Consider the following 72,089-nt stretch of genomic DNA (forward strand, 5'->3'; position numbering starts at 1 on the left):
AGTCAAGGTATTGGAGTGGCCATCACAAAGCCCTGACCTCAATCCTATAGAAAATGTGTGGGCAGAACTGAAAAAGCGTGTGTGAGCAAGGAGGCCTACAAACCTGACTCAGTTACACCAGCTCTGTCAGGATGAATGGGCCAAAATTCACCCAACTTATTGTGGGAAGCTTGTGGAAGGCTACCTGAAATGTTTGACCCAAGTTAAACAATTTAAAGGCAATGCTACAAAATACTAATTGAGTGTATGTAAACTTCTGACCCACTGGGAATGTGATGAAAGAAATAAAAGCTGAAATAAATCATTCTCTCTACTATTATTCTGACATTTCACATTCTTAAAATAAAGTGGTGATCCTAACTGACCTAAAACAGGGAATTTTTACTAGGATTAAATGTCAGGAATTGTGAAAAATTGAGTTTAAATGTATTTGGCTAAGGTGTATGTAAACTTCAGACTTCAACTGTACCTCTCCACAGAGTGACCTGTCCACTGAAGAGGTTAGACATACCTCACACATACATTGCTTACTACTGTAAAAGTGTACCAAGTTTCATGCTTTAAAAAAAAAGTTTACATTATTTTCATATCCATAGCTCAAATACAATTCCATCTGTTTGAATGTTCAACATATTGTTTCTGAAATACTTATGATAGGCTTATGATAATATAATCATATTACTTTTATAATGTACAATTGATTTCAGAAGCCAACAGAGGACATTAAATCTACTGACACAGAGGAGAGTCCAGAGGGAGAAGAAGGTGAAAAGGAGGAGACTGCAGAAGCTGAGAACTCCACTGAGGAACAAGGTGATAACAAGGAGGACTCTACTAAGACCACAGAGGAACAAGGTGATAACAAGGAAGACTCTACTAAGACCACAGAGGAACAAGGTGATAACAAGGAAGACTCTACTAAGACCACAGAGGAACAAGGTGATAACAAGGAAGACTCTACTAAGACCACAGAGGAACAAGGTGATAACAAGGAAGACTCTACTAAGACCACAGAGGAACAAGGTGATAACAAGGAAGACTCTACTAAGACCACAGAGGAACAAGGTGATAACAAGGAAGATTCCACTAAGACCACAGAAGAACAAGGTGATAACAAGGAGGACTCTACTAAGATCACAGAGGAACAAGGTGATAACAAGGAAGATTCCACTAAGATCACAGAGGAACAAGGTGATAACAAGGAAGACTCTACTAAGATCACAGAGGAACAAGGTGATAACAAGGAAGACTCTACTAAGACCACAGAGGAACAAGGTGATAACAAGGAGGACTCTACTAAGACCACAGAGGAACAAGGTGATAACAAGGAGGACTCTACTAACACCACAGAGGAACAAGGTGATAACAAGGAAGACTCTATTAAGACCACAGAGGAACAAGGTGATAACAAGGAAGACTCTACTAAGACCACAGAGGAACAAGGTGATAACAAGGAAGACTCTACTAAGATCACAGAGGAACAAGGTGATAACAATGAAGATTCCACTAAGACCACAGAAGAACAAGGTGATAACAAGGAAGACTCTACTAAGATCACAGAGGAACAAGGTGATAACAAGGAAGACTCTACTAAGACCACAGAGGAACAAGGTGATAACAAGGAAGACTACTAAGACTACAGGGGAACAAGGTGATAACAAGGAAGACTCTACTAAGATCACAGAGGAACAAGGTGATAACAAGGAAGACTACTAAGACCACAGGGGAACAAGGTGATAACAATGAAGACTCTACTAAGATCACAGAGGAACAAGGTGATAACAATGAAGATTCCACTAAGACCACAGAAGAACAAGGTGATAACAAGGAAGACTCTACTAAGATCACAGAGGAACAAGGTGATAACAAGGAAGACTCTACTAAGACCACAGAGGAACAAGGTGATAACAAGGAAGACTACTAAGACCACAGGGGAACAAGGTGATAACAAGGAAGACTCTACTAAGATCACAGAGGAACAAGGTGATAACAAGGAAGACTACTAAGACCACAGGGGAACAAGGTGATAACAAGGAAGACTATACAGGGGAGTCTGGAGAATCTGGTCCTGGAGGAATGAAGGATGGAGAGGGGAAGGAGGGAGAGAAGGAAGAGGAGGCACTGGATAAAGCTGAGGAGGGTGGAGAAGCAGGGGATGACGGTCCTTCTTCAACGGATGGAAAAGAGGAGAAAGAGAAAGTGGACAGAAAGGACGAGATTATTCATACCATGAGGAAAAGAGAGATGAGGAGGAAGTAGACAAGGAACCAGGAACTGAGACAGATTCTGAGACAGAGGAGGGAGGAAGTAGACAAGGAACCAGGAACTGAGACAGATTCTGAGACAGAGGAGGGAGGAAGTAGACAAGGAACCTGGAACTGAGACAGATTCTGAGACAGAGGAGGGAGGAAGTATACAAGGAACCTGGAACTGAGACAGATTCTGAGACAGAGGAGGGAGGAAGTAGACAAGGAACCAGGAACTGAGACAGATTCTGAGACAGAGGAGGGAGGAAGTAGACAAGGAACCAGGAACTGAGACAGATTCTGAAACAGAGGAGGGAGGAAGTAGACAAGGAACCTGGAACTGAGACAGATTCTGAGACAGAGGAGGGAGAAAGTGAAAAAGAAGATACAATGAAATAAAAATAAAAAAGAGGGTGATGCTTCGGGGACAGGAGAAGATAGAGAGGTGAATGGAGGTATAAAGGAAGAAGAGGATGATGCATCTACTTCAAAAGATGCCAAAACAGACTAGTCTGCAAAGGAGAAAGGAGAGGGGGGTGAGAAAGAGGAGAGAAACGGGGAGGGAGAATCAGAATCCCAGTCCAGTGAAGAGGAAGAAACGGAGACCAAGTAAAAGGTTCTAATGAGAAAAGTAAAGAAGCAAAGAAGAGCTGAAGTGGTGTTTAGAAAAGCCTTAGGGTCAAGGGTGGCAAGACAAACATGTAGGAAACAAAGAAAAATATGATTATAATCGAAGACAAAAAACTATATTATATACAGGGTTCTCACCAGGATTTTTTAACAAGGTGGTGATGCTGAGCAATGCGCCCCTCTTACATTATTTGGGGAATACCCTGGATATCATATTACGTTTACGTCATTTAGCAGACGCTCTTATCCAGAGCGACTTACAGTTAGTGAGTGCATACATTTTTCATACTGCCCCCCCCCCCGTGGGAAACGAACCCACAACCCTGGCGTTGCAAGCGCCATGCTCTACCAACTGAGCTACAGGGGGGCTATGGCAGTATATGTGAGATGATATATGAATGGTTGTATGGTTGCATAGGGGTACACAGCTATAGGGGAGTTTATATTTGAAGTATAGTGTAAACATATGCCGACATCACCGGGGAGAAGATAATCCAACTGCTGTTATATAAATTACGCAGTGCCTTTTTTCATCATATAACCATGTAAATCTATGGTAACTAATTGTTCTTATATGGTAATTAAGTAGTGAGTGATGATAAATGAATAACTTCAAATCGTTTCCAAGTATTCAAGTGGTTATTATCTGGTGAAATACTGTAAAAGGAAGCGCTATACTCTTGAGAGATGTGTCTGTTATGCTTTTAATGTGACATTATGTTCTGTACTCTGTGAATGATATAAAGGAACGAGAGAGAGAGAGACAGACAGAGAGGGAGAGACAGAGATGGAGAGACGGAGATGGAGATGGGGAGAGAGAGAGAGAGAGAGAGAGAGAGACAGAGAGAGAGAGAGAGAGAGAGAGAGAGAGAGAGACAGAGAGAGAGAGAGAGAGAGAGAGAGAGAGAGAGAGAGAGAGAGAGAGAGAGAGAGAATACATATTATTTGTTCCTGTATCTGTGTGTGAATGCGGGTATGTTTATGCTTTATGCTTATGCCATTACATTTTGTACGATTTGCCAGTCTTTTACCATATAGTGGTTAGTATGATGAATAAGCTACAATGTGTAATACTGTACCTCACAAGCAATAAGAATGAAAGAAGACAATATTGTCATTTTTATGTTTCTGCATCGTGGTGCTTCACCCTGTAAAATATAATCTGTTCTCTGAAGTTGAATAAAAACTGAAACATAAAAACTGAAACATAGAAAAACAATATGTGTATTTATTGAATTGATTTATAATTGACAAATAACACTAGTTCAACCTTTGAACCTTTTACTACAGTGGGCTAAATCAGGGTCACTAATGGTAGTCTTAAACAAATCTACTTTGAAACAAAAGTATACACCTCACACACATGGTTATGGGCTTTAAAAAAAGAAGACACCTGTACCATGTCAGATATAGAGTTGAAATGTATACCATTTTGAGTAGTTTACATCCCAATATTACACTTAATATATACTGAACAAAAATATAAACTTAACATGCAATTTCAAAAGATTTGACTGAGTTACAGTTCACATAAGGAAATCAGTCAATTGAAATAAATGTATTAGGTCCTAATCTATGGATTTCACATGACTGGGCAGGGGCGCTGCCATGGGTGGGCCTGGGAGGGCATAGGCCCACCCACTGGGGAGCCAGGCCCAGCCAATGAGAATGAGTTTTTCGACACAAAAGGGCTTTATAACAGACAGAAATACTCCTCAGCACCTGTGTAATAATCATGCTATTTAATCAACTTCTTGATATGCCACACCTGTCAGGTGGATGGATTATTATGACAAAGGAGAAATGCTCACTAATAGGGATGTAAATACACCTGTGCACAAAATTTGAGAGAAATAAACTTTGTGCGTATGGAACATTTCTGGGATTTTACATTTAAGCTTTATGAAACGTGGGACCAGCACTTTACATGTTGCATTTATATTTTTGTTCAGTATATATATATTTTAGTTCAGTATATATATATATATAAACTCAGCAAAAAAAGAAACGTCCCTTTTTCAGGACCCTGTCTTTCAAAGATAATTCTTAAAAATCAAAATAACTTCACAGATCTTCATTGTAAAGGGTTAAAACACTGTTTCCCATGCTTGTTCAATAAACCATAAACAATTAATGAACATGCACCTGTGGAACGGTCGTTAAGACACTAACAGCTTAAAGACGGTAGGCAATTAATCTCACAATTATGAAAACTTAGGACACTAAAGAGGCCTTTCTACTGACTCTGAAAAACACCAAAAGAAAGATGCCCAGGGTCCCTGCTCATCTGCGTGAACGTGCCTTAGGCATGCTGCAAGGAGGCATGAGGACTGCAGATGTGGCCAGGGCAATAAATTGCAATATCCGTACTGTGAGACGCCTAAGACAGCGCTACAGGGGGACAGGACGGACAGCTGATCGTCCTCGCAGTGGCAGACCACGTGTAACAACACCTGCACAGGATCGGTACATCCGAACATCACACCTGCGGGACAGGTACAGGATGGCAACAACAACAGCCCGAGTTACACCAGGAACGCACAATCCCTCCATCAGTGCTCAGACTGTCCGCAATAGGCTGAGAGAGGCTGGACTGAGGGCTTGTAGGCCTGTTGTAAGGCAGGTCCTCACCAGACATCACCGGCAACAACGTCGCCTATGGACACAAACCCACCGTCACTGGACCAGACAGGACTGGCAAAAAGTGCTCTTCACTGACGAGTCGCAGTTTTGTCTCACCAGGGGTGATGGTCGGATTCGCGTTTATCGTCGAAGGAATGAGCGTTACACCGAGGCCTGTACTCTGGAGCGGGATCGATTTGGAGGTGGAGGGTCCGTCATGGTCTGGGACGGTGTGTCACAGCATCATCGGACTGAGCTTGTTGTCATTGCAGGCAATCTCAACGCTGTGCGTTACAGGGAAGACATCCTCCTCCCTCATGTGGTACCCTTCCTGCAGGCTCATCCTGACATGACCCTCCAGCATGACAATGCCACCAGCCATACTGCCCGTTCTGTGCGTGATTTCCTGCAAGACAGGAATGTCAGTGTTCTGCCATGGCCAGCGAAGAGCCCGGATCTCAATCCCATTGAGCATGTCTGGGACCTCTTGGATCGGAGGGTGAGGGCTAGGGCCATTCCCCCCAGAAATGTCCGGGAACTTGCAGGTGCCTTGGTGGAAGAGTGGGGTAACATCTCACAGCAAGAACTGGCAAATCTGGTGCAGTCCATGAGGAGGAGATGCACTGCAGTACTTAATGCAGCTGGTGGCCACACCAGATACTGACTGTTACTTTTGATTATTTTGACCCCCCCTTTGTTCAGGGACACATTACTCCATTTCTGTTAGTCACATGTCTGTGGAACTTGTTCAGTTTATGTCTCAGTTGTTGAATCTTGTTATGTTCATTCCAATATTTACACGTTAAGTTTGCTGAAAATAAACGCAGTTGACAGTGAGAGGACGTTTCTTTTTTTGCTGAGTTTATATTTTAGTTCAGTATATATATATTTTAGTTTAGTATATATATATATATTTTTTAGTTCAGTGTACATCACAAAATACTGAAATATAGCAACAGACTGAAATATAGCAACAATGTTTAAAACTGCTTGAAAGGGCTACTCCACAGCGATACCTGTCAAGACATTTAGTTGTCCTGGATAAAATCAAAATTCTTGTGGTAGCAGGCTGATCAAATCACTTACCATGTTTTTTCCTAGCGGAGAGAGAGGTGTCTGGCTAAACATCATTATTGCAATAGCCTAGTCACCCGAGAATCCTCACATCTCCCCACAATTCTACACTCTTTCTCACAGGTCCCCACTCTCCTCCAGAAACAGCCTGTTAATTCACCAGGGACAGAAGAGGTCAGTGCGCGGCCAGTCATTCAGACCATCTCATGTGTTTCTCATGATGTATAGCCTCTGCTACTGTGACATGCTTGGCTGACTGTACTAAAGACCTGATGCTGGAACTACTGTGTGTGTGGAGGTGGAAGGTCCCTCACGTCATCATAGCATCCCACTCTTCATCACAGCATCCCACTCTTCATCACAGCATCCGACTCTTCATCACAGCATCCCACTCTTCATCACAGCATCCGACTCTTCATCACAGCATCCCACTCTTCATCACAGCATCCGGCTCTTCATCACAGCATCCCACTCCTCATCACAGCATCCCACTCGTCATCACAGCATCCCGACTCTTCATCACAGCATCCGACTCTTCATCACAGCATCCCACTCTTCATCACAGCATCCCACTCTTCATCACAGCATCAGACTCTTCATCACAGCATCCCACTCTTCATCACAGCATCCGATTCTTCATCACAGCATCCCACTCTTCATCACAGCATCCCACTCTTCATCACAGCATCCCACTCTTCATCACAGCATCCCACTCTTCATCACAGCATCCCACTCTTCATCACAGCATCCCACTCTTCATCACAGCATCCGACTCTTCATCACAGCATCCGACTCTTCATCACAGCATCCGACTCTACATCACAGCATCCGACTCTTCATCACAGCATCCGACTCTACATCAAAGCTACTCAACCTTCATCACAGCATCCGACTCTTCATCACAGCATCCGACTCTTCATCACAGAATCCGACTCTTCATCAAAGCTACTCACTCTTCATCACAGCATCCGACTCTTCATCACAGCATCCGACTCTTCATCACAGCATCCGACTCTACATCAAAGCTACTCACTCTTCATCACAGCTACTCACTCTCCCTCTCCAGAAATAGATTTCACTCATGATGTATTGCCTCTGTCAGAGTGGCAGCAGAAGACTGGTGCTGTAATAGTAAGCTGTAATAATGTATTGCTGTAATAATGTATTGCTGTAATAATGTAATACTGTAATAATGTGATACTGTAATAATGTAACGCTGTAATAGTATTCTGTACTAGTCTAATGCTGTAATAATATAATGTTGTAATAGTGTAATGCTGTAATAGTCTAATGCTGTAATAGTCTAATGCTGTAATAGTCTAATGCTGTGATAGTCTAATGCTGTAATAATGTATTGCTGTAATAATGTAATGTTGTAATAGTCTAATGCTGTAATAGTCTAATGCTGTAATAACGTAATGCTGTAATAGTCTAATGCTGTAATAGTCTAATGCTGTAATAGTCTAATGCTGTAATAGTCTAATGCTGTAATAATGTAATGCTGTAATAGTCTAATGCTGTAATAATGTAATGCTGTAAAAGTCTAATGCTGTACTAGTCTAATGCTTTAATAGTCTAATGCTGTAATAGTCTAATGCTGTAATAGTCTAATGCTGTAATAATGTAATGCTGTAATAGTCTAATGCTTTAATAATGTAATGCTGTAATAATGTAATGCTGTAATATTCTAATGCTGTAATAGTCTAATGCTGTAATAGTCTAATGCTGTAATAATGTAATGCTGTAATAGTCTAATGCTGTAATAGTCTAATGCTGTAATAGTCTAATGCTGTAATAATGTAATGCTGTAATAGTCTAATGCTGTAATAATGTAATGCTGTAATAGTCTAATGCTGTAATAGTCTAATGCTGTAATAGTCTTATGCTGTAATAGTCTTATGCTTTAATAATGTAATGCTGTAATAGTCTAATGCTGTAATAGTCTAATGCTGTAATAGTCTAATGCTGTAATAGTCTAATGCTTTAATAATGTAATGCTGTAATAATGTAATGCTGTAATAGTCTAATGCTGTAATAGTCTAATGCTGTAATAGTCTAATGCTGTAATAGTCTAATGCTGTAATAGTCTAATGCTGTAATAGTCTAATAATGTAATAGTCTAATGCTTTAATAATGTAATGCTGTAATAGTCTAATGCTGTAATAGTCTAATGCTGTAATAGTCTAATGCTGTAATAATGTAATGCTGTAATAGTCTAATGCTGTAATAGTCTAATGCTGTAATAGTCTAATGCTGTAATAATGTAATGCTGTAATAGTCTAATGCTGTAATAATGTAATGCTGTAATAGTCTAATGCTGTAATAGTCTAATGCTGTAATAGTCTAATGCTTTAATAATGTAATGCTGTAATAGCCTAATGCTGTAATAGTCTAATGCTGTAATAATGTAATGCTGTAATAGTCTAATGCTGTAATAATGTAATGCTGTAATAGTCTAATGCTGTAATAGTCTAATGCTGTAATAATGTAATGCTGTAATAATGTAATGCTGTAATAGTCTAATGCTGTAATAGTCTAATGCTGTAATAGTCTAATGCTGTAATAGTCTAATGCTGTAATAATGTAATGCTTTAATAATGTAATGCTGTAATAATATGCTGTAATAATGTAATACTGTCATAGTGTAATGCTGTAATAATGTAATGCTGTCATAGTGTAATAATGTAATAATGTAATGTAATAATGTAATACTGTAATAGTATTCTGTAATAATGTAATGCTGTAATGGTGTAATGCTGTACTAATGTAATGTAATAATGTAATGCTGTAATAGTGTAATGCTGTAATAGAATGCTGTAATAATGTAATGCTGTAATAGTGTAATGATGTAATAGTATGCTGTAATAATGTAATGTAATAATGTAATGCTGTCATAGTGTAATGCTGTAATAATGTAATGTAATAATGTAATACTGTAATAGTATGCTGTAATAATGTAATGCTGTAATAGTGTAATGCTGTAATAATGTAATGTAATAATGTAATACTGTAATAGTATGCTGTAATAATGTAATGCTGTAATAGTGTAATGCTGTAATAATGTAATGCTGTAATAGTGTAATGCTGTAATAATATGCTGTAATAATGTAATGCTGTAATAGTGTAATGCTGTAATAGTGTAATGCTGTAATAATGTAATGTAATAATGTAATGCTGTAATAGTGTAATGCTGTAATAATGTAATGAAATGCTGTAATAGTGTAATGCTGTAATAGTGTAATGCTGTAATAATGTAATGCTGTAATAGTGTAATGCTGTAATAATGTAATGTAATAATGTAATGCTGTAATAGTGTAATGCTGTAATAATGTAATGTAATAATGTAATGCTGTAATAGTGTAATGCTGTAATAATGTAATGTAATGCTGTAATAGTGTAATGCTGTAATAATGTAATGCTGTAATAATGTAATGCTGTAATAATGTAATGCTGTAATAGTGTAATGCTGTAATAATGTAATGTAGTAATGTAATGCTGTCATAGTGTAATGCTGTAATAATGTAATGTAATAATGTAATGCTGTAATAGTGTAATGCTGTAATAGTGTAATGCTGTAATAATGTAATGTAATAATGTAATGCTGTAATAGTCAGCTGTAATGATTCTGCAGTGAATGAGGAGAAAGGAAAGGGGTCTACTGCTGGTAAAGAAATAGCACAGGGAGAAGGTGAATGAATGAATTATTCAATTCATGAAGTCATAAGCTCAGTACCGGAAGGAAGTCAGAAGAGGTGAGCGGAGACACATTGATGTGATGACATCATTACAGTTGCAGAGGAAGCTGCTGCTTCCTCTCTGTGATGTCAGGGAGGATTGTAGGTCTACATTATGGACGAGCTGTATGCCACTGTGACGTCAGGGAGGATTGTAGGCCGACGTTATGGACGAGCTGTATGCCACTGTGACGTCAGGGAGGATTGTAGGCCTACGTTATGGACGAGCTGTATGCCACTGTGACGTCAGGGAGGATTGTAGGCCTACGTTATGGACGAGCTGTATGCCACTGTGACGTCAGGGAGGATTGTAGGCCTACGTTATGGACGAGCTGTATGCCACTGTGACGTCAGGGAGGATTGTTGGCCTACATTATGGACGAGCTGTATGCCACTGTGACGTCAGGGAGGATTGTAGGCCTACGTTATGGACGAGCTGTATGCCACTGTGACGTCAGGGAGGATTGTAGGCCTACGTTATGGACGAGCTGTATGCCACTGTGACGTCAGGGAGGATTGTAGGCCTACGTTATGGACGAGCTGTATGCCACTGTGACGTCAGGGAGGATTGTTGGCCTACATTATGGACGAGCTGTATGCCACTGTGACGTCAGGGAGGATTGTAGGCCTACGTTATGGACGAGCTGTATGCCACTGTGACGTCCCGAGCCTCGAGTTGTTATATCTCTTGCGTGCTTTGTTGACTATGAACTTGCTCGTTTACCCGACCGTGGGACGGACTATGTTTGTTCCCACGCTCGGGACTCTGACTCTCTATTGGTTACACAGACTCTTGGCCTCCCATCCTATTCTAACCACCTCTCGCTGGCTTTGTATTCATGTTACCTGATGAAATGTCTGTACAATATGATCTTGTTGCCATCTGATGCACATTCAAATGTCATTAAAAAAAAATCAACACTGCAGAGCTCCTCCCTGTCCTCTGCCGTGTCCTGATTGTATTAGTGCTGATGATATCTGTGAATGTGCATGTACACCCTGGCCCATCTACTGTTGCTAGCCCCAATTCTGACTTGTGCTCTGATATCTGTTTCACTGATTTCTGCTCTTGTAAAAGCCTGGGTTTTCTGCACGTTAACACTAGAAGCTTATTACCTAAAATTGATCAATTGAAAGTGTGGGTTCACAGCTCCAGATGTGTTGGTCATTACTGAGACGTGGTTAAGAAAGAGTGTTTTGAACACTGATGTTAACCTTTCTGGTTATAACCTTTTTCGGCAAGATAGATCTTCCAAAGGTGGTGGAGTGGCAATTTACCAAGGAACACCTTCAGTGCTCAGTTGTCTCCACCAAGTCTGTCTCCAAACAATTTGATTAGCTGGTTTTAAGAATTAAACTTTCAAGTAGCTCTTTGTTGACTGTTGCTGGGTGTTATCGTCCACCATCAGCACCGGCCTGTACCCTACCTGCCCTAAGTTCTCTCCTGGCCCCTTACACCAAGTCTGAATCTGTCCTGCTAGGTGACCTAAACTGGGACATGCTTAAACCACCTGGCCAGTCCTAAAGCAATGGGACTCCCTAAATCTTTCTCAGATTATTACCAATCCCACAAGGTATGACTCCAAACACCCAGAAAAGGCTACTCTCCTTGATGTTATCCTCACAAATAATTCTGATAGGTATCAGTCTGGTGTTTTCTGTAATGACCTTAGTGATCACTGTTTTACAGCCTGTGTTCGTAATGGCTGCTCAGTGAAACGACCTGTCCTGATTTGTCATAGATGCTTGCTAACAAACTTCAATGAGCAAGCCTTCCTTCATGACCGGGCCTCTGTAAATTGGTATAGAATCATCTTGATCCCCTCTGTCGAAGACACTTGGACCTTCTTTTTTTATATTTTCAGTGGTATTGTTAACAAACACGCCCCCATAAAGACAATTAGAATTAAAAACAGGTTCAGCCCCTGGTTCGACCGTGATCTGGCAGAGTTACTCCACCTCGAGAATTCCATTTTGCGAAAGGCTCGGCACACGTTTACTCAGGCTGACTGGCTCTCGTTCAGGCAAATGAGAAATAAGTGCACTCAGGCTATCTGGAAGGCTAAAGTTAGTTACTTTAAGAAGCAGTTCTCTCTCTGTGGGTCTAACCCCAAGAAGTTCTGGAAAACGGTTAAAGACCTGGAGAATAAACCCTCCTCCTCACAGGTGCCCAAGTCCCTTAATGTTGATGATGTGGTTGTTACTGACAAGGAGCACATGGCTGAGCTCTTTAATCACCACTTCATTAAGTCAGGATTCCTATTTGACTCAGCCATGCCTCATTGCCCGTCCAACATTTCCTCATCTCCCACCCCTTCTAATGCGACTAGCCCCGATGCTCCTCCCTCTTTTCCCCCTGCCCCGCTACAAAGTTTCTCCCTGCAGGCGGTCACTGAGTCCGAGGTGCTAAAGGAGCTCCTTAAACTTGACCCCCAAAACAACATCTGGGTCAGATGGTTTAGACCCTTTCTTCTTTAAGGTCGCTGCCCCTATCGTCGCCTAGCCGATCTCTGACCTTTTTAACCTGTCTCTCCTCTCTGGGAAGGTTCCCATTGCTTGGAAAGAAGCCACAGTGCGTCCTTTATTTAAAGGGGGAGATCAAGCTGATCCTAACTGTTATAGGCCAATTTCTATTTTGCCCTGTTTATCAAAAGTGTTGGAAAAACGTGTCAATAATCAACTGACTGGCTTTCTTGATGTCTATAGTATTCTCTCTGGTATGTAATCTGGTTTCCGCTCAGGTTATGGATGTGTCATTACAACCTTAAAGGTCCTAAATTATGTCACCATTGCCCTTGATGTCGTGCTGCTATTTTTATTGACTTGGCCAAAGCTTTTGATACGGTAGACCATTCCATTCTAGTGGGCCGGCTAAGGAGTATTGGTGTCTCTGAGGGGTCTTTGGCTTGGTTCACTAACTACCTCGCTCAAAGAGTGCAGTGTATAAAGTCAGAACATCTGCTGTCTCAGCCACTGCCTGTCACCAAGGGAGAACCCCAAGGCTCCATCCTAGGCCCCACGCTCTTCTCAATTTAAATCAACAACATAGCTCAGGCAGTAGGAAGCTCTCGCCCATTTATATGCAGATGATACAGTCTTATACTCAGCTGGCCCCTCCCCGGATTTTGTATTAAACGCTCTACAACAAAGCTTTCTTAGTGTCCAACAAGCTTTCTCTGCCCTTAACCTTGTTCTGAACAGATCTAAAACAAAGGTCATGTGGTTTGGTAAGAAGAATGTCCCTCTCCCCACCGGTGTGATACTACCTCTGAGGGTTTAGAGCTTGAGGTAGTCACCTCATACTAGTACTTGGGAGTACGGCTAGACGATACACTGTCCTTCTCTCAGCACATATCAAAGCTGCAGGCTCAGGATTCCTCTATCGTAATCGCTCCTCTTTCACCCCAGCTGCCAAACTAACCCTGATTCAGATGACCATCCTACCCACGCTAGATTACGGAGACGTAATTTATAGATCGGCAGGTAAGGGTGCTCTCGAGCGGCTAGATGTTCTTTACCATTCGGCCATCAGATTAGCCACCAATGCTCCTTTATAGGACACATCACAGCACTCTATACTCCTCTGTAAACTGGTCATCTCTGTATACCCGTCGGAAGACCCACTGGTTGATGCTTATTTATAAAACCCTCTTAGGCCTCACTCCCCCCTATCTGAGATACCTACTGCAGCCCTCATCCTCCACATACAACACCCGTTCTGCCAGTCACATTCTGTTAAAGGTCCCCAAAGCACACACATCCCTGGGTCGCTCCTCTTTTCAGTTTGCTGCAGCTAGCGACTGGAACGAGCTGCAAAAAAACACTCAAACAGGACAGTTTTATCTCCATCTCTTCATTCAAAGACTCAATCATGGACACTCTTACTGACAGTTGTGGCTGCTTCGCGTGATGTATTGTTGTCTCCACCTTCTTACCTTTGTGCTGTTGTCTGTTGCCCAATAATGTTTGTACCATGTTCTACCATGTTGTTGTCATGTGGTGTTGCTACCATGCTGTGTTGTCATGTGTTGCTGCCATGCTATGTTGTTGTCTAGGGTCTCTCTTTATGTAGTGTTGTGGCGTCTCTCTTTATGTAGTGTTGTGGTGTCTCTCTTTATGTAGTGTTGTGGTGTCTCTTTATGTAGTGTTGTGGTGTCTCTCTTTATGTAGTGTTGTGGTGTCTCTTTATGAAGTGTTGTGGTGTCTCTCTTTATGTAGTGTTGTGGTGTCTCTTTATGAAGTGTTGTGGCGTCTCTCTTTATGTAGTGTTGTGGCGTCTCTCTTTATGTAGTGTTGTGGTGTCTCTCTTTATGTAGTGTTGTGTTGTCTCTCTTTATGTAGTGTTGTGGTGTCTCTCTTTATGTAGTGTTGTGGTGTCTCTCTTTATGTAGTGTTTTGGCGTCTCTCTTTATGTAGTGTTGTGGCGTCTCTCTTTATGTAGTGTTGTGGCGTCTCTCTTTATGTAGTGTTGTGGTGTCTCTCTTTATGTAGTGTTGTGTTGTCTCTCTTTATGTAGTGTTGTGGCGTCTCTCTTTATGTAGTGTTGTGGCGTCTCTCTTTATGTAGTGTTGTGGCGTCTCTCTTTATGTAGTGTTGTGGCGTCTCTCTTTATGTAGTGTTGTGGCGTCTCTCTTTATGTAGTGTTGTGGTGTCTCTCTTTATGTAGTGTTGTGGTGTCTCTCTTTATGTAGTGTTGTGGCGTCTCTCTTTATGTAGTGTTGTGGCGTCTCTCTTTATGTAGTGTTGTGGTGTCTCTCTTTATGTAGTGTTGTGGCGTCTCTCTTTATGTAGTGTTGTGGCGTCTCTCTTTATGTAGTGTTGTGGCGTCTCTCTTTATGTAGTGTTGTGGTGTCTCTCTTTATGTAGTGTTGTGGCGTCTCTCTTTATGTAGTGTTGTGGCGTCTCTCTTTATGTAGTGTTGTGGCGTCTCTCTTTATGTAGTGTTGTGGCGTCTCTCTTTATTTAGTGTTGTGGCGTCTCTCTTTATGTAGTGTTGTGGCGTCTCTCTTTATGTAGTGTTGTGGCGTCTCTCTTTATGTAGTGTTGTGGTGTCTCTCTTTATGTAGTGTTGTGGCGTCTCTCTTTATGTAGTGTTGTGGTGTCTCTCTTTATGTAGTGTTGTGGCGTCTCTCTTGTCGTGATGTCTGTTTTGTCCTATATCTTTTATTGTTAATCCCAGCCTCCCGTCCCCGCAGGAGGCCTTCTGCCTTTTGGTAGGCCCGTCATTGTAAATAAGAATTTGTTCTTAACTGACTTGCCTAGTTAAATAAACATAAAAAGAAATAACAAATAAATAAATATCAGGGAGGTATGTAGGTCTACATTATGGATGAGCTGTAGATATTTATTAGGTGATGTTATGGATGGAAGGTCTGTGTAATGAGTTATTACGAAAGAGCACATGACACAACACCTGAAAATACAATTTCTAAATCTGCTTTTGAATCCTCATTGATTGATTACCGTAAGAGACAGTTAGCAGCACCCCCTCCCCGTCCTATCTGCAGTCGTACAGGTTGGGAATGAGACAGAGTGAGTCACAGCGTAGAGAAACCATTAACCCGGTGAGTCATCAAACGCTGTGAGCATCCTCAAGGTCTATTTCTAGGAGCACCATTATACTCTCTGTCCCTCTCCCTCTCTCCTCTCTCTCTCTCCCTCTCTGTCCCTCTCTCCTCTCCCTCTCTCCTCTCCCTCTCTCTTCTCTCTCTCTCCTTTCCCTCTCTGTCCATCTCCTTCTCTCCTCTCCCTCTCTCCTCTCTCTCTCTCCCTCTCTGTCCCTCTCCCTCTGTCCCTCTCTCCTCTCCCTCTGTCCCTCTCCATCTCCTTCTCTCCTCTCTCTCTCTTTCTCTCTCTCTCCTCGTCCTCTCCTTCTCTCCTCTCCCTCTCTCCCTCTCTGTCCCTCTCCCTCTCTCCTCTCTCTCCCACCAGCCTCTTCAATCTGCTAGAAATAACAAGGTCATGTCTCTACCTCCCTTCTAAAGTCCTGTGTTTACAGGGATGTTGATAATAACAGATGTTATGTAAGACAATAACAGCGGTTGGGTATATACTATATGTTACGCTAATAACGAGCTTAAGGACAGAAAATGGCGGCCAGAGACGAGACAGTTGATCAGAAAACAGAATCCTCACCAGGAGTAAAGCTGCGGATAATGTTTTATTTATTATGTTCATTTAAAAATAGACATGTAACATAGGACATAATTATCTGCTAGTTTCTCTGACAGGTGGAATCCATTGACAGCAAATATGCCCTTAGATTTAACACAACTCTCATCTGTAATATTTTGAACAGGGTTTTGAATACCGGGCTCAATGTACTCCATTAAAATGTTATTATAAATGTATTCACAACATGGTACTATATGGATACATCAAGCCAAACTGACCACTCGGAAGTGACTGGTGTAATCACCGTTTTAGTTGTATTCCCCGTCGTTAGCTAGTAATGTTCTTCTCATTGGTTTGTTTTGCAGCTTTACCTCACGCTGATGATTGTTTCTATAAATTGATATATTGTTACCTTGGTTACAGGTCAGTGGAGGCTAGTGGGTGCAGATATAGGAGGACAGGCTCATCATAATGGCTGGAAATGGATAGAAAGTTGTCATGCATTTGATACCGCTCCATTTATTCCATTCCAGCCACTACAATGAGCCCGTCCTCTGATGATATCTCCGCCCACCAGCCTCTCCAGGATTCCAGGTGAGGTCTCATCGTTAGTTCTCAGGTGATCTCTTGTTTGTCTGTTTTCACACCTGGCCTGTGTTGTGTATAGTACAGGATAAGTTTGGATGACGTCACCTCTCACAGTTATAAAAATAAAAGAGGAAAGAAGGTAGGGGTCAGGGGGTTTGTTCAAAGGTGAAAGGTCAGCTTACGAGATCACACACTGTGGTATTTGGTATTTTTACAATAATGGTATTTTACAAAACATGAAAATTGAAGCTGATGTATTAATTTGAAGAGAAATTGTTCCAATGGTTGAAGTACAACACATCTGGTGATTTACAACAACATGACACAGGGTTTGAAGCGAGGTAGTGACAGAGCAGAATGTAAATATAAGATGTATCCTTTAGATAGGCCTATTTATTGCCTTACCTCCATAACTTGCTACATTTGCACACACTGTATATAGATTTTTCTATTGTGTTATTGACTGTACGTTTTGTTTACCCCATATGTAACTCTGTGTTGTTGTTTTTATTGCACTGCTTTGCTTTATCTTGGCCAGGTCGCAGTTGTAAATGAGAACTTGTTCTCAACTGGCTTACCTGGTTAAATAAAGGTGAAAAAAAAATAAAAATAATAATATATATATATATATATATATATATATATATATATATATATATATATATATGTTTCAACTGTTTGATAAAACCTATATATCTACTACCTTATCTGGGAACTGAGGAGGATTCAGTTTGGTGTTTTTACAAAGATACATTATTTGTACGTAAATAAAACCACAACACAACTGCAGTAGCAATCCCAATGTTATTGCACCACTGTGGAACACAAATCCGCTGTGTTAAAGGCCTTTACTCACTATCGGCTGTTACAATGAGCTGTGTTACTTTGAACATAGGACTACATCAATCATAGGACTACACATCAAACACCACAGCTGCTGCTAGTTACACCACAGCTGCTGCTAGTTACACCACAGCTGCTGCTAATTACACTACAGCTGCTGCTAGTTACACCACAGCTGCTGCTAGTCACACCACAGCTGCTGCTAGTTACACCACAGCTGCTGCTAGTTACACCACAGCTGCTGCTAGTTACACCACAGCTGCTGCTAGTTACACCACAGCTGCTGCTAGTTACACCACAGCTCCTGCTAGTGACGCCACAGCTGCTGCTAGTCACACCAAAGCTGCTGCTAGTTACACCACAGCTGCTGCTAGTGACACCACAGCTGCTGCTAGTTACACCACAGCTGCTGCTAGTCACACCACAGCTGCTGCTAGTCACACCACAGCTGCTGCTAGTTACACCACAGCTGCTGCTAGTTACACCACAGCTGCTGCTAGTCACACCACAGCTGCTGCTAGTTACACCACAGCTGCTGCTAGTTACACCACAGCTGCTGCTAATTACACAACAGCTGCTGCTAGTCACACCACAGCTGCTGCTAGTCACACCACAGCTGCTGCTAGTTACACCACAGCTGCTCTAGTTACACAACAGCTGCTGCTAGTCACACCACAGCTGCTGCTAGTTACACCACAGCTGCTGCTAGTTACACCACAGCTGCTGCTAGTTACACAACAGCTGCTGCTAGTCACACCACAGCTGCTGCTAATTACACCACAGCTGCTGCTTGTTACACACCAGCTGCTAATAGTCACACCACAGCTGCTGCTAGTCACACCACAGCTGCTGCTAGTCACACCACAGCTGCTGCTAGTCACACCACAGCTGCTGCTAGTCACACCACAGCTGCTGCTAGTTACACAACAGCTGCTGCTAGTTACACCACAGCTGCTAATAGTCACACCACAGCTGCTGCTAGTTACACCACAGCTGCTGCTAGTCACACCACAGCTGCTGCTAGTTACACCACAGCTGCTGCTAGTTACACCACAGCTGCTGCTAGTTACACCACAGCTGCTGCTAGTTACACCACAGCTGCTGCTAGTTACACCACAGCTGCTGCTAGTTACACCACAGCTCCTGCTAGTGACGCCACAGCTGCTGCTAGTCACACCAAAGCTGCTGCTAGTTACACCACAGCTGCTGCTAGTGACACCACAGCTGCTGCTAGTTACACCACAGCTGCTGCTAGTCACACCACAGCTGCTGCTAGTCACACCACAGCTGCTGCTAGTTACACCACAGCTGCTGCTAATTACACCACAGCTGCTGCTAGTCACACCACAGCTGCTGCTAGTCACACCACAGCTGCTGCTAGTTACACCACAGCTGCTGCTAGTTACACCACAGCTGCTGCTAATTACACAACAGCTGCTGCTAGTCACACCACAGCTGCTGCTAGTCACACCACAGCTGCTGCTAGTTACACCACAGCTGCTCTAGTTACACAACAGCTGCTGCTAGTCACACCACAGCTGCTGCTAGTTACACCACAGCTGCTGCTAGTTACACCACAGCTGCTGCTAGTTACACAACAGCTGCTGCTAGTTACACACCAGCTGCTGCTAGTCACACCACAGCTGCTGCTAGTTACACCACAGCTGCTGCTAGTTACACCACAGCTGCTGCTAGTTACACCACAGCTGCTGCTAATTACACCACAGCTGCTGCTTGTTACACACCAGCTGCTGCTAGTCACACCACAGCTGCTGCTAGTCACACCACAGCTGCTCTAGTTACACAACAGCTGCTGCTAGTCACACCACAGCTGCTGCTAGTTACACCACAGCTGCTGCTAGTTACACCACAGCTGCTGCTAGTTACACAACAGCTGCTGCTAGTCACACCACAGCTGCTGCTAGTCACACCACAGCTGCTGCTAATTACACCACAGCTGCTGCTTGTTACACACCAGCTGCTGCTAGTCACACCACAGCTGCTGCTAATTACACCACAGCTGCTGCTAGTTACACACCAGCTGCTGCTAGTCACACCACAGCTGCTGCTAGTTACACCACAGCTGCTGCTAGTCACACCACAGCTGCTAATAGTCACACCACAGCTGCTGCTAGTCACACCACAGCTGCTGCTAGTCACACCACAGCTGCTGCTAGTCACACCACAGCTGCTGCTAGTCACACCACAGCTGCTGCTAGTTACACAACAGCTGCTGCTAGTTACACCACAGCTGCTAATAGTCACACCACAGCTGCTGCTAGTTACACAACAGCTGCTGCTAGTTACACCACAGCTGCTGCTAATTACACCACAGCTGCTGCTAATTACACAACAGCTGCTGCTAGTCACACCACAGCTGCTGCTAATTACACAACAGCTGCTGCTAGTTACACCACAGCTGCTAATAGTCACACCACAGCTGCTGCTAGTCACACCACAGCTGCTGCTAATTACACCACAGCTGCTGCTAGTTACACCACAGCTGCTGCTAGTTACACCACAGCTGCTGCTAGTTCACCACAGCTGCTGCTAGTTACACCACAGCTGCTGCTAGTCACACCACAGCTGCTGCTAGTTACACCACAGCTGTTGCTAGTCACACCACAGCTGCTGCTAATTACACCACAGCTGCTGCTAGTCACACCACAGCTGCTGCTAGTCACACCACAGCTGCTGCTAGTTGCACCACAGCTGCTGCTAGTCACACCACAGCTGCTGCTAATTACACCACAGCTGCTGCTAGTTACACCACAGCTGCTGCTAGTCACACCACAGCTGCTGCTGGTTACACCACAGCTGCTGCTAGTCACACCACAGCTGCTGCTAATTACACCACAGCTGCTGCTAGTTACACCACAGCTGCTGCTAGTCACACCACAGCTGCTGCTAATTACACCACAGCTGCTGCTAGTCTCACCACAGCTGCTGCTAATTACACCACAGCTGCTGCTAGTTCACCACAGCTGCTGCTGGTTGCCACAGCTGCTGCTGGTTACACCACAGCTGCTGCTAGTTACACCACAGCTGCTGCTAGTTACACCACAGCTGCTGCTAGTCACACCACAGCTGTTGCTAGTTACACCACAGCTGCTGCTAGTCACACCACAGCTGCTGCTAGTCACACCACCCCTACGTTCTGATGAGTCTTCCCAAGTACCCCCTGTGGTTGACCAGTAGGCCTGTTGATAGGATAAGTACCCCGTGTGGATAGGATAAGTACCCCCTGTGGATAGGCTACGTACCCCCTGTGGATAGGATAAGTACCCCCTGTTGATAGGATAAGTACCCCCTGTGGATAGGCTACGTACCCCCTGTGGATAGGATAAGTACCCCCTGTTGATAGGATAAGTACCCCCTGTGGATAGGCTACGTACCCCTGTTGATAGGATAAGTACCCCCTGTGGATAGGATAAGTACCCCCTGTGGATAGGATAAGTACCCCCTGTGGATAGGCTACGTACCCCCTGTTGATAGGATAAGTACCCCTTGTGGATAGGATAAGTACCCCCTGTGGATAGGATAAGTACCCCCTGTTGATAGGATAAGTACCCCCTGTTGATAGGATAAGTACCCCCTGTGGATAGGATAAGTACCCCCTGTTGATAGGATAAGTACCCCATGTGGATAGGCTATGTACCCCCTGTTGATAGGATAAGTACCCCCTGTTGATAGGATAAGTACCCCCTGTGGATAGGCTACGTATCCCCTGTTAATAGGAAAAGTACCCCCTGTGGATAGGATAAGTACCCCCTGTTGATAGGATAAGTACCCCCTGTGGATAGGCTACGTACCCCCTGTTGATATGATACGTACCCCTTGTGGATAGGATAAGTACCCCCTGCGGATAGGATAAGTACCCCCTGTTGATAGGATAAGTACCCCCTGTGGATAGGATAAGTACCCCCTGTGGATAGGCTACGTACCCCCTGTTGATAGGATACGTACCCCTTGTGGATAGGATAAGTACCCCCTGCGGATAGGATAAGTACCCCCTGTTGATAGGATAAGTACCCCCTGTGGATAGGATAAGTACCCCCTGTGGATAGGCTACGTACCCCCTGTTGATATGATAAGTACCCCCTGTTGATAGGATAAGTGCCCCTGTTGATAGGATAAGTACCCCCTGTTGATAGGCTTTGTACCCCCTGTGGATAGGATAAGTACCCCCTGTTGATAGGATAAGTACCCCTGTGGATAGGATAAGTACCCCCTGTGGATAGGATAGGTACCCCCTGTGGATAGGATAAGTACCCCCTGTGGATAGGATACGTACCCCCTGTGGATAGGATAAGTACCCCCTGTTGATAGGATAAGTACCCCCTGTGGATAGGCTACGTACCCCCTGTTGATAGGATAAGTACCCCCTGTTGATAGGATAAGTACCCCCTGTTGATAGGATACGTACCCCCTGTTGATAGGATAAGTACCCCCTGTGGATAGGATAAGTACCCCCTGTTGATAGGATAAGTACCCCCTGTGGATAGGATAAGTACCCCCTGTGGATAGGCTACGTACCCCCTGCTGATAGGATAAGTACCCCCTGTTGATAGGATAAGTGCCCCTGTTGATAGGATAAGTACCCCCTGTTGATAGGCTTTGTACCCCCTGTGGATAGGATAAGTACCCCCTGTGGATAGGATAGGTACCCCCTGTGGATAGGATAAGTACCCCCTGTGGATAGGATACGTACCCCCTGCTGATAGGATAAGTACCCCCTGTTGATAGGATAAGTGCCCCTGTTGATAGGATAAGTACCCCCTGTTGATAGGCTTTGTACCCCCTGTGGATAGGATAAGTACCCCCTGTTGATAGGATAAGTACCCTCTGTGGATAGGATAAGTACCCCCTGTGGATAGGCTACGTACCCCCTGTTGATAGGATAAGTACCCCCTGTTGATAGGATAAGTGCCCCTGTTGATAGGATAAGTACCCCCTGTTGATAGGCTTTGTACCCCCTGTGGATAGGATAAGTACCCCCTGTTGATAGGATAAGTACCCCCTGTGGATAGGATAAGTACCCCCTGTGGATAGGATAAGTACCCCCTGTGGATAGGATAAGTACCCCCTTAGGATAGGATACGTACCCCCTGTGGATAGGTTAAGTACCCCCTGTGGATAGGATACGTACCCCCTGTGGATAGGTTAAGTACCCCCTGTGGATAGGATACGTACCCCCTGTGGATAGGATAAGTACCCCCTGTTGATAGGATACGTACCCCCTGTGGATAGGATAAGTACCCCCTGTGGATAGGATACGTACCCCCTGTGGATAGGATAAGTACCCCCTGTTGATAGGATAAGTACCCCCTGTGGATAGGCTACGTACCCCCTGTTGATAGGATAAGTACCCCCTGTTGATAGGATACGTACCCCCTGTGGATAGGATAAGTACCCCCTGTGGATGGGATACGTACCCCCTGTGGATAGGATACGTACCCCCTGTTGATAGGATAAGTACCCCTGTGGATAGGATAAGTACCCCCTGTGGATAGGATAAATACCCCCTGTGGATAGGATAAATACCCCCTGTGGATAGGATACGTACCCCATGGGTACATGTACCCCAGGATGAGAACCACTGCTCTATACAGCGAGTCTGTTCGTTTCTTGGTCTAGGTACTATAATCACGTCAGCTGATTGGAACCCAGCCAGTAGTTGACACTCACTAACACAGCATTACATGAAAGGAGCTGTGTGAAACCTCCTGCAGCCTTTAGTGTGTGTTCTGGATACAGAGGGTTTGTTTTTCCTGGAGTGGTACTAAGATGACGTAAGCTGACCTTTAGAAGGGTTAGGAACAAGGACACATGTACACCACTGATGATCCCACCGTCACTACTACGTTGATAACTGTTATGTCTCTGAGTTGGGCTGGACACTCTGCACTTTAGACAGGGTGACAGGGATCTTACTCTCCCCCGGAGTAGGGGCTCTGGAGATGGGATGGACCGTATTCTGGATATCAACCAGCCTCTCCTTAAACTTCTGCTGCAGGTACATCTCCTCCTTGGAGTAGCTCTTAGAGAAGGCCGAGAGGAGGAGACCTACAGCCATCAGGCTGCCACCCACGCAGAACAGCACGGCGCCCGTCAGCTTGCACACGTCCAGGGCTCGGTTGAAGCGCACAGCGTGGCTGTCCACGAAGAGGAGCTCTTCCTCCCCGAACGCTTCGATCTTAGTCGGGGTGGCGTAGCCCACCAGTAGGACGATGAGGCCTGTCACCAGGATCAGGGTTCCTAACGCTAGACAGACCTGGGGGAGGGAGAGACAGGATCAGGGTTCCTAACACTAGACAGACCTGGGGGAGGGAGAGACAGGATCAGGGTTCTAACGCTAGACAGACCTGGGGGAGGGAGAGACAGGATCAGGGTTCCTAACGCTAGACAGACCTGGGGGAGGGAGAGACAGGAAGGATGAAAGGAACTTAGATTGACAGACGATATTGACAGGTGAAATAGACAATGAGGTGCGAAACAGGATGGAAGCATTTGGCAAGGACAAATTCCATTAGAGGAGGGGGTAAAGGACAGTATAGTGACATGTTAAACACAGAGGAGGGGGTAAAGGACAGATAAGGATGTCAATCAATAACAACTAGTGCTTTACAGTAACTCATCTTAACCCCCAAAGAAATACTGTAGGGGGAAGAAGCCTCAAGAAGAACCAGACTCATGTGCCACTCCCAATCGATCTCTGAATCTGAAAGTGTTTACAGTAACTTGCCCAACACCCTACCCAGACCATGTCAGGATGATATCTCTTCTCTCATATACAGTGGGGGAAAAAAGTATTTAGTCAGCCACCAATTGTGCAAGTTCTCCCACTTAAAAAGATGAGAGAGGCCTGTAATTTTCATCATAGATACACGTCAACTATGACAGACAAATTGAGGAAAAAAAATCCAGAAAATCACATTGTAGGATTTTTAATGAATTTATTTGCAAATTATGGTGGAAAATAAGTATTTGGTCAATAACAAAAGTTACTCAATACTTTGTTATATACCCTTTGTTGGCAATGACACAGGTCAAACGTTTTCTGTAAGTCTTCACAAGGTTTTCACACACTGTTGCTGGTATTTTGGCCCATTCCTCCATGCAGATCTCCTCTAGAGCAGTGATGTTTTGGGGCTGTCGCTGGGCAACACGGACTTTCAACTCCCTCCAAAGATTTTCTATGGGGTTGAGATCTGGAGACTGGCTAGGCCACTCCAGGACCTTGAAATGCTTCTTACGAAGCCACTCCTTCGTTGCCCGGGCGGTGTGTTTGGGATCATTGTCATGCTGAAAGACCCAGCCACGTTTCATCTTCAATGCCCTTGCTGATGGAAGGGGGTTTTCACTCAAAATCTCACGATACATGGCCCCATTCATTCTTTCCTTTACACGGATCAGTCGTCCTGGTCCCTTTGCAGAAAAACAGCCCCATAGCATGATGTTTCCACCCCCATGCTTCACAGTAGGTATGGTGTTCTTTGGATGCAACTCAGCATTCTTTGTCCTCCAAACACGACGAGTTGAGTTTTTACCAAAAAGTTATATTTTGGTTTCATCTGACCATATGACATTCTCCCAATCCTCTTCTGGATCATCCAAATGCACTCTAGCAAACTTCAGACGGGCCTGGACATGTACTGGCTTAAGCAGGGGGACACGTCTGGCGCTGCAGGATTTGAGTCCCTGGCGGCGTAGTGTGTTACTGATGGTAGGCTTTGTTACTTTGGTCCCAGCTCTCTGCAGGTCATTCACTAGGTCCCCCCGTGTGGTTCTGGGATTTTTGCTCACTGTTCTTGTGATCATTTTGACCCCACGGGGTGAGATCTTGCGTGGAGCCCCAGATCGAGAGAGATTATCAGTGGTCTTGTATGTCTTCCATTTCCTAATAATTGCTCCCACAGTTGATTTCTTCAAACCAAGCTGCTTACCTATTGCATATTCAGTCTTCCCAGCCTGGTGCAGGTCTACACTTTTGTTTCTGGTGTCCTTTGACATCTCTTTGGTCTTGGCCATAGTGGACTTTGGAGTGTGACTGTTTGAGGTTGTGGACAGGTGTCTTTTATACTGATAACAAGTTCAAACAGGTGCCATTAATACAGGTAACGAGTGGAGGACAGAGGAGTCTCTTAAAGAAGAAGTTACAGGTCTGTGAGAGCCAGAAATCTTGCTTGTTTGTAGGTGACCAAATACTTATTTTCCACCATAATTTGCAAATAAATTCATAAAAAATCCTTCAATGTGATTTTCTGGATTTTTTTTTCTCATTTTGTCTGTCATAGTTGACGTGTACCTATGATGAAAATTACAGGCCTCTCTCATCTTTTTAAGTGGGAGAACTTGCACAATTGGTGGCTGACTAAATACTTTTTTTTCCCCACTGTATCATACCTTCCAGAGGACAGAGCTCCACCGGCTAGGCGATCTCTGAATCTGAAAGTCTTCGTCGCGTTCCCAGATAGAGGCGGTACACTCCTCATAGAACTGGTGGAGGTATGATCTGACTCCGTATCGCTGGTCATGCTGCGCCTGTTCAGCGTAGTCTGACCCACATATCTCAGCACAGGCTGAAGTCATCCTGACCCTTCACCTCAGTTCAGCTCTGTCTAGAGAGAGAGAACACCACACTAACCTCACACACACCGGGTGCCACTGCCTGCGCACAACACACACACATTGACACACACACACACACACACACACACACACACACACACACACAGGGATACAAACACACACACACACAGGTAGGGAGGCAAGCAGACATCCAGCCAAGCACGTGCACACACACACACACACACACACACACACACACACACACACACACACACACACACACACACACACACACAGGGATACAAACACACACACACACACAAACAGTTGTATTATGTTGCATGGAAGAGATTCTGCAAAAAGACGATGCTGAATGATCAGCCACAGTGTTGCTCCCATTTTGAATCACTCATCTGTCCCCGTTCAGGATATAAGGTTGTGTTTCTGCCTGCTACCTGTTCAGGATATTAGGTTGTGTTTCTGCCTGCTACCTGTTCAGGATATTAGGTTGTGTTTCTGCCTGCTACCTGTTCAGGATATTAGGTTGTGTTTCTGCCTGCTACCTGTTCAGGATATTAGGTTGTGTTTCTACCTGCTACCTGCTACCTGTTACCTGTTCAGGATATTAGGTTGTGTTTCTGCCTGCTACCTGCTACCTGTTCAGGATATTAGGTTGTGTTTCTGCCTGCTACCTGCTACTTGCTACCTGTTCAGGTTATTAGGTTGTGTTTCTGCATGCTACCTGCTACCTGTTCAGGATATTAGGTTGTGTTTCTGCATGCTACCTGCTACCTGCTACCTGTTCAGGATACTAGGTTGTGTTTCTGCCTGCTACCTGCTACCTGCTACCTGTTCAGGATATTAGGTTGTGTTTCTGCCTGCTGCCTGTTACCTGTTCAGGATATCAGGTTGTGTTTCTGCCTGCTACCTGCCTACTGCTACCTTCTACCTGCTGCCTGCTACCTGCTACCTGCTACCTTCTACCTGCTGCCTGCTGCCTGCTACCTGCTACCTGCTACCTGCCTACTGCTACCTTCTACCTGCTGCCTGCTACCTGCTACCTGCTACCTGCTACCTGCTACCTGCTATCTGCCTACTGCTACCTTCTACCTGCTACCTGCTGTCTGCTATCTGCTGCACCATATAGGGGATAGGGTGCCATTTGGTACATAGACTCTATCTGAATGAAAAAAATTATGTTGTCTATATGTAGTCAGTGTTGAAGGATGTAGTTGTATTTTCTGGATATTGTATTGTATTGTATTTTGTAAATGATGTGTATGCAGGGCTCATCTGTGAAAGAGACCGTGGTCTTTACAATAAAGGTAAAATTAAATGTAATGTGCTTGTGGCAAAATAATGACTAAATATTCAGCATTTAGTATTATGAAAAATGCAAATAACAAAAATTGCGGAATGTGTAGTTTGTGTACTCCTTGAAAATATACTTCATCCATAATAAATATGGCTCTGAAGAGCCCACAACGTCATTTGTTTCAGTCCAGTGCTTTGATAAGTAATATTCCATGTAAACACACTCAAGAAAACCTAGTTGTCAATTAAACAAACAGAAACCAGAAATTAGCCTATAATAACCTCTATCATACCAATTATAAGGTCACGTGTATGCCAGTGGTCAATACACTTGATCTTGTTTTGAAGCATGTTTTGACCATGTTCTCTCACCGATTGCAACCCAACCCAATCTAGAATCACAAATAATTAACATTTAAACCAAACCATGTAAACAGTGTTATTTGCCAGCGGTGAACATGTAGCCTAGGCCGGCAAAATGCGACCTTCTATTATAGCTCAATGACTGCGACTACAGAGAGAGAGAGAGAGAGAGAGAGCGAGAGAGAGAGAGAGAGAGAGAAAGAGAGAGAGAGATCGCTGTCCATGGTGCTGAATGTGAATCCGCTCTACCCAATGAGGCAGGGATGTAAGACATGACGCCATACTGCTCTGACACACGCGTCCTTCCTTCGTCTTGTCTTCCCAGACCCCTTGAGACATCTTTTATCTAAGATAATAGCATCAAACCATGTAATCGATTAGGCTACACGCTGTTATCGTCAAAATAAACGGATTTGCTTTGGATTCTCAGCCACACCAGGCGCATGCTATAGGATAAATAAAGTTGAGATTGGGAAGTCAAGTAACTGTCTATTTACCTAGCTACAAACGCTATTGATCTGAGTCTGACAACATGTCTTCTGCCTAGTTCTTTCAAAATAAATACATAACTCGACGATTAATCACACTCTAAAGGTTGACACACTAGATCAAGGCATTTTCTCATTTTAAATGTTACTTCCAGATGTTGAAATGCAATACAGCTAATCATATTTCCACCACTATTATGTAATCCACATCAGATAGCCTATTACAGTCGTTTCCATTATAAAACCGTTAAAAACCGTTACAGCAGTATCCGAATGCATTGAAGGCTGAAATCTACCTGTCATAACCGGCTTGGAGAGTGATCACTCGCGGCTGTTCCGTCACTCTGGTACCATCACTCTAGATTCTTAGCTCCGACAGTCTCCCTATCGATGATTCAGACTCATGCTGGCCTCTGCGCAGGCGTCAGATCCATGTCTTGCCGACATACTCAATAGAGAGCAATATTAATGGCGTCTTTTTGTAGGCACTAACTCGTTGGACAAAGCCTATGGGAAATAGGTTTTAGGACGGTTTTTTGATAAACGCCGAATCTAAGGTAAGCACAGGCTTAGGAGATCTTATATGTTTTGTTCTATGAGATAGTTGTCATCAGCTTTCGTCACTTTATGTGAATTTTGAACCATTTATGTAATACAAAAGGCACACAAAGCACATACAGGGTTCATAATTCATAAAGGTCATGTTAACTGACTGATATTACCTCATAGAATTTATAAGATGTCCTAAGCCTGTGTTAACCTCAGACCTTATTTTCTGTGTTTATCCCAAAACCCCATTCTTTCCACATTAATTTTCTAGAGGTAACTCATTTCCGCTTTTTAGGACTACAATCTGGTGAGCTCTATGGCGAGATAGAGTCGGGCGGTGTGACGATTGGTCGTGACTGGAGATAGTCTGGGTTCATAATTCTGATATTTTGATATGGCTTGTTTTTCAAGGTCACTCACTTGTAACAATTGTATTAGTGACCACAGCATGTGGGCGGTAAAGGAGACAGCAGCTATGTAACTGATTTGTCAATCAATCAATCAATCAATCAATCAATCAATCATCAATCAGTGACATTTATTTATAAAGCGATTTTTACATCAGCAGTTGTCACGAAGTGCTTATACAGAAACCCAGCCTAAAACCCCAAAGAGCAAACAATGCAGAGGCGGAAGCACATGCATTGTGTGTATGATATCAGTGATTTAATCTAAGATAAAACAAACAGTTGGTACATATGAATAGCATAACATGGAGCTCAGTCCATATCTTATAAATTGATAATGATGGAGATCATCGAAAATGATATGGAGATATTGTATGTGACTGGGTCTGAATCTGGGTATCCGGCATACCCCGACTGTGATAACCTGAATACCTAAAGCCTTATCCCAACTGTGATAACCTGAAGACCTAAAGCCTTATCCCAACTGTGATAACCTGAATACCTAAAGCCTTATCCCAACTGTGATAACCTGAAGACCTAAAGCCTTATTCCGACTGTGATAACCTGAAGACCTAAAGCCTTATCCCAACTGTGATAACCTGAAGACCTAAAGCCTTATTCCGACTGTGATAACCTGAAGACCTAAAGCCTTATTCCGACTGTGATAACCTGAAGACCTAAAGCCTTATCCCAAATGTGATAACCTGAAGACCTAAAGCCTTATCCCAAATGTGATAACCTGAAGACCTAAAGCCTTATCCCAAATGTGATAACCTGAAGACCTAAAGCCTTATCCCAAATGTGATAACCTGAAGACCTAAAGCCTTATTCCGACTGTGATAACCTGAAGACCTAAAGCCTTATCCCAAATGTGATAACCTGAAGACCTAAAGCCTTATCCCAAATGTGATAACCTGAAGACCTAAAGCCTTATCCCAAATGTGATAACCTGAAGACCTAAAGCCTTATTTCGACTGTGATAACCTGAAGACCTAAAGCCTTATCCCAACTGTTATAACCTGAAGACCTAAAGCCTTATCCCAAATGTGATAACCTGAAGACCTAAAGCCTTATCCCAAATGTGATAACCTGAAGACCTAAAGCCTTATCCCAAATGTGATAACCTGAAGACCTAAAGCCTTATCCCAAATGTGATAACCTGAAGACCTAAAGCCTTATCCCAAATGTGATAACCTGAAGACCTAAAGCCTTATTCCGACTGTGATAACCTGAAGACCTAAAGCCTTATTCCGACTGTGATAACCTGAAAACCTAAATCCTTATTCCGACTGTGATAACCTGAAGACCTAAAGCCGTGGTGTTAGCTTGCACTGCTAACACAATTCTTCAGGTCTCAGACAAGGTTATGTTGCTCATCACTCATGGTTCACTGAACCACATCCATTACATATACAGTGGGCTCCGAAATTATTCACACCCTTGATACAGATCAGCAACAATGACTGTATAAAATATATCATTCAAATACTGAGCTATATTGTATGCTCCAAAAATGTGGTAAATTATATTATTTTATACTAATATTATATACACAGTACCAGTCAAAGGTTTGGACACACCTACTCATTCAAAGGTTTTTCTTAATTTTTACTATTTTCTACATTGTAGAATAATAGTGAAGACATCAAAACTATGAAATAACACATATGGAATCATGTAGTAACCAAAAAAGTGTTAATCAAATCAAAATATATGTTATATTTGAGATTCTTCAAAGCATCCACCCTTTGCCTTGATGACAGCTTTGCACACTCTTGGCATTCTCTCAACCAGCTTCATGAGGTAGTCACCTGGAATGCATTTAAATTAACAGGTGTGCCTTGTTAAAAGTTAATTTGTGGCTCTAATAATGAACGAGGGAATTATCAGATTTCCTTCCATTTAAAAGGCCACTAAGATTACTGTAAATCAGCACATAAAGCCGAGAAAGATAAATATTTTGTTTAACAAGTAATATATTTTGTTCTCAAAAACAAATACATGACATACAATGACAACATCAAGCTTGTGACTCTACAAACTTGTTGGATGCATTTGTAGTTCGTTTTGGTTGTGTTCCAGATTATTATGTGCCTAATAAAAATTAATGATAAATGATGTATTGTGTCATTTTGGATTCACTTTTATTGTATAAAATATAGTATATGTTTCTAAACGCTTCTAGATTAATGTGGATTTATAAGAATCTATAGGTGTGACAATAACTTGAGAAAATAATATAACTTGTTAAACATTTCCTTTTTTTTTTTTTTTGTAACATATAGCTCAGTATTTTAATTATTAATTTTATACAGTCACATTTGCTCATCTTTATCAAGGGTGTCAATCATTTCAGACCCCACTGTATCTGTATGGCTCTACACTACAGTAATGACCACCTCCATTATATATACCTGTATGGCTCTACGGTAATGACCACCTCCATTATATATATACCTGTATGGCTCTACGGTAATGACCACCTCCATTATATATACCTGTATGGCTCTACGGTAATGACCACCTCCATTATATATACCTGTATGGCTCTACGGTAATGACCACCTCCATTATATATACCTGTATGGCTCTACGGTAATGACCACCTCCATTATATATACCTGTATGGCTCTACGGTAATGACCACCTCCATTATATATACCTGTATGGCTCTACGGTAATGACCACCTCCATTATATATACCTGTATGGCTCTACGGTAATGACCACCTCCATTATATATATACCTGTATGGCTCTACGGTAATGACCACCTCCATTATATATATACCTGTATGGCTCTACGGTAATGACCACCTCCATTATATATACCTGTATGACTCTACGGTAATGACCACCTCCATTATATATATACCTGTATGGCTCTACGGTAATGACCACCTCCATTATATATATACCTGTATGGCTCTACGGTAATGACCACCTCCATTATATATACCTGTATGGCTCTACGGTAATGACCACCTCCATTATATATACCTGTATGGCTCTACGGTAATGACCATCTCCATTATATATACCTGTATGGCTCTACGGTAATGACCACCTCCATTATATATACCTGTATGGCTCTACGGTAATGACCACCTCCATTATATATATACCTGTATGGCTCTACGGTAATGACCACCTCCATTATATATATACCTGTATGGCTCTACGGTAATGACCACCTCCATTATATATACCTGTATGACTCTACGGTAATGACCACCTCCATTATATATATACCTGTATGGCTCTACGGTAATGACCACCTCCATTATATATATACCTGTATGGCTCTACGGTAATGACCACCTCCATTATATATACCTGTATGGCTCTACGGTAATGACCACCTCCATTATATATACCTGTATGGCTCTACGGTAATGACCACCTCCATTATATATACCTGTATGACTCTACGGTAATGACCACCTCCATTATATATACCTGTATGGCTCTACGGTAATGACCACCTCCATTATATATATACCTGTATGGCTCTACGGTAATGACCACCTCCATTATATATACCTGTATGGCTCTACGGTAATGACCACCTCCATTATATATATACCTGTATGGCTCTACGGTAATGACCACCTCCATTATATATATACCTGTATGGCTCTACGGTAATGACCACCTCCATTATATATACCTGTATGACTCTACGGTAATGACCACCTCCATTATATATATACCTGTATGGCTCTACGGTAATGACCACCTCCATTATATATATACCTGTATGGCTCTACGGTAATGACCACCTCCATTATATATATACCTGTATGGCTCTACGGTAATGACCACCTCCATTATATATACCTGTATGACTCTACGGTAATGACCACCTCCATTATATATATACCTGTATGGCTCTACGGTAATGACCACCTCCATTATATATATACCTGTATGGCTCTACGGTAATGACCACCTCCATTATATATACCTGTATGGCTCTACGGTAATGACCACCTCCATTATATATACCTGTATGGCTCTACGGTAATGACCACCTCCATTATATATACCTGTATGACTCTACGGTAATGACCACCTCCATTATATATACCTGTATGGCTCTACGGTAATGACCACCTCCATTATATATATACCTGTATGGCTCTACGGTAATGACCACCTCCATTATATATACCTGTATGGCTCTACGGTAATGACCACCTCCATTATATATACCTGTATGGCTCTATGGTAATAATAGGTAGACGGTACAACCAACCCTGACTGGATGTGTGTTTCCATAGGAACTAGGGATGTAATAGTACTAATTCTCTCCCATGAGACAAGCAGGCTGATATCAACAGTTAAATGAGGCCCAGAAACAGGATAGAACAGGCTGTGAGATCCCCTTGCAACACCTCTCTGTTTTGGACAAGATCTTGGACATGTTTCTAATAATGATGTAATAATAATAATAATAATATGCCATTTAGCAGACGCTTGTATCCAAAGCGACTTACAGTCATGTGTGCATACATTTTTACGTATGGGTGGTCCCGGGGATCGAACCCACTAACCTGGCGTTACAAGCGCCGTGCTCTACCAATTGAGCTACGTACAACTCCCATAAAGGAGAATGGACTGCAATTAAACCACTGATGAGGGTAGGATTTTGCACACAACAACCCTTCCTTATGTTCTACAAAGTTGAAATCTTCCAATGATTCTAGAACCAATCCCCCTGAATTGAATTCCCATCAGATTCTACAGCCGGTATATTTATAGCCCTAGCTCCATTGACGTAGCATGTGAAGCCAGCGTTAGGCGTTAGTCACTGGCTCAGTTTCTCTCTTTTTCTACTGGAGGAAACAGATGAGGGAGAAGAACACTGCCACAACACCCAAACAGGATTCCTTTACAAACACCTAATCAATCAATTACTGTTATTAATCAACCTGTCGATCAATATTTGACCAGATTCCACTACGCATCAATCTATTTAATTAAAGTCCATGTGTGTTTCTCTGGCCAATGGTGAAAGGCCTACCTTCAGTAATAAGACAGTAAGTCCACACCATGACCACTGGACTTTATGTGTTGTAGCTCTGACATCATCCTGTTAACATACTCCTGAACAGATGTGTATTCCAGGTGGGTAAAGGCCTGTGTTTTCTTCCTGGCAGCAGTGTTGTTCAGTGCTACATGTTAATAGAACCTGGAAGTTTTCCATGTACCAAGATGCAGTGTGACTCACTCAGATCTAAGACAGCCTTGTCCACCCTCACAATCACCACACATTGTCTGACTGGGGTCAATACTATCCTACCCGCTTGGCTGTTTAATCATACTATACCATAGCTTGTTTGTTTGCTGGATACATTTATTTTGACCATAGCCCTAGATTCTCTGTGTCCAAGTTGTGTTACCTCCTCTCTCTCTCTCTCTCTCTCTCTCTCTCTCTCTCTCTCTCTCTCTGCTCTTCTCTCTCTCTCTCTTCTCTCTCTCTCTCTCTCTCTCTCTCTCTCTCTCTCTCTCTCTCTCTCTCTCTCTCTCTCTCTCTCTCCTCTCTCTCTCTCTCTCTCTCTCTCTCTCTCTCTCTCTCTCTCCTCTCTCTCTCTCTCTCTCTCTCTCTCTCTCTCTCTCTCTCTCTCTCTCTCTCTCTCTCTCTCTTTCTTCTCTCTCTCTCCTCTCTCTCTCTCTCTCTCTCTCTCTCTCTCTCTCTCTCTCTCTCTCTCTCTCTCTCTCTCTCTCTCTCTCTCTCTCTGTGTACAAGCTGCTCCTCTGAACGGTGAGGATGGTTTCTATGGTTACCGCCATTGGAAAGGTCACCTTCAGGAAGTTCCCAGTGAGTGTGTGCAGAGTCCTACCAGGAAGTCCTCAGTGAGCGTGTGCAGAATGCTAGTAGGAGAATCACCCTGGCCTGTAATTGCTGAAGATCTCATTAGACCAGGGGACGGGAGGAGGCTGTTATGCTGTTAGCTCATACTCTCTCTCTCTCTCTCTCTCCTCTCTCTCTCTCTCTCTCTCTCTCTCTCTCTCTCTCTCTCTCTCCCTCTCACTCTCACTCTCACTCTCCCTCTCACTCTCACTCTCACTCTCTCTCTCACTGGATTGGTTTATTATCAAATTTTATTATGAAGGCATATATTGTATCTTCTTGCTGATCCAATATAAATGATAGTGGTGGAAATTAATCTTTGAATGTGATTGATAATGGCTGTAGGGGCAGTAAGTCATTAAATATATTCAGAGGTTTTGACGAGCCTCTCTTGGTCCATACTCTCTGTCTGCTAGGCCTAGTGGTCAGAGACAGACAGGGGAAGGAGGGCCTCTATTGGTCCATTCTCTTTGTCTGCTAGGCCTAGTGCTTGAACCAGACAGAGTTCGGAACATAGAGATCCTATTAAATTACTGTTCTAATTGCTCATTCTAATTACTATTCTAATTACTATTCCTAATTCTATGGTTCTGAATCACATTTCACTCACAAGTTTGGTAGGTTTAAATGGGGTAGATGTATGGAGTAGATTGTTACCACTGTCATGATCTTTCAATTACCAATGGTGACACCTAGTGGCCAGTGGCCATGTTGCAGTGGACACATCCACTGCACATAATACCATCTATCCTCTGGGTTTTATTTGTTCAACTGTGAATTACTTTCCCAGACAGTTCAATAAGAGGTGGCATTAGGATGATAGATGGGACAACATGACATGGGAAAATTATCCATCACATAACCTTACCTGCTGATGTTGTATTCATTCTTCAACATATTGATCCTGTATGTCACTCTCAGACCGCCGGTGGAAGACAGCTCTTTTCATGAGCAGGACTGAGGTCAGACCTACCTGTCAATATCTGAAGAGAAGTTGTTGATGCTGCATTTATGAGGACCAGGGGTTAATTGGGGTCATTTCAGTTTTCAATACAGTCAATTCAGAAAAGTTTATTGAAGATGGAAGTGAATTGGGGGAAAAAAATGTTACTTCGTGAATTGACTGACATGAAAACTGACTTGACCCCAACTCAACACTGTGAAATGTCACAAGTATTGTCATCAAATCCTTTTTACAGAGTTACCTGCTGTTCAGAGTTGTGGACATTCCCTTGGCTTAGCGAATAGCAACAGTAATAGTCACAATTTAACAGCTTTTAACATTTGCGTATTAAAACGTAATAGAAGCGTAATGTATTCCCCCTTCTTCAATGATATTAAAAGATTGTTGCCCGAAGGCTATATATTTTATTTGCCCTTCACAAATCAGGTTATGAGAGCCTTAAGGAGGCTTTCCTAATGGTCTTGTAATAATTTAATAACAGACAGGAAAGCCCTCCAGGATATAAAGTTATCAGGTTAACACCTTAAGCAACCCCATTTTAATTTGAACATTTCTAATGATATTTCTGAGCGGTCATCCGTCAGCACTATGACTTGAATGTGCGTCCCAAATGGCACCCTATTCCCAATATAGTGCACTACTGTTGACCAGAGACCTATGGGAATCCTATGGACCCTGGTCAAAAGAGTGCACTATGTAGGGAACAGGGTGCCATTTGGGAAGCATGCATGATGTATAGAGGTGATTTCTAATAGGCTGCCCCACTCCGGCGTTACCGGGCAGAACATTCGTTATAAAGGTGGACCAAAACAATTCATCACACAGAAAGGAGTTTTTCTTGAGCTTTTACTGTATTGTTAAAGCTAGCTGCTGGATGATTACTGTAGCTGCTGGATGATTACTGTTCCTGCTGGATGATTACTGTACCTGCTGGATGATTACTGTTCCTGCTGGATGATTACTGTTCCTGCTGGATGATTACTGTACCTGCTGGATGATTACTGTTCCTGCTGGATGATTACTGTACCTGCTGGATGATTACTGTACCTGCTGGATGATTACTGTTCCTGCTGGATGATTACTGTACCTGCTGGATGATTCATGTAGCTGCTGGATGATTACTGTAGCTGCTGGATGATTACTGTACCTGCTGGATGATTACTGTAGCTGCTGGATGATTACTGTTCCTGCTGGATGATTACTGTTCCTGCTGGATGATTACTGTACCTGCTGGATGATTAATGTAGCTACTGGATGATTACTGTAGCAGCTGGATGATTACTGAACCTGCTGGATTATTACTGTAGCTGCTGGATGATTATTTTACCTGCTGGATGATTACTGTAGCAGCTGGATGATTACTGTAGCTGCTGGATGATTACTGTACCTGCTGGATGATTACTGTAGCAGCTGGATGATTACTGTACCTGATGGATGATTACTGTTCCTGCTGGATGAATACTGAACCTGCTGGATGATTACTGTAGCTGCTGGATGATTATTTTACCTGCTAGATGATTACTGTAGCAGCTGGATGATTACTGTACCTGATGGATGATTACTGTTCCTGCTGGATGAATACTGAACCTGCTGGATGATTACTGTAGCTGCTGGATGATTACTGTAGCTGCTGGATGATTATTTTACCTGCTGGATGATTACTGTAGCTGCTGGATTATTACTGTAGCTGCTGGATGATTACTGTACCTGCAGGATGATTATTGTACCGGTTGGATGATTACTGTACCTGTTGGATGATTACTGTACCTGCTGGATGAATACTCTACCTACTGGATGATTACTATACCTTCTGGATGATTATTGTAGCTGCTGTAGGATTACTGTAGCTACTGGATGATTACTGTACCTGTTGGATGATTACTGTACCAGCTGGATGATTACTGTAGCAGCTGGATGATTACTGTAATAGCTGGATGATTACTGTACCTGCTGGATGATTACTGTAGTTGCTGGAGGATTATTTTACCTGCTGGATGATTACTGTTCCTGCTGGATGATTACTGTACCTGCTGGATGATTAATGTAGCTGCTGGGTAATTACTGTACCTGCTGGATGATTACTGTAGCTACTGGATGATTATGGTAGCTACTGGATGATTACTGTACCTTCTGGATGATTATTGTAGCTGCTGGATGATTACTGTAGCCACTGGATGATTATGGTAGCTACTGGATGATTACTGTACCTTCTGGATGATTATTGTAGCTGCTGGATGATTACTGTAGCTACTGGATGATTATTGTACCTGTTGGATGATTACTGTACCTGCTGGATGATTACTGTACCTGCTGGATGATTACTGTAGCTACTGGATGATTATGGTAGCTACTGGATGATTACTGTACCTTCTGGATGATTATTGTAGCTGCTGGATGATTACTGTAGCTACTGGATGATTACTGTACCTGCTGGATGATTATTTTACCTGCTGGATGATTACTGTACCAGCCTGATGATTACTGTACCAGCTGGATGATTACTGTACCTGCTGGATGATTGCTGTACCTGCTGGATGATTATTGTTATTGTACCTGTTGGAATATTACTGTACCCGCTGGATGATTACTGTAGCAGCTGGATGATTACTGTACGTGCTGGATGATTACTGAACCTGCTGGATTATTACTGTGCCTGCTGGATGATTACTGTACGTGCTGGATGATTACAGTACCAGCTGGATGATTACTGTAGCTGTTGGATGATTACTGTACGTGCTGGATGATTACAGTACCAGCTGGATGATTACTGTAGCAGCTGGATGATTACAGTACCAGCTGGATGATTACTGAACCTGCTGGATTATTACTGTGCCTGCTGGATGATTACTGTACGTGCTGGATGATTACAGTACCAGCTGGATGATTACTGTAACAGCTGGATGATTACTGAACCTGTTGGATGATTACTGTGCCTGCTGGATGATTACTGTACGTGCTGGATGATTACGGTACCAGCTGGATGATTACTGTAGCTATTGGATGATTACGGTACCAGCTGGATGATTACTGTAGCTGTTGGATGATTACGGTACCAGTGGGGATGAAAAATATTTGTATGTTCTTTTTTGTTACTGCTGGGGAGTTTCATGTTACTGAACGGCATAAGGAAAGACTTTCTACAGCTTGGCTTAGGGATTGGTTTTTCTATGTTAATATGTTGTATTTGATGGCAGGGGAGGCAGGGGAGGCAGGGGGAGGCAGGGGGAGGTAGGGGGGGGGGCAGGGGGAGGCTGCGGAGGCAGGTGAGGCAGGGGAGGCAGGGGAGGCCAGGGAGGCAGGGGAGGCAGGGTGTGGGGGGGCAGGGGGAGGCTGCGGAGGCAGGGGGAGGCAGGGGGAGGCAGGGGGGGGGCAGGGGGAGGCTGCGGAGGCAGGTGAGGCAGGGGAGGCAGGGGAGGCCAGGGAGGCAGGGGAGGCAGGGGAGGCCAGGGAGGCAGGGGAGGCCAGGGAGGCAGGGGAGGCAGGGTGTGGGGGGGCAGGGGGAGGCAGGGGGAGGCAGGTACAATGCGAGGCACACAAACACAAGCATGTATCACAATGAACAGCATCAGAATCATTGGCTTTGCGTTTATGACGGCAGACAGACAGGCAGTTAGACAGGGAGGCAGACAGACAGGAAGGCAGGAAGGCAGACAGACAGACAGACAGACAGACAGACAGACAGACAGACAGACAGACAGACAGACAGACAGACAGACAGACAGACAGACAGGCAGGCACGCAGGCACGCAGGCACGCAGGCAGGCACGCAGGCAGGCAGACAGGCAGACATCCCATCTATTCAGAGAATGGTGCCTCCTGGCAGACAGTCTTGTAATTAGAGAAGAATGGCCAAAACCTAGAGTGGATGCCTCCCAGCACCCAGCCCTGTGTGTGCTGCCTGCCTGCCTGGCTACCTAGGTAACGGAGGGATGCAGAGAGAGAGAGGCTCCCGGATTCTTTTGTTGTCTAGAAAGCCCCAGAGATCCTCTTATCACGATGGGACTACTGCCTCTAAGCCTCAATCACATATATGAGCAATTATAGCCAGAGCCAGGGAGACAGGGAGAGAGAGATAGAGAGAGAGAGAGAGAGAGAGAGAGAGAGAGAGAGAGAGAGAGAGAGAGAGAGAGAGAGAGAGGGAGAGGGAGAGGGAGAGGGAGAGGGAGGGAGAGAGAGAGAGAGGGAGAGAGAGGGAGAGAGAGGGAGAGAGAGCGCAATAATAAGATAGGGAGAAATACAGTAACTATCCACTCCTACCTAACTGTATTGCTATGCAGTGTAAACTGTTTATCATCATAAAATAGCAGACAATAGTGTGTCTGTGTGTGTGTGTCTGTGTGTGTGTGTCTGTGTTGTCTGTGTGTGAGTGTTTGTGTGTGTCTGTGTGTGTCTGTGTGTGTGTGTCTGTGTGTGTGTGTCTGTGTGTGTGTGTCTGTGTGTGTCTGTGTGTGTGTGTCTGTGTGTGTGTGTCTGTGTGTGTCTGTGTGTGTGTGTCTGTGTGTGTCTGTGTGTGTGTGTCTGTGTGTGTGTGTCTGAGTGTGTCTGTGTGTGTGTGTCTGTGTGTGTCTGTGTGTGTGTGTCTGTGTGTGTCTGTGTGTGTGTGTCTGTGTGTGTGTGTCTGTGTGTGTGTGTCTGTGTGTGTCTGTGTGTGTGTGTCTGTGTGTGTGTGTCTGTGTGTGTCTGTGTGTGTGTGTCTGTGTGTGTCTGTGTGTGTGTGTCTGTGTGTGTGTGTCTGTGTGTGTCTGTGTGTGTGTGTCTGTGTGTGTCTGTGTGTGTCTGTGTGTGTGCTGGAGCCCTCTCAGAAGTCTGTTGGACTGTAGTCAAGCCCAGTACCAGAGAGGCAGAGAGGCATGAGGCAGGTGCATGGCCCCTGGAAGTGCTCTTTGAGCCCCACCCCAGTGATTTCAAACAGCCAGACAGCTTCCATCCACACAGCCAGACAGCTTCCATCCACACAGCCAGACAGCTTCCATCCACACAGCCAGGCAGCTTCCATCCACACAGCCAGACAGCTTCCATCCACACAGCCAGACAGCTTCCATCCACACAGCCAGACAGCTTCCATCCACACAGCCAGACAGCTTCCATCCACACAGCCAGGCAGCTTCCGTCCACACAGCCAGACAGCTTCCATCCACACAGCCAGACAGCTTCCATCCACACAGCCAGACAGCTTCCATCCACACAGCCAGACAGCTTCCATCCACACAGCCAGACAGCTTCCATCCACACAGCCAGACAGCTTCCATCCACACAGCCAGACAGCTTCCGTCCACACAGCCAGACAGCTTCCGTCCACACAGCCAGGCTGCTTCCGTCCACACAGCCAGGCTGCTTCCGTCTACACAGCCAGCAGCCAGACAGCTTCCATCCACACAGCCAGACAGCTTCCATCCACACAGCCAGACAGCTTCCATCCACACAGCCAGGCTGCTTCCATCCACACAGCCAGACAGCTTCCATCCACACAGCCAGACAGCTTCCATCCACACAGCCAGACAGCTTCCATCCACACAGCCAGACAGCTTCCATCCACACAGCCAGGCAGCTTCCGTCCACACAGCCAGACAGCTTCCATCCACACAGCCAGACAGCTTCCATCCACACAGCCAGGCTGCTTCCATCCACACAGCCAGACAGCTTCCATCCACAAAGCCAGACAGCTTCCATCCACACAGCCAGACAGCTTCCATCCACACAGCCAGACAGCTTCCGTCCACACAGCCAGACAGCTTCCATCCACACAGCCAGACAGCTTCCATCCACACAGCCAGGCTGCTTCCATCCACACAGCCAGACAGCTTCCATCCACACAGCCAGACAGCTTCCATCCACACAGCCAGACAGCTTCCATCCACACAGCCAGACAGCTTCCATCCACACAGCCAGGCAGCTTCCATCCACACAGCCAGACAGCTTCCATCCACACAGCCAGGCAGCTTCCATCCACACAGCCAGACAGCTTCCATCCACACAGCCAGACAGCTTCCATCCACACAGCCAGACAGCTTCCATCCACACAGCCAGACAGCTTCCATCCACACAGCCAGACAGCTTCCATCCACACAGCCAGGCAGCTTCCATCCACACAGCCAGACAGCTTCCATCCACACAGCCAGACAGCTTCCATCCACACAGCCAGACAGCTTCCATCCACACAGCCAGACAGCTCCATCCACACAGCCAGACAGCTTCCATCCACACAGCCAGGCTGCTTCCATCCACACAGCCAGACAGCTTCCATCCACACAGCCAGGCTGCTTCCATCCACACAGCCAGACAGCATACAGTACATCAACTGGAGGAGGAGGAGAAGTGGGTCGGTCTTATTGGATCTGAGAACAGCGGGGGCCAATTTACACTGCATGAAAAATGCTGCTCCTTACAAACCATGTTCAGACTGGTTGGCAAAATGTAGGTAGTTAAATCAAAGGGGAATGTAGGTGGTTAAATCAAAGTGAAATGCAGGTGGTTAAATCAAAGGGAAATGGAGGTTCAATGAAGGGTGAAGAATCTCAAATCAAACCAAATCAAATTGTATTTGTCACATACACGTGTTTTAGCAGATGTTATAGCGTGTGTAGCGAAATGCTTGTGCTTCTAGCTCCGACAGTGCAGTAATATCTAACAAGTAATATTTACATTTACATTTACATTTTAGTCATTTAGCAGACGCTCTTATCCAGAGCGACTTACAGTTAGTGAATACATTTTTTTTATTTTTATACTGGCCCCCCGTGGGAATCGAACCCACAACCCTGGCGTTGCAAACGCCATGCTCTATCAACTGAGTTACATCCCTGCCGGCCATTCCCTCCCCTACCCTGGACAACGCTGGGCCAATTGTGCGCCGCCCATGAGTCTCCTAACAATTTCACAACATCTACCCAATACAAACAAATCTAAGTAATGCAATGGAATTAAGAATATATAAATAAATATATGGACCAGCAATGTCAGAGCGGCGTAGACTAAGATACAGTAGAATAGTATAAAATACAGTATATACATATGAGATGAGTAATGCTAGATATGTAAACATTATTAAAGTAGCCAGTGATTTCTAATCTATGTACGTAGGCAGCAGCCTCTAATGTGCGAGTGAAGGCTATTTAACGGTCTGATGGCCTTGAGATAGAAGCTGTTTTTCAGTCTCTCGGTCCCAGCTTTGATGCACCTGTACTGACCTCGCCTTCTGGATGAGAGCGGGGTGAACAGGCAATGGCTCGGGTGGTTGTTGTCCTTGATGATCTTTTTGGCCTTCCTGTGACATCGGGTGCTATAGGTGTCCTGGAGGGCTGGTAGTTTGCCCCCGGTGATGCATTGGGCAGACCGCACCACCCTCTGGAGAGCCCTGCGGTTGTGGGCGGTGCAGTTGCCGTACCAGGCGGTGATACAGCCCGACAGGATGCTCTCAATTGTGCATCTGTAAAAGTTTGTGAGGGTTTTAGGTGCCAAGCCACATTTCTTCAGCCTCCTGAGGTTGTAGAGGTGATATTGCGCCTTCTTCACCACACTGTCTGTGTGGGTGGACCATTTCAGTTTGTCAGTGATGTGAACGCCAAGGAACTTGAAGCTTTCCACCTTCTCCACTGTGGTTCCATCGATGTGGATACAGGGGTACTCGCTCTGCTGTTTCCTGAAGTCCACGATCATCTCCTTTGTTTTGTTGACATTGAGTGAGAGGTTATTTTCCTGGCACCACACTCCCTCACCTCCTCCCTGTAGGCTGTCTCGCCATTGTTGGTAATCAAGCCCACTACTGTTGTGTCGTCTGCAAACTTGATGATTGAGTTGGAGGCGTGCTTGGCCACACAGTCATGGGTGAACAGGGAGTACAGGAGTGGGCTGAGCACACACCCTTGTGGGGCCCCAGTGTTGAGGATCAGCGAAGTGGAGGTGTTGTTTCCTACCTTCACCACCTGGGCGGCGGCCCGTCAGGAAGTCCAGGACCCAGTTGCACAGGGCGGAGTTCAGACCCAGGGCTTCAAGCTTAATGATGAGCTTGGAGGGTACTATGGTGTTGAAAACTGAGCTGTAGTCAATGAATGTGGCAGTGAGCAGTGTGCAGCGTGATGGCAATTGCATCATCTGTGGATCTATTGGGGCGGTAAGCAAATTGAAGTCGGTCTAGGGTGGCAGGTAAGGTAGAGGTGATATGATCCTGAAGTAGGCCTGGGTTTGAGTCTGAAGGTGATAACAGAGAGGGTTGGTTGTTATTTCTCTGTGTCTGGATGGTCTATGCACCGTGAGGAAGTGGTTTTGTGTAGTGTAGCTCCAGAAGGTATCAAGGTGGAACCAATAAAACACACGGGCTTTCAGTCTGACCTGACAGAAGATTCTGGAACCATGTTTTTAAAACATCTTCAACAGAGAGATGAATACTGACTAGCGCTAGGCCATTTGGATCATCTATAGTGTGAGAGTAACGTGAACATACTTCAAAGAATGATACGCTGGACTACAACAATAACTCAAGATCATGAACACCATAAATGAACACTGTCGTTGAACATATTTCAGATTTATTTTGAAAGCAAATGATCCATTAAATCCTTCCTCCGGATTTTCAGCCACAGTCATTACACCTGCCATCTGTTGGATTTTCAGCCACAGTCATTACACGTGCCATCTGTTGATTTCTCAGCCACAGTCATTACACCTGCCATCTGTTGGATTTTCAGCCACAGTCATTACACCTGCTGTCGGTTGGATTCTCAGCCACAGTCATTACACCTGCCGTCGGTTGGATTCTCAGCCACAGTCATTACACCTGCCGTCGGTTGGATTCTCAGCCACAGTCATTACACCTGCTATCTGTTGGATTCAAATTGTCACTACAAGAGTAAACTGAGATTTGGAGTCACATAGGGCTCTATTCAATCGGTAAAGCTGAAGCGAGATTCCGCAATAGAAATGTAAAGGTAATTTCCGATTGAGCCGACACACACAGCGTTTACCGTGAACGCAGTGTCTCTGAAATTTCAATCACGCTGTAAAGCTGAACTTCCGCAATGAGGATTGAATTTTAGCCCTTACAGTAGTACCCAAAATACTCAATTTTATCAAGTAAATGTAATCCGTCAAAGGATAATGAATAGACATAAATAAATGTTTTCGGATAGAGTAGTGTAGAAGTCCTTCCTTAAAGCATGTTCTGTTCATATATTTTACTGTACAGCCACCACATAAAGACAGATGATTCAGGTTTATGAACTATGCAGCTCTCTGAAGGTATTCTGCTTGTTATGATACTAGGTGTTGTCTCACCATGCTATCTTACAGTTTTTGCCCATTGTTTACACACTAAAACCGAATGCTTAGACCAAAGCCTCAATACCTAAACTTCTTGTAGCATAGCTTAAACACAGTGTAACCATAGCTTAAACACAATGTCAACTTTGCACTTTGTTTGCAATTCTGTAACACACTTATTGCGAAACACTACACACATTTTCTTACATTAGACACTTTGTTCAAAAACGAAATCACCTGTTATCATTGGGAAAACACTCTGTTCAAAATGCATAACTCATCTGGCAATTGTATGCACTTACATACACACCTGAAAACACTTGCACAGAAAACAGAACACCAGCCAGTCTGAGCCTTAGCACTACAAATAGGCCTCAGGTAAGCCATTTTTAGAACTTTGCAAGCATGGAGGCAATGAGAGTCAGAGTAAGAGGAGGACGAAGAGAGAGAGGAGTCGGATGAGGAAGAGGACGTGGAAGAGGACGAGGACCAGTGCGGAGACGTATATCAGATGACATCAGGGCTACTCTGGTGGACCATGTGATAAATCATGGCCTGTCCATGAGGGAGGCTGGGCAAAGATTCAACCCTAACCTCAGTCGCTACACAGTAGCATCGATAATAAGGACATTCCGACTGGAGAACAGGTATATCTTCAAGTTTCTACTCCAGACTGTACCTACTGTATGTGTCACATGATTCTGTATCATATTACAGTATTACTGTACTAACTATACTATACAAAAATGGGTAGTGCTGTGAAGTACTGTATATTTAAAGGAATACCATTGTGATGTTGCAGTACTGTGTACAGTTTGAAAGTACAGTATGTGAAAAATAACCTAACCAATGACATCTTGTGGTGGCATTTTCTACAGAATGGTTGGACGACCTCCTCAAGGTGGAAGGGAAACGGCTCTTCACTCAACAACAAGAGCTTGTCATCATTGAAATGGTGTGAGAAAATAATGCAATCCAACTTTGAGAGGAACAGTGTCAGGGTCAAGGATCTGCGCCATGATTATGTGCAGGTATGTGTCACTTTACTTTACAAACTATATATTGTGATGTGGGTTTATGCTGCCACCTGCCCTGCCTGTAGCTTGTAGTTTTTGTCTATACTCACCCAACCCAGCCCCTACTTGTGTGAAAATATAGACATTGTAGTTACTGTATGTGTTTTCAGTAACACTATTCAATATTTTCTGTTACAGACAGTTCTGGAGTTTGATGCTGCCGAACTGCCGCATGAGTTCATCTACGTGGATGAGGCAGGCTTCAATCTGGCCAAAACCAGGCGTCGGGCCGTAACGTAGTTGGACAAAGGGCTGTTGTAAATGTCCCTGGGCAGCGGGGGGGAAATATCACCTTGTGTGCTGCAAGTAGTGTCCAAGGAGTCCTGCATCATCATGCCACTCTAGGTCCCTACAATACAGGACAGATCATTGCATTTTTCCCCCAATAGCAATTTTACCAGTAATTGTTTAGTTTTTTTACTTGTTTTGTTGCTAAATTTGATGTTAAGAATTTCTGTAAGAACGTTTGTTTTTTTGTAAAAACTTTTTTGTAAATAATGTTTGATTACTGCAGAAATTCTACTTTTGAGTTTTACAGAAGACAATGACAATAAAATGACAATAAAAATTGAAACACAAAGACTGCAGTGTTTTATATAAAGCCCATCAGTGTGTTGCTGCTGATATGAAAGAGTCATTCAAATGTTGCTTGTGTGTATGGTTTTGTTGCAAGAATTTCATTTTTAGAATGGAGTGTTAAGTTTTGATTGCAGTGTTTCATTTTGGCATATATGTGAGTTGTTAATCTCCAAGTGCTATGTCTGATTGGCTTGTGTGTTGAGTTTTGACATAATGAGCCAAATTCTGCAAAAAGTGTGTAAGCAATAGGCAAAAACTGTAACTGTAAGTCGCACTGGATAAGAGCGTCTGCTAAATGACTAAAATGTACGTGTAAATACTGTAGGTTAGTTGTTGTGTCCTGGGATGACTGTAGCTTTGTCCTGGGATGACTGTAGTTGTGTCCTGGGATGACTGTAGCTTTGTCCTGGGATGACTGTAGTTGTGTCCTGGGATGACTGTAACTGTGTCCTGGGATGACTGTAGTTGTGTCCTGGGATGACTGTAGTTGTGTCCTGGGATGACTGTAGTTGTGTCCTGGGATGACTGTAGCTTTGTCCTGGGATGACTGTAGTTGTGTCCTGGGATGACTGTAGTTGTGTCCTGGGATGACTGTAGTTGTGTCCTGGGATGACTGTAGTTGTGTCCTGGGATGACTGTAGTTGTGTCCTGGGATGACTGTAGTTGTGTCCTGGGATGACTGTAGCTGTGTCCTGGGATGACTGTAGTTGTGTCATGGGATGACTGTAGTTGTGTCCTGGGATGACTGTAGCTGTGTCCTGGGATGACTGTAGTTGTGTCCTGGGATGACTGTAGTTGTGTCATGGGATGACTCTCCAGGCATTCTGTTTGTCCCGTTCAAATATTCCCTCATTACGTTAATATCAGCATTACTTTAAATAGAAAGTACCTTAGGGAGACATATTTGTCTGTGATAGACTTTAAACGGCAGAGACATCCCTATGTCTTCAATATGGAACCAAAAGCAAAGCAGGGTCTAATTTACTATCTAAATGCAACTGGCAAAATGCATTAGTTATATAGAATATGGATGGGAGATATTTTGGGAATTTGAGTGGGTGATCAAATATCCAATATTCAGGGCTCTGGGGATGTAAATGAATTAGAAAGTAATGTGAAATAAGCCCAGAAGGTATGAAAGTATGATGGTGCCTTCTTACAACTTAAATTTAGATAGGAAATACTTGATTTGATTTAACTGACAGCAGAAAATGGTTCTGCCAAAAGTCTGTTATCGTCATTCCAGGTGTCTTTCTCTGTGACAATTATGTCATAATAATAATATGAGAATCCATAGCTAGCATTTGCTGATGTATAGTGCAACTGTATGGTAAAACTATTCCATCTAGAGGTGTGAGAAATGAAGAATAACCTTTCAGTGACTTGCATTTAACAAGAGTCCACACGTCTTGCATCATCTGAAGATTCCTTTTTACCCTACAGGGCCTCTCAAATTGGAAATTGGGGGATGAGAGAGAGAGAGAGAGAGAGAGAGAGAGAGAGAGAGAGAGAGAGAGAGAGAGAGAGAGAGAGAGAGAGAGAGAGAGAGAGAGAGAGAGAGAGAGAGAGAGAGAGAGAGAGAGAGAGAGAGAGAGAGAGAGAGAGAGAGAGAGAGAGAGAGAGAGAGAGAGAGAGAGAGAGAGAGAGAGAGAGAGAGAGAGAGAGAGAGACAGAGACAGAGACAGAGACAGAGACAGGGACAGAGACAGAGACAGAGACAGAGACAGAGACAGAGACAGAGACAGAGACAGAAACAGAGAGAGAAACAGAGACAGAGACAGAGACAGAAACAGAGAGAGAGACAGAGACAGAGACAGAGACAGAGACAGACAGAGACAGACAGAGACAGAGACAGAGACAGAGACAGAGACAGAGACAGAGACAGAGACAGAGACAGAAACAGAGACAGAGACAGAGACAGAGAGCTTGAGGGGATCTGAGAGAGACTGTTTAATGGAAGTTCATGAAATCCCACAGTGAAAAAGCTGAAATTCACTACTTTCATTCATCTGCTTGCTCTGCCATCATATTTAGCCTCACATTGAAGTGTTTTACCATGTATCTTTTCAGGACAACCAGGGCTACAAGAAGAACACAAAACTATGTGACATTAACAGTTGCATTCATGAGTTTCTATTGACAAATGGCAATAAAAAATAAGGTCTGCCAAGCAAAAACCTGATAAACATTACATTCATATGAATGCTGTAAGTACAGAAATTGTTTGCTCAGTGGAAAAAGGAATATCCAACTAGTCAGTGACAGCTGTGTGGAGTTTGCAGTTTGTGACATTACAGTAACTATGTGAGCTTATTACAGTATTATAGACACTATGTCCTGGGATTTCTTATGATGTTCTGTGTAGAAGAACTCCTTACCTTCTAACAAATATTGTGTGGCTTGTGAGCAAAACATGTGCTTGTTTGTGAGAGTCTCAGCTTTTCATAGATGGGTCATAAAGTTTGTAGCTCAAAACGTTCAGACTTTAAAGAAGTTTCTGTGAGAATAACTGTTTCAGGATCATTGTCGTGCCATTCATCCGCCGCCATCACCTCATGTTTCAGCATGATAATGCACAGCCCCATGTCGCAAGGATCTCTACACAATTCCTGGAAGCTGAAAATGTCCCAGTTCTTCCATGGCCTGCATACTCACCAGACATGTCACCCATTGAGCATGTTTGGGATGCTCTGGATTGTACGACAGCGTGTTCCAGTTCCTGCAAATATCCAGCAACTTCGCACAGCCATTGAAGAGGAGTGGGACAACATTCCACAGGCCACAATCAACAGCCTGATCAACTCTATGCGAAGAAGATGTGTCGTGCTGCATGATTCAAATGGTGGTCACTCCAGATACTGACTGATTTTCTGATCCACGCCCCTACTTTTTTTTTTTAAAGGTACATTATATATACAAAAGTATGTGGACACCCCTTCAAATTAGTGGATTCGGCTATTTCACAGCCACACCCGTTGCAGACAGGTGTATCAAATCAAGCACACAGCCCTGCTAGAGCTGCCCTTTTCAACTGTAAGTGCTGTTATTATGAAGTGGAAATGTCTAGGAGCAACAACGGCTCAGCCGCAAAGTGGCTCACAGAACGGGACCGCCGAGTACAAATCGCCTGTCCTCGGTTGAAAACGTACTACCGAGTTCCAAACTGCCTCTGGAAGCAACATCAGCACAATAACTGTTCGTCGGGAGCTTTATGAAATGGGTTTCCATTGCCGAGCAGCCGCACACAATCCTAAGATCACCATGCGTGATCTTAGGAGTGGTGTAAAGCTTGCCGCCATTGGACTCTGGAGCAGTGGAAACGCGTTCTCTGGAGTGATGAATCATGCTTCACCATCTGGCAGTCCGACAGACGAATCTGGGTTTAGCGGATGCTAGGAGAACGCTACCTGCCCCAATGCATAGTGGCAACTGTAAAGTTTGGTGGAGGAGGAATTATGATCTGGGGCTGTTTTTCATGGTTCAGGCTAGGCCCCTTAGTTCCAGTGAAGGGAAATCTTAACGCTACATTATACAATTACATTCTAGACGATTCTGTGCTTCCAACTTTGTGGCAACAGTTTGGGGAAGGCCCTTTCCTGTTTCAGCATGACAATGCCCCCGTGCACAAAGTGAGGTCCATACAGAAATGTTTTGTCCAGATCGGTGTGGTAGAACTTGACTGGCCTGCACAGAGCCCTGACCTCAACCCTATCGAACACCTTTGGGATGAATTGGAACGCCGACTGCAAGCCAGGCCTAATCGCCCAACAGCAGTGTGCAACCTCACTAATGCTCTTGTGGCTGAATGGAAGCAAGTCCCCGCAGCAATGTTCCAGCATCTAGTGGAAATCCTTCCCAGAAGTGTGGAGGCTGTTATAGCAGCAAAGGGGGGGACCAACTCCATATTAATGCCCATGATTTTGGAATGAGATGTTCAATGAGCAGATGTCCACATTCTTTTGGTCATGTAGTGTATCCCTACAGACGTGTATCTGTATTCCCAGTCATGTGAAATCCATAGTTTAGGGCCTATTTTATTTATTTCAATTGACGGATTTCCTTATATGAACTGTAACTCAGTAAAATCTTTGAAATTGTTGCATGTTGCGTTTATATTTTAGTTCAGTATATGTTGACGATTTTAATTGGCTGATATGGAATTTGAACCGGACATAATCACAGCCACCTGGTGAGGATAGCATAGGGCTAAATGGGCCAGGTTATGTCATGGGAACAGCTAACATGTAGCCTTTGATCACGTGCAACTATGTCAACGATTTTAATTGGCTGATGCTTAAACTTTTTTCTAAAATTGGTAAGTGTGGCCCCATTATAATTATACGACAGGTGAGTCTAATCCTGCATGCTGATTGGTTAAAACCGCATACCAGCCGGTGACTATTCCTCGATTTACCACTGGATAAGGCTATGATGGCGAACTGCCTGTTTGGTGATTCATCCCACTGTGCTATCCACGGTCTCATCAGCCCAGCCCAGACCATTTATAAACTTGATCTCCAAATTACCGACCGGTGGGCCCCCATTGATTTTGTTAGTCTCACTCAGATAATAATATTGAAAACTGCAAACATTTCTCTCCACCTCTATGGCAAAATATCTAGACTTGCAGGAAATGTGCTTTAAAGCTGCAACAGTTTAAACATTTTGCTTAGGGCCCCCCAAAAGGCTAGGGCCGGCTCTGTCTGCATGTGTGGGTATGGATGTAGGTAGGCAGACGCGCGAGCCACTGCTTCCCCGTATGATTAGTTCCGATTTTTTGTGGCCCCCACGCCCATCAAAGTTGCCCATCCCTGGTCTGAAGTGATTGTGCTAGCTGTGTAGTTGGCTAGCTAGCAAGGGGGGGGGGGGGGGGGGAAGAGCCTCTATAGCAACCATTTTTATTTGCCATAGCAACCTGCCAATCGAGCTAACGACCAGTGAACCTTGGCTAAAAACAATGCAATCGAAGAACGAGCAGCCGGCTTGGGAAGCAACCTCAGGACTACATCCTCGTGGAATTAAATAGTGTGAATTCATCAAAATAACGTTTTCTATGATAATGTCAATCATTATTTTAATATGTTGGTAATCGTTGTAAAAAAGTGATAATGCCCTCGAAGCCGTGGTTTGAGGGATATATTGGCACGGTTTTGGGCCTAATAACACCTGTGCCAATATATACTCCAAACCACGGCATCTCCGGCATTATCACTTAATAAACACCTCACTCAATGTGAACTAGAACACATATTTTTACACACACACACACACACACACACAAACACACACACACACACACACACACACACACTCACTGTATACACACGCAAATATGACATCCCACATTCCCACATTTGAATGTGTAAATTTATCGCCTGTCTCCTCCGGTGTAATTAACGTAAGCCTGTGTTGACTTCTCCTCTCTAACCATCACATCACACACACATCACGCACGCACGCACACACACACACACACACACACACACACACCACACACACACACACACCCCAATCCTGTGATGCCTCAGAGGTAACTCATCCTAGTAATGAGATTATCAGCCTGTCAGTCTGTCTGCTGCTCCGAGCTGGCAGAGAAAGGCAGTTACCCAACACACACACACACACACACACACCCACACACACGCGTGATGAAAAGGCCACAGGGCCTCTCCTGCTTAACACATCGGCCCAGGCAGGAAGGATTAGCATACATCTATGTGTGATAAAACTGCGTTCCAAATGGCACCCTATTCCCTATTTAGTGCACTACTTTTGACCAGAGGCCCTATGGATTGCAGTCATTATATAGAGAACAGGGTACGACTTGGGACACAGCCAAAAGGGATGATGATGATGATGATGATGGTCCTGCCTCCCGTCTCCTTCCCCCTTTCCCGAACCATACCGCCTGGTCTACTCTCCTCAGGCGGAGCCAGGATGTCAATAAAAAGCTGGAATATTATAATGATGTTCATATCATATCTCACGGTAGCTAGCTACCCTGTCGTATTAAATATTATTAATGATGTTCGTACCATATCTCACACTAGCTAGCTACCTGGTGGGATTAAATATGCCTGCTACAGTACAGGCAACTGGTTTCAATGCTTTCCTGTCTGTCGCTGAGGAATCAAGGACGTCTTTCCTGTCTGTCGCTGAGGAATCAAGGACGTCTTTCCTGTCTGTCGCTGAGGAATCAAGGACGTCTTTCCTGTCTGTCGCTGAGGAATCAAGGACGTCTTTCCTGTCTGTTGCTGAGGAATCAAGGACGTCTTTCCTGTCTGTTGCTGAGGAATCAAGGACGTCTTTCCTGTCTGTCGCTGAGGAATCAAGGACGTCTTTCTTGTCTGTCGCTGAGGAATCAAGGACGTCTTTCCTGTCTGTCGCTGAGGAATCAAGGACGTCTTTCCTGTCTGTCGCTGAGGAATCAAGGACGTCTTTCCTGTCTGTTGTTGAGGAATCAAGGACGTCTTTCCTGTCTGTCGCTGAGGAATCAAGGACGTCTTTCCTGTCTGTCGCTGAGGAATCAAGGACGTCTTTCCTGTCTGTCGCTGAGGAATCAAGGACGTCTTTCCTGTCTGTCGCTGAGGAATCAAGGACGTCTTTCCTGTCTGTCGCTGAGGAATCAAGGACGTCTTTCCTGTCTGTCGCTGAGGAATCAAGGACATCTTTCCTGTCTGTCGCTGAGGAATCAAGGACGTCTTTCCTGTCTGTTGCTGAGGAATCAAGGACGTCTTTCCTGTCTGTCGCTGAGGAATCAAGGACGTCTTTCCTGTCTGTCGCTGAGGAATCAAGGACGTCTTTCCTGTCTGTCGCTGAGGAATCAAGGACGTCTTTCCTGTCTGTCGCTGAGGAATCAAGGACGTCTTTCCTGTCTGTCGCTGAGGAATCAAGGACATCTTTCCTGTCTGTCGCTGAGGAATCAAGGACGTCTTTCCTGTCTGTTGCTGAGGAATCAAGGACGTCTTTCCTGTCTGTCGCTGAGGAATCAAGGACGTCTTTCCTGTCTGTCGCTGAGGAATCAAGGACGTCTTTCCTGTCTGTCGCTGAGGAATCAAGGACGTCTTTCTTGTCTGTCGCTGAGGAATCAAGGACGTCTTTCCTGTCTGTCGCTGAGGAATCAAGGACGTCTTTCCTGTCTGTCGCTGAGGAATCAAGGACGTCTTTCCTGTCTGTCGCTGAGGAATCAAGGACGTCTTTCCTGTCTGTCGCTGAGGAATCAAGGACGTCTTTCCTGTCTGTCGCTGAGGAATCAAGGACGTCTTTCCTGTCTGTTGCTGAGGAATCAAGGACGTCTTTCCTGTCTGTCGCTGAGGAATCAAGGACGTCTTTCCTGTCTGTCGCTGAGGAATCAAGGATGTCTTTCCTGTCTGTCGTTGAGGAATCAAGGACGTCTTTCCTGTCTGTCGCTGAGGAATCAAGGACGTCTTTCCTGTCTGTCGCTGAGGAATCAAGGACGTCTTTCCTGTCTGTCGCTGAGGAATCAAGGATGTCTTTCCTGTCTGTCGTTGAGGAATCAAGGACGTCTTTCCTGTCTGTCGCTGAGGAATCAAGGACGTCTTTCCTGTCTGTTGCTGAGGAATCAAGGACGTCTTTCCTGTCTGTCGCTGAGGAATCAAGGACGTCTTTCCTGTCTGTCGCTGAGGAATCAAGGACGTCTTTCCTGTCTGTCGCTGAGGAATCAAGGACGTCTTTCCTGTCTGTTGCTGAGGAATCAAGGACGTCTTTCCTGTCTGTCGCTGAGGAATCAAGGACGTCTTTCCTGTCTGTCGCTGAGGAATCAAGGATGTCTTTCCTGTCTGTCGTTGAGGAATCAAGGACGTCTTTCCTGTCTGTCGCTGAGGAATCAAGGACGTCTTTCCTGTCTGTCGCTGAGGAATCAAGGACGTCTTTCCTGTCTGTCGCTGAGGAATCAAGGATGTCTTTCCTGTCTGTCGTTGAGGAATCAAGGACGTCTTTCCTGTCTGTCGCTGAGGAATCAAGGACGTCTTTCCTGTCTGTTGCTGAGGAATCAAGGACGTCTTTCCTGTCTGTCGCTGAGGAATCAAGGACGTCTTTCCTGTCTGTCGCTGAGGAATCAAGGATGTCTTTCCTGTCTGTCGTTGAGGAATCAAGGACGTCTTTCCTGTCTGTCGCTGAGGAATCAAGGACGTCTTTCCTGTCTGTCGCTGAGGAATCAAGGACGTCTTTCCTGTCTGTCGCTGAGGAATCAAGGATGTCTTTCCTGTCTGTCGTTGAGGAATCAAGGACGTCTTTCCTGTCTGTCGCTGAGGAATCAAGGACGTCTTTCCTGTCTGTTGCTGAGGAATCAAGGACGTCTTTCCTGTCTGTCGCTGAGGAATCAAGGACGTCTTTCCTGTCTGTCGCTGAGGAATCAAGGACGTCTTTCCTGTCTGTCGCTGAGGAATCAAGGACGTCTTTCCTGTCTGTTGCTGAGGAATCAAGGACGTCTTTCCTGTCTGTCGCTGAGGAATCAAGAACATCTTCCGTGAAGGGACTTTATGAACTATAAAAGTTTTGTTGGTCTACTTTGTGTACAGCAAAATATCATAGTGAGCTTTTGATGTGTTAGCAGGCCTGTAACATTCATGTCAGTCATGGAATGTTGGATTATCCGGATAAATCCCAAATAAATCAAATGGAAAACTGTGTATGTGAAATGTGACATGATAGACGGGTATTGCATTTCATGTTGACAGAACATATAAGCATTTCTCAAAATGTAATTTCCTCCAGTTAACTTAATCTCCATTTATATGGGAAGACCCTCTATTTACATATTTCCCTCAGGTCATTGTTGATGTTAATTTGTCTGTCGTGTAACACCTTAGCTATTCTGTTCTGTTGTTCATCTATAGTCAAAAACCATACAAGAAATACTTCCACTTCCACAGTTGTAAACACTGATGTAAAATGCTGTAAAATGCTGTAAACTGCTGTTATAATCAAGGACATTACAAACAGTATAATTAAATCACCAACATTAGATACAGCTATTTTATAGCTGTACAATCTAAATTGCAACATGATCTATGAGTGAATGACATTGTTTAATTTGCATAACCAGTCTTCTAAATGTCAAGATGTCAAAAGCAAAAAATAAATGGCATTTTAATATTTATATTCCATTTAAGCAGCACTCTGTTTCACTATAAGTTACAGTTTCCAGTTGTTGCCTGTAATAACGTTATTTTTCAGATAGTTGGCATTTTGCAGTCTGTAGAATGACTGTACGCCCATTGGCGTCCATCTAGTAAGGACACGACCTCTGTGTCTCAAATGGCACCCTATTCCCTATATAGTGCACTTATTTTGCCCAGAGCTCTATGGGCCCTAGTCAAAAACAGCGCACTATATAGGGAATAGGACTCCATTTGGGACGCTGCCCACAGAATGAATATTTATTCACTCTAACTGTCACAATACCACAGACGGTAATGGAGATTTGCTAAGCAACAACCGTGTTACTCCCTTGGGTCCTACTGAGGATCGCTGTCTCTGCAACAGACAGCGTGTGTCAAATCAAATCAAATGTTATTTGTCAAGAAAAGGTGTAGAGTGAAAAGGTGTAGACCGAGAGTGAAATGCTTCCTCACGGGCCCTTCCCAACGATGCAGAGAGAAAGAAAATAGAGAGATAATAGAAAAGTAAAAGACGTACTAATACAAGTAATAATAAATACACAATGAGTAACGATAACTTGGCTATGTACACGGGGTACCAGTACTGAGTCGATGTGCAGGGGTACGAGGTAGTTGAGGTAGATATGAAGATAAAACTAGGAATAAAGGGACCGATAATAAACAGTAGCAGCAGCGTGATGTGATGATTCAAAAAAGTTAGTTAAAAAAGGGTCAATGCAGATAGTCTGGGTAGCTATTTGGTTAACTATTTAACTAACTTGAACTTCGACCCGCTCCACTACATCCCCGTTGATGTGATTGGGGGAATGCTTGGCCCTCCTTTTCCTGTAGTTCACGATCAGCTCCTTAGTCTTGCTGACGTTAAGGGAGAGGTTGTTATCCTGGCACCACACGGCCAGGTCTCTGACCTCCTCCCTATAGGCTGTCTCATTGCTGTCGGTGATCAGGCCTACCACCATCGTGTCGTTAGCAAACTTAATGATGATGTTGGGGTTGTGCGCAGCCACGCAGTTGTGGGTGAACAGGGAGTACAGGAGGGGACTGAGCACGCACACCTGAGGGGCCCCCGTGTTGAGGATCAGCGTGGCAGATGTGTTGTTACCTACCCTTACCACCTGGGGGCGGCCCGTCAGGAAGTCCAGGATCCAGTTGCAGAGGGAGGTGTTTAGTCCCAGGATCCTTAGCTTAGTGATGAGCTTGGAGGGCACTATGGTGTTGAACGCTGAGCTGTAGTCAATGAACAGCATTCTCACATAGGTGTTCCTCTTGTCCAGGTGGGAAAGGGCAGTGTGGAGTGCAATAGAGATTTGCATCATCTGTGGATCTGTTGGGGCGGTATGTAAATTGGAGTGGGTCATTTAAACAGGTTACCTTGGCATTCTTGGGCACAGGAACTATGGTGGCCTGCTTGAAACTTGTAGGTATAACAGAATGGGTCAGGGAGAGGTTTAAAATGTCAGTGAAGACAAATACCAACTGGTCAGCGCATGCTCTGAGTACGCGTTCTGGTAATCCATCTGGTCTTGTTAAACTGTTTAAAGGTCTTACTCAAATCCGCTACGGGGAGGGTGATCACACAGTCGTCAGGAACAGCTGGTGCACTCATGCATGGTTCAGTGTTGCTTGCCTTGAAGTGAGCGTAGAAGGCATTTAGCTTGTCTGGTAGGCTCACGACACTGGGCAGCTCGCAGCTGGGTTTCCCTTTGTAATCTGGTATAGTTTATAAAATGAAAGAGCGCGACCTGGCTCTACGTATTTTACTGCTTTGTGACTCACTGACACCGCCCCCCCGGTTAGAAGGGAATAAACCATCACAAGAGTTAACACACATAGGAACTTTATTTAAACACACTGAGGAAGATGAACGTGGGGATGTATATGGGGAGGGTTATGTAATGGACAGAAACAGAGAGATAATAAATATGCTATACAGGAGATAAATACACGGGTCTGAATAGATATGCAGTATGCAGAGCAGGATAGAATGGAATATGGGATAGAACAACAAGGACTGTATCTAATAATGACCTAATAACCATGTATAACATAGTAACACCAGATGAATGACTAGCATGGCAATAGCACACAAAGATTAATGGCAAGGGCTGTATATTATACAAATGGGCTATTGCACAGCAACAAACAAGAGCAAGGACTATATTTAAATATACAGGAAACAGGAAGTCGTAAACAGTGACTAATCATTGCAGACTGTGTCAGTAGTAACATTATAATTACAGGAATGAGAACTACATAGAAAAAAACTGCTACTCTAGCACATACTGCAATGATAACAACAGTAACAACAACTTACTTTGTTTACACATGTCCACCCACGTTTACTATATGTTATAATAATAAATAATATGCCACTTAGCAGACGCTTTTATCCAAAGCGACTTACAGTCGTGCGTGCATACATTTTTGTGTATGGGTGGTCCCGGGGATCGAACCCACTACCTTGGCGTTACAAGCGCCGCGCTCTACCAGCAGAGCTACAGAGGACCACATCTATGTTATATACGTGTTATCATATTTATGTTGTATATCCTATTTATGTTTTGATGCTATTGTGTATTTGTAATTGTATGAAAAAAATGGTATGAAAAAAATTAGGAAAATGTTTGCACTCACTAACTGTAAGTCGCTCTGGATAAGAGCGTCTGCTAAATGGCTAAAATGTAAAAATGTAAAAATGTTCTCAGACTGGAAAAACACAGTTCAGGCCCTGCTAATACTTATATGCTTGAGAGAGCATGCAACGGATCCGACTGGCCAGTGCTGGGCTATTTAGGAGCATCTGACCAATCAGAGGATGCATGATCAGTGCATTGGCAGAGTGTGGGGCGCATGGGGCCAGTCTGATTGGCTGAAGAAGCAAGCCGGACATAAACAACAACACACACGCTGGAAGTTAGTCCCACAGCGCCCTCGGCAGGCGGGTTTTGTAACACAAGCCCTGCCACATCCAACGAGCGTCAGAGCCAGCATAGTAGGATTCGATCTTAGCACTGTATTGACACTTGTTTGATAGTTCGTCGGAGGGCGTAGCGGGATTTCTTAGAAGCGTCCAGCTCCTTGAAAGCAGCAGCTCTAGCCTTTATCTCAGTGTGGATGTTGCCTGTAATCCATGGCTTCTGGTTGGGATATGTACGCACGGTCACTGTATTAATGAAGCCGGTGACTGATGTGATAAACTCCTCAAAGCCATTGGATGAATCCTGGAACATGTTCCAGTCTATGCTAGCGAAACAGTCCTGTAGCTTAGCATCCGCTTACAGTTTTTTCCAACTGCTTACACACGTTTTCAAAACTATGTCTCCTTTTTTCAAAACTCTACACACAATTCCCAAAACTGCACACACAAAATGCAAAATGCCTCACATCTCCTTCAAAATGTAACACTGCATTCAAAATGCCATAAACACATGTCAGAATGAAGCATTTGCACTTCTTTCATAATAGTACATTTTTGGATATACCATGTAAACACTGTTGTTCTAAATCTAAAGCTCTTTGGTCTTTCATAGGCTTATATCTACATTTCAATACAATGTTCTACAGTGAAAGTAATCTGCTGAGAGGGGTAACAAGTACACTGTAAACACCAATGCAATGTAGAAACAGAACATATTTATTAGGCCAAACATTACTGTTGTATACAGTAGCATACAACAAAACCATAAACATATGTAAACCAAAAGTATATTCTTTAGAATACAGTAAAGAACACAATTGTGTGTGGGGGGTCCCGGGGGGGCAGTCCAGGAAATGGTAGGGGGGGGGGGGGGGGCAGTCACCAGTGCTAAGCTACGCTTCATCTCTTCTCCGGGCTGGGTCTGGCCACAATACTTCGTCCACATCACAAGATACGTTTTCTCTTGCCAAACATTGAGGGAAGTATCTCCTAGCATGGCGTATCCAACCTTGGACAGAGGCAACCTCTATGTCCCCACATGCGTCCTCCATTGCCTGGAGAAGCGGCATGCGGGCATAGGGTTGGCGATCATACACTTTCCAGCGCCAGGCTGAGAAGAATTCCTCTATGGGATTTAGAAAAGGTGAATATGGGGGTAGGTACAAAACTACAAATTGTGGATGGGTGGCAAACCAGTTTTGGACCAGAACAGCCCGGTGAAAACTAACATTGTCCCATATAACCACAAATCTAGCAGGCTCCTGATATGGATCAGGGACAAGCATTGTGTAAATTGCATCCAGAAAAGTGAGGATATGGCCGGTGTTGTACGGACCCAGTGTGGCATTGTGATGGAGGACCCCGTTTTGAGTGATGGCAGCACACATAGTTATATTACCCCCCACGCTGTCCAGGGACATTGGTAATTGCCCTCTGTCCTATTACATTTCTTCCGCGGCACCTGGTTTTGGTGAGGTTGAAGCCAACCTCATCCACATAAATAAATTCATGGCGAATTACATGGGCATCCATCTCCAATACTCTCTGTAACAGACAAAAGGATATACAGATGAGTAAATATGGTATGTCTGAAGTACTGGAAGTAGTGTTGCATACATACCTCTACAAAGTCATGTCGCAGATTCTTGACTCTGTCAGAGTTTCTCTCAAATGGCACAGCAAAAATTTAGTACAGCATGATAACCAACCTCATTCATTCAATGCAGTGCAGTAAATGGATGGCTTAGAGTTACAAATGTTTATGCAATACTATGCAGTCATACGTATTTTACAGTACATTACTGTAATGCTAAAATAGTCATTAGATAGTTGCATACCTGTTCTCATTTCTGAAGGTTCGAATTATGGACCCCACTGTAAATCGACTCAAGTTGGGCTAGACTCTCAGTCCAGCCTCTCTCATGGCTCTCCTTCCTTCTCTTCTTTGCCCTCATCCTCTTCTTCATCTTCCTCTTCCTCTTCCTCTTCCTCTTCCTCTTCCTCTTCCTCTTCCTCCTCCTCCTCCTCTTCCAACTATTCGTCTTTGAATTTGTCCTCGTTGTTGTCCCCTGCCTCTCCCTCCTACTCCTCTTGCTCTCTGTCCAAACTATAGTTTGTTAACAAGAAATTTGTGGAGTGTTTGAAAAACGAGTTTTACTGACTCAGTGTATGTAAACTTCCGACTTCAACTGTATGTGTGCATGTGTGTGTGTGTGTGTGTGTGTTTTGTGAGTATGTGTATGTTTGTGTGTGTGTTGCTTTGCAACAGACAGTAGTCTTGTGACACACTTCCAATTCCATGGCAACTGAGAAGAAAGAAACTCACTAATGAACACAAATTAGCCAATTTGTAGATTTGCTGTTCTGCAATCTAAGATTTATAATAGTAATATTAACATCATTTGAGCTAATTGGCTAATTGTTCATTAAAAGCCAAAAGAAGCTAAATGTTTATCACTTAATCAAATCAAATCAAATTGTATTTGTCACTTGCGCCGAAAACAACAGGTGTAGACCTGACAGTGAAATGTTTACTTACAAGACCTTAACCAACAATGCAGTTTTAAGAAAAATAAGTGTTCATTAAAAAATAGATATGTAAAAAAAAATTAAAATAAAAATAATTAGAAAAATAACAAATGATTAAAGAGCAGCAGTAAAATAACAGTAACGAGGCTATATACAGGGGGTACCGGTACAGAGTCAATGTGCGGGGGCACCGGTTAGTCCAGGTAATGGACGTAATATGTACATGTAGGTAGAGGTAAAGTGACTATGCATCGATTATAAACAGAGAGTAGCTGCAGCGTAAAAGAGGGGGTGGGGGGGGGGGGGGGGGGGGAACAATGCAAATAGTCTGGGTAGCCAAAAGCACCCCCTCAGAGCGTGTTCGTTAAATACACTGAACAATGACCTCCTGAGAAGTCAAGTTGTTCCACAGTACATTTTGTCCTGGATACCTCAAAACAACCTGACCCATACTGCACTTTAATCAGCCAGATCTGTTTGTGCAGTGTGAGTGAGACAATACAATGAGTGACAAGGAGTTGGCACAAGGAGTTGGCACAAGGAGTTGGCACAAGGAGTTGGCACAAGGAGTTGACACAAGGAGTTGGCACAAGGAGTTGGCACAAGGAGTTGACACAAGGAGTTGGCACAAGGAGTTGGCACAAGGAGTTGTCTACTTAACTCCATTTTAGTGAGTTGAATGTTCCATTTCTTCATACTACTACAGCTGAAGAACCCCGCTCCACTCAAACATAGTTCTCAGAGCTTGGTTTCATGTTTTCCAGGAGAACATGGTTAGACAGTGTCATAGGCGTGCAGCCTATAACTCCGCTACCAGTCATCAATAAGAAAGCCAAGCCCTCCACCGGTGGGTGGCCTGTGTTAAATACAACCAGAGCAGATCTGACAGACTCCCTGAAGCTAACCGCACCGCAGCACTACCCTATCCTCAGCTAACGCTAGCTAGCTACTCTAATTTACTTCGATGATAGATTTTCAACTGGCTGGGGATAATAAGGACGGCGCTCTCGGCCCTGTGTGCGTATGTGTGTGTGTGTGTGTTTGTATGTGTGTGTGTGTGTGTGTTTGTATGTGTGTGCCATGTTTTTATGTGTGCGTGTGCGTGCAAGTCCCCCGCGATGCGAGTCTCATTTCCCTTTGAATCCATCATCCAGATGTCACATTACCTAGCGCCCTTTACAAGCGCCCGGTGTTTTTCTACTTAATTGTAGTCCTCCGCTACCTTCCCCCATATAATGAATGGCCTGTCCTCTCGTTATGGCCATTAGAGAACACACACAGAAGCCTCGTTTACACCTGGTGCTAACACGCTTATCCACATTCTGACTGTCTTTTATCTGTTCACTGTGTCCATACATTGTGACCAGATACCTTGGGGCCCTCCCTGTGGTTCTCTGTAGCTCAATTGGTAGAGCATGGCGCTTGTAATGCCAGGGTAGTGGGTTCGCACCCCGGGTCCACCCGTACTTAAAAATGTATGCACACATGACTGTAAGTCGCTTTGGATAAACGCGTCTGCTAAATGTTAAATTATTTGACGGATACTTTCGTACTAAATAATATTCATGTATTTATTTTAAGCTACATTGATGTTGTAAGTCAATGGTGCCACCTGTCAATGGTTTCAGAAGGTGGGATGATGATGACTGAAATGGTTTCTCTTGGGAGATATCTACACCTGTCTACAAATGTGGCCACAATCGGGACGTGGACACAGTCAGGAAAAAGGATGGATGCATGTTAGCGCCGGGTATAAACGGGGTTGGAGAGGAGAGAGAGAGAGAGAGAGAGAGAGAGACGCCTCCCTCCCTCCATCCTTCCCTTCCTCCGTCCCTCCCTCCTATGGCCCCCCCTGTACACAATAGAGAGACTGCTAGATGCCTCACTCCATCCCTCTCTCCTCCCACCCTCCCTCCCTCCCTCCCGCGGCCCCCTGTACAATAGGATGTCATGGTGATGGTGGTGAGCCTAGCTGAAAAAAACCTGTTGAGACATCAACTACCACTCCATCCACTACCAGTCCCTCCACTCACACACACTCAAACACAGCATGCAGGACATCACAGCAGACTGATTCTTCAGTGTGGACCGAATGACATCATTTCTATGCCTACTTCAGAGGGAGAGGAAGAAATGTGTCAATGGATGTGGTCCTTACAGGAAGTCCTTTTCAGTACCATACACAAGATGGCAGTGTTATCTCATACAGCTACTGATGTACCTTGTTCTTAACCATTACCTCATTGCTATGGACCGACTACCTCTTCCAGACACTCAGCTGCACACATTTCATTATTTTGTTTCATGAATGAAAAAGATACGTTGCAGACTATACCAAATAAAACAAAAATATAAATTATTTGTCAAATGCTTTTAAACAACAGGTGTAGACTTACAGTGAAATGTTTACTTACGGGTCCTTTTCCAACAATGCAGAGTTAAAGATGAATAAATAGATATATATATACAGTGAATAACGAACAACAATAATGAGTAAAATTAACATGGCTATATACAGGAAGTACCAGTACTGAGTCAATGTGCAGGGGTACGAGGTAATAACATGGCTATATACAGGAAGTACCAGTACTGAGTCAATGTGCAGGGGTACGAGGTAATAACATGGCTATATACAGGAAGTACCAGTACTGAGTCAATGTGCAGGGGTACGAGGTAATAACATGGTTATATACAGGAAGTACCAGTACTGAGTCAATGTGCAGGGGTACGAGGTAATAACATGGCTATATACAGGAAGTACCAGTACTGAGTCAATGTGCAGGGGTACGAGGTAATAACATGGCTATATACAGGAAGTACCAGTACTGAGTCAATGTGCAGGGGTACGAGGTAATAACATGGCTATATACAGGAAGTACCAGTACTGAGTCAATGTGCAGGGGTACGAGGTAATAACATGGCTATATACAGGAAGTACCAGTACTGAGTCAATGTGCAGGGGTATGAGGTAATAACATGGCTATATACAGGGAGTACCAGTACGAGGACCAGTCGGTGTGTGTTGGGGTGTCAGTGTAAGTATGTGTGAGTGTGTGGGTAGAGTCCAGTGTGTGTGCAGTGTGAGCCAGTGCAAGAAAGTTACTGCAAAAATGGGTCAATGCAGGTAGTCCGTGTAGCCATTTGATGAGCTATTTAGCAGCCTTGTTTAACAGTCTTATTAGATTGGGGGTAGAAGCTGTTCAGGGTCCTTTTGGTTCCAGAATTGCCGTCCTGTAGCAGAGAGGTCAGTCTATGGGTTGGGTGGCTGGAGTCTTTGAAAAATGTTTGGGCCTTCCTCTGACACCGCCTGGTATAGAGGTCCTGGATGGCAGGGAGTTCGGCCCCAGTGATGTACTGGGCCGTACACACTACCCTCTGTAGTGCCTTGCGGTCGGATGCCAAGCAGTTTCCATTCCAAGCGGTGATGCAGCCAGTCAGGATCCTCTCAATGGTGCAGCTGTGGAACTTTTTAAAGATCTGAGGGGGGGGGGGGGGGGGGGGGGGTATGCGAATTGGAGTGGGTCCAGGGTGTCTGGGATGATGGTGTTAATGTGAGCCATGACCAGCCTTTCAAAGCATTTCATGGCTATAGATGTGAGTGCTACGGGGCGTTCTTGGGCACAGGGACTATGGTGGCCTGCTTGAAACAAATTGGTATTACAGACCGGGTCAGGGATCGGTTGAAAATGTCAGTAAAGACACTTGCCAGCTGGTCAGCGGATGCTCTGATTATGCCTCCTAATATTCCGTCTGGCCCTGTTTAAAGGTCCTACTCATGTCGGCTACAGAGAGAGAGAGAGAGAGAGAGAGAGAGAGAGAGAGAGAGAGAGAGAGAGAGAGAGAGAGAGAGATCACACAGTCGTCCGGAAGAGCTGGTGCTCCCATGCATGGTTCAGTGTTGCTTGCCTCGAAGCGATTATAGAAAGCATTTAGCTCATCTGGTAGGCTAGTGTCTCTGGGTAGCTCGCGACTGGGTTTCTCTTTGTAATCCCTGATAGTTTGCAAGCCTTGCCACATCTGTCGAGCGTCAGAGCCGGCGTAGTAGGATTCAACCTTAGATCTGTATTGACGCTTTGCCTGTTTGAGGGCTTGTCGGAGGTCAAGGCGTCCGGATAGTGTCCCGCTACTTGAAAGCGGCAGCTCTAGCCTTTAGCTCATTGCGGATGTTGCCTGTAATCCATGGCTTCTGGTTGGGTATGTACGTACGGTCACTGTGGGGACGATGAACTTATTAAAGAAGCCGGTGACTAATGTGGTAAACTCCTCAATGTTATTGGATGAGTCCCGGACCATATTCCAGTCTGTGCTAGCGAAGCAGTCCTGTAGCTTAGCATCCGCTTCATCGGACCACTTCCGTATTGAGCGCGTCCCTGGTACTTCCTGGTTTAGTTTTTTGCAGGATGCAGGAGGATAGAGTTATGGTCGGATTTGCCAAAGGGAGGGTGAGGGAGGGTCTTGTATGCATTTCTGTGTGTGGAGTAAAGGTGATCTGGAGTTTACACACACGATCCCTGTCACATATATATTGTCTCCGTGCTGCTCTGCTGTTTGTTGCTACTTGGCTACCTGCCAAACTATTCACGTTTTACTTTTAATAAACGTTTAATCAATCTCTGTGTTCAACAAATTTACCAACTTTTTAGTTTTGTCCTCACTCATCTTTTTTCGTTAAACTTTTTCACCCCGGACGTTTATCCCGAGACAGAAGAGTCATTTTCCTGTGCGTTTTAGCTGCCAACTTTACGTTATTTTCCTTTTTTCCATCGCAACTTTTTTCCCTTATTCAACTTTTTCACTCCGGACGCTTTATCTGGACATGGTTCATCAACATCTTCAACAGCCGAAGCTAAGTAGTAACATTAACATGATGTCTTCTAATTGCAGTCGCTGTACTCATAATATACAGGAGAATTCTCGCCTTACGGCGAGAATAGCTGTGCTACAAGCCCAGCTTCAGACGCAATCGTTAGGCAAGGGTAATATCAGTGTAGGAAAGAATGAAACAGCGTCTGTGCCACCAGTAAGTACAGACAGTAACGTTAGTATAAATCCCCCCGCACAGTCCCCGCAGCCGGACAACTTTCTCATGGCTTCTGGAGGGAAATACTGTTGGAATGCTCAACCGGTGTCGCTCATTCAGCCGACAGAAACCTTCAACCGGTTTTCCCCATTATGTAGCGAGTCGGAGTCTGAGTCTGAGTCTTCTCTAGTCTCTACTCCTCCCGTTACGGGGTCTGAGACTCCGAAGGCTCCCACCATTAGCTCTGACAAATTGAAAACCCTAGTCATTGGCGACTCCATTACCCGCAGTATTAGACTTAAAACGAATCACCCAGCGATCATACACTGTTTACCAGGGGGCAGGGCTACCGACGTTAAGGCTAATCTAAAGATGGTGCTGGCTAAAGCTAAAACTGGCGAGTGTAGAGAGTATAGAGATATTGTTATCCACGTCGGCACCAACGATGTTAGGATGAAACAGTCAGAGGTCACCAAGTGCAACATAGCTTCAGCGTGTAAATCAGCTAGAAAGATGTGTCGGCATCGAGTAATTGTCTCTGGCCCCCTCCCAGTTAGGGGAAGTGACGAGCTCTACAGCAGAGTCTCAGCACTCAATCGCTGGTTGAAAACTGTTTTCTGCCCCTCCCAAAAGATAACATTTGTGGATAATTGGCCCTCTTTCTGGGACTCACCCACAAACAGGACCAAGCCTGACCTGCTGAGGAGTGACGGACTCCATCCTAGCCGGAGGGGTGCTCTCCTCTTATCTACCAACATAGATAGGGCTCTAACTCCTCTAGCCCCACAGTGAAATAGGGTGCAGGCCAGGCAGCAGGCTGTTAGCCAACCTGCCAGCTTAGTGGAGTCTGCCAATAGCATAGTCAGTGTAGTCAGCTCAGCCATACCCATTGAGACTGTGTCTGTGCCTCGACCTAGGTTGGGCAAAACTAAACATGGCGGTGTTCACCCTAGCAATCTTATTAGGATAAAGACCTCCTCCATTCCTGCCATTATTGAAAGAGATCGTGATACCTCACATCTCAAAATAGGGTTACTTAATGTTAGATCCCTCACTTCAAAGGCAGTCATAGTCAATGAACTAATCACTGATCATAATCTTGATGTGATTGGCCTGACTGAAACATGGCTTAAGCCTGATGAATTTGCTGTGTTAAATGAGGCCTCACCTCCTGGTTACACTAGTGACCATATTCCCCGTGCATCCCGCAAAGGCGGAGGTGTTGCTAACATTTACGATAGCAAATTTCAATTTACAAAAAAAAAAATGGCGTTTTCATCTTTTGAGCTTCTAGTCATGAAATCTATGCAGCCTACTCAATCACTTTTTATAGCTACTGTTTACAGGCCTCCTGGGCCATATACAGCGTTCCTCTCTGAGTTTCCTGAATTCCTATCAGACCTTGTAGTCATAGCAGATCATATTCTAATTTTTGGTGATTTTAATATTCACATGGAGAAGTCCACAGACCCACTCCAAAAGTCTTTCGGAGCCATTATCGACTCAGTGGGTTTTGTCCAACATGTCTCTGGACCTACTCACTGCCACAGTCATACTCTGGACCTAGTTTTGTCCCATGGAATAAATGTTGTAGATCTTAATGTTTTTCCACAAAATCCTGGACTATCGGACCACCATTTTATTACGTTTGCAATCGCAACAAATAATCTGCTCAGACCCCAACCAAGGAGCATCAAAAGTCGTGCTATAAATTCTCAGACAACACAAAAATTCATTGATGCCCTTCCAGACTCCTTCTGCCTACCCAAGGACGTCAGAGGACAAAAATCAGTTAACCACTTAACTGAGGAACTCAATTTAACCTTGCGCAATACCCTAGATGCAGTTGCACCCCTAAAAACGAAAAACATTTGTCATAAGAAACTAGCTCCCTGGTATACAGAAAATACCCGAGCTTTGAAGCAAGCTTCCAGGAAATTGGAACGGAAATGGCGCCACACCAAACTGGAAGTCTTCCGACTAGCTTGGAAAGACAGTACCGTGCAGTACCGAAGAGCCCTCACTGCTGCTCGATCATCCTACTTTTCCAAATTAATCGAGGAAAATAAGAACAATCCAAAATTTCTTTTTGATACTGTTGCAAAGCTAACTAAAAAGCAGCATTCCCCAAGAGAGGATGGTTTTCACTTCAGCAGTGATAAATTCATGAACTTCTTTGAGGAAAAGATCATGACCATTAGAAAGCAAATTACGGACTCCTCTTTGAATCTGCGTATTCCTCCAGGGCTTAGCTGTCCTGGATCTGCACAGCTCTGCGAGGGCCTGGGATCGGGAGAGACACTTAAGTGTTTTAGTACTATATCTCTTGACACAATGATGAAAATAATCATGGCCTCTAAACCTTCAAGCTGCATACTGGATCCTATTCCTACTAAACTGCTGAAGGAGCTGCTTCCTGTGCTTGGCCCTCCTATGTTGAACATAATAAACAGCTCTCTATCCACCGGATGTGTACCAAACTCACTAAAAGTGGCAGTGATAAAGCCTCTCTTGAAAAAGCCAAACCTTGACCCGGAAAATATAAAAAACTATCGGCCTATATCGAATCTTCCATTCCTCTCAAAAATTTTAGAAAAAGCTGTTGCGCAGCAACTCACTGCCTTTCTGAAGACAAACAATGTATACGAAATGCTTCAGTCTGGTTTTAGACCCCATCATAGCACTGAGACTGCACTTGTGAAGGTGGTAAATGACCTTTTAATGGCGTCAGACCGAGGCTCTGCATCTGTCCTCGTGCTACTAGACCTTAGTGCTGCCTTTGACACCATCGATCACCACATTCTTTTGGAGAGACTGGAAACCCAAATTGGTCTACACGGACAAGTTCTGGCCTGGTTTAGATCCTACCTGTCGGAAAGATATCAGTTTGTCTCTGTGAATGGTCTGTCCTCCGACAAATCAACTGTACATTTCGGTGTTCCTCAAGGTTCCGTTTTAGGACCACTATTGTTTTCACTATATATTTTACCTCTTGGGGATGTTATTCGAAAACATAATGTTAACTTTCACTGCTATGCGGATGACACACAGCTGTACATTTCAATGAAGCATGGTGAAGCCCCAAAATTGCCCTCGCTAGAAGCCTGTGTTTCAGACATAAGGAAGTGGATGGCTGAAAACTTTTTACTTTTAAACTCGGACAAAACAGAGATGCTTGTTCTAGGTCCCAAGAAACAAAGAGATCTTCTGTTAAATCTGACAATTCATCTTGATGGTTGTAAAGTCGTCTCAAATAAAACTGTGAAGGACCTAGGCGTTACTCTTGACCCTGATCTCTCTTTTGACGAACATATCAAGACTGTTTCAAGGACAGCTTTTTTCCATCTACGTAACATTGCAAAAATCAGAAATTTTCTGTCCAAAAATGATGCAGAAAAATTAATCCATGCATTTGTTACTTCTAGGTTAGACTACTGCAATGCTCTATTTTCCGGCTACCCGGATAAAGCACTAAATAAACTTCAGTTAGTGCTAAATACGGCTGCTAGAATCCTGACTAGAACCAAGAAATTTGATCATATTACTCCAGTGCTAGCTTCCCTACACTGGCTTCCTGTTAAGGCAAGGGCTGATTTCAAGGTTTTACTGTTAACCTATAAAGCGTTACATGGGCTTGCTCCTACCTATCTTTCCGAGTTGGTCCTGCCGTACATACCAATACGTACGCTACGGTCACAAGACGCAGGCCTCCTAATTGTCCCTAGAATTTCTAAGCAAACAGCGGGAGGCAGGGCTTTCTCCTATAGATCTCCATTTTTATGGAACAGTCTGCCTACCCATGTGAGAGACGCAGACTCGGTCTCAACCTTTAAGTCTTTACTGAAGACTTATCTCTTCAGTAGGTCATATGATTGAGTGTAGTCTGGCCCAGGAGTGTGAAGGTGAACGGAAAGGCTGGAGCAACGAACAGCCCTTGCTGTCTCTGCCAGGCCGGTTCCCCTCTCCACTGGGGTTCTCTGCCTCTAACCCTGTTGCAGGGGCTGAGTCACTGGCTTGCTGGTGCTCTTTCATGCCGTCCCTGGGAGGGGTGCGTCACTTGAGTGGGTTGAGTTACTGACGTGATCTTCCTGTCTGGGTTGGCGCCCCCCCCTTGGTTTGTGCTGTGGTGGAGACCTCTGTGGGCTATACTCGGCCTTGTCTCAGGATTGTAAGTTGGTGGTTGGGGATATCCCTCTAGTGGTGCGGGGGCTGTGCTTTGGCGGAGTGGGTGGGGTTATATCCTTCCTGTTTGGCCCTGTCCGGGGGTTTCTTCGGATGGGGCCACAGTGTCTCCGGACCGCTCCTGTCTCAGCCTCCAGTATTTATGCTGCAGTAGTTTATGTGTCGGGGGGCTGGGGTTAGTTGGTTATACCTGGAGTACTTCTCCTGTCTTATCCAGTGTCCTGTGTGAATTTAAGTATGCTCTCTCTAATTCTCTCGTTCTCTCTTTCTCTCTGAGAACCTGAGCCCTAGGACCATACGTCAGGACTACCGGGCATGATGACACCTTGCTGTCCCCAGTCCGCCTGGCCTTGCTGCTATTCCAGTTTCAACTGTTCTGCCTGCGGCTACGAAACCCCTACCTGTCCCAGACCTGCTGTTTTCAACTCTAAATGATCGGCTATGAAAAGCCAACTGAGAGACCTGAGCCCTAGGACCATACGTCGGGACTACCGGCCGTGGTGACTCCTTGCTGTCCCCAGTCCGCCTGGCCTTGCTGCTATTCCAGTTTAAACTGTTCTGCCTGCGGTTATGGAACCCCTACCTGTCCCAGACCTGCTGTTTTAAACTCTAATGATCGGCTATGAAAAGCCAACTGAGATTTATTCCTGATTATTATTTGACCATGCTTGTCACTTATGAACATTTTTGAACATCTTGGCATGGTTCTGTTATAATCTCCACCCGGCACAGCCAGAAGAGGACTGGCCACCCCTCATAGCCTGGTTCCTCTCTAGGTTTCTTCCTAGGCTTTGCCTTTCTAGGGAGTTTTTCCTAGCCACCGTGCTTCTACACCTGCATTACTAGCTGTTTGGGGTTTTAGGCTGGGTTTCTGTACAGCACTTCGAGATATTAGCTGATGTAAGAAGGGCTATATAAAATAAAATTGATTGATTGATTGATTGATATATTCCTATGTCTTAGCAAGGATATTACTACATGTCATCTAACTACACTGTAGGGTATGATTCAGGTCATGCTGTAGTT

The 72,089-nt window shown here is 44.3% G+C and overlaps 2 protein-coding genes across 2 annotated transcripts; one reads left to right on the top strand and one right to left on the bottom strand.

The window, feature by feature from the left end:
- Positions 1-707: 707 nt before the first annotated feature.
- On the top strand, positions 708-1,634 carry LOC311124384 (uncharacterized protein; the record flags this gene model as incomplete). Its single annotated transcript, XM_084198547.1, has 1 exon — positions 708-1,634. A coding segment is annotated over one exon (927 nt), but the record flags the coding sequence as incomplete, so codon positions are not given.
- A 22,092-nt stretch (positions 1,635-23,726) lies between these two features.
- Positions 23,727-26,443, bottom strand: nrsn1 (neurensin 1; the record flags this gene model as incomplete). The annotated part of the gene is made up of 2 exons (XM_084198548.1): positions 23,727-24,125; positions 26,258-26,443. 2 exons carry the CDS (start codon positions 26,441-26,443, stop codon positions 23,727-23,729), a joined length of 585 nt encoding a protein of 194 aa, XP_084054674.1.
- Positions 26,444-72,089: the final 45,646 nt, after the last annotated feature.

The sequence above is a fragment of the Coregonus lavaretus genome (genome assembly GCF_964263955.1).
Source record: "Coregonus lavaretus genome assembly, contig: HAP1_SCAFFOLD_1560, whole genome shotgun sequence".
NCBI classification, from domain to species: domain Eukaryota; kingdom Metazoa; phylum Chordata; class Actinopteri; order Salmoniformes; family Salmonidae; genus Coregonus; species Coregonus lavaretus.